Below are 72,089 nucleotides of genomic sequence, written 5' to 3'. Positions count from 1 at the left end.
ACTAATGAACATAAATTGTCTACATCCTAGAGCAATAAAGGAACGTATTGTGCGGGTGTGTATACGTGTACGAAATCCAAGATACTAGATGATCTTTGAATTATAACAGAGAACCAAAGAGAAATGCCACATGCTTCACTGGAGATGGCAAATATTCTGGGTTTTTCTCAAATTGAGGAAGAAATGGTTTCTTCAAATGGGAATATTCTAAAACTTATGTTTATAAGGATGATGTAGAAATCAATGAAAGTAGAAGTGAAAATCACTAAAATCCAATATTTATCAAAAAAAGGTCATTCGAGACTAACTTAATTTCCTTTTATGACAGGAATACTAAATGGCTAAAACAGGGAAATAAAATAGAGAGCGTGCCTGAATTTAGAAAGACATTTTCAAGATAACTTACTAAGTATTGAAATTTTTATATTACATTTATGTCCAACTTTGTTACACTCCTTCCCATCCCTCATAAGCTATCCTTTATAACAGAAATTAACAAAGAAAGAGAGGCAGTATGGTATAGTAGAGAGAGTGCTAGAATTGGAATCAGCAAGATCTGAATTCAAATGTTGACTCAGACCCCTGATGTGTGACCCTGGATGAGTCACCTTCCCTTTGAAAGCCTAAATTTTTCCATCTGTCAAGTGAACAGATTGGAAAAGATTATCCCTATGGTCCCTTATAGTTGTAAATCCATAATCCTTTGGGGAAGGGGAACTCAGCAAAAGTACACAACAGGTCAACTGTGACAGACAGTAGAGTAATACTCTAATAGCTCTCATCTACCATCTCCACAACAAAGGCAAGGAGATATATTTTCTCAATCTTTACTTTTCCTTTGGCATACTTTGATCATTATAATTATTAGAGGATCTCAGATTTAGAACTGGAATGGAACTAAAGACTATCTAGTTGAGTACCCTGATTTTACTATTAAAGAAACTGAGACCCAGGACACTAAGGTGAGAAAGTTATTCTTGAATCAATGAACACTTAGTTTGTTTCTACCTGTTTGCTAGTATTGTTATTAGCATTTAGATGTATATGGTATTTTTCTGCCTTGACTTCTTCACAGTATATCTTGTGATAGAATTTTTGGGTGAGTTGGTAGGGACATTTTAATCAGAATAATTTCAAATTGTTTTCTAGAATGGTTGAACCAGTTCACAACTTAAACAGCAATATAAATGTGTTTATCTTTCCACAGCTTCTCCAATATAAATTATTTCCATTTTTTGTCATCTTTATGAATTTACTGGTTGTGAGATAAAACCTCAGAGTTCTGATTGACATTTCTTTTATTATTAAAGATTTGGATCAGTCTTTTATGTGGTGGTGAATAGTTTGAAAATCTTTTGAGAAATGTTGTTTCCCACCCCCATATCTCCTAGGGTATGATTCTTAGTCTCTTATATTTGTGTTAATTTTCTACATATTATATATTTGAAACCCTTGCTAGAGGCCAAAATAGATATTTCATATGAAATCATTTCCTCCAGTTTGATTCTTTCTCTTTTTATCTCACCTGCATTGATTTCACTGGTACAAAATCTTCTTAATTTTATGTAAATGAAATAATTTATTTTACTTTTGTGGTCTCCTTTATATCTCTCAATTGAGTAAGACTTCTCCATATCTCTGAATGGTTCCTGGTGTTATTCTCTTCTTTTTTAAAAATATGAACTTTTATATTCAGGTGGTACATACATTTTTAGCTTATTGTATAATGTGGTCCAGTAAGATACTCTTCAGTAATCTCATGGACAGGATTGTAGAGACATGTTGGTGAATTGTAATCTGGTTGAATGACTGGACTTAAAGAAGAGTCACTAATGGGACAGTGTAAAATTGGGAGGGAAGTCTTTTGTGGAGTGAGACAAAGACCAATCGTTTTTTTTTTTCCATCCAATCTAACTTTAATATAGATAAAATAAAATGTAAAAACACATTTCATGGTGATAGAAGCCTTGAAGTTTGAGATGGCATAGTACTTTTTAGTAAATTTTTAAAAATTGCAATAATCTGTCAATAGATATCTATTAAGTCCCTACTATGTGCAAGGCACTTTTCTTTTTTTTTTCTTTTTTTTCTTTTTTCCACTTAGAATTTAATTTAATTTAAATTTATTTATTTAACATATTTAGTTTTCAGCATTGATTTTCACAAGGGTTTGAATTACAAATTTTCTCCCCATTTCTACCCTCCTCCCAACTCCAAGATAGCATATATTCTGGTTGCCCTGTTCCACAGTCAGCCCTCCTTTCTATCAACCCCCTCCCCTCTCATCCCCTTTTCCCTTCCTTTCTTGAAGGGCAAAATAAATTTCTACGCCCCATTGCCTGCATATCTTATTTCCTAGTTGCATGCAAAAATTTTTTTTGTTTGCTTTTGAACATCTGTTTTTAAAACTTTGAGTTCCAAATTCTCTCCCCTCTTCCCTTCTCACCCACCCTCCCTAAGAAGTCAAGCAATTCAACATAGGCCACATGTGTATCATTATGTATAACCCTTCCACAATACTCATGTTGTGAAAGACTAACTATATTTTGCTCCTTCCCAACCCATCCCGCTTTATTGAATTTTCTCCCTTGACCCTGTCCCCTTTCCAAAGTGTTTGTTTTTGATTACCTCCACCCCATCTGCCCTCCCCTCCATCATCCCCCCCTTTTATTTTTTATCTTCCTCCTTCTTCTTTCCTGTGGGTTAAGATACCCAATTGAGTATGTATGGTATTCCCTCCTCAGGCCAAATCTGATGAGAGCAAGGTTCACTCATTCCCCCCTCACCTGCCCTCTCCCCTCCTCCCACAGAACTGCTTGCTCTTGCCACCTTTATGTGAGATAATCCACCCCATTCTATCTCTCCCTATCTCCCTCTCTCAGTATGTTCCTCTCTCATCCCTCAATTTGATTTTATTTCTTTTAGATATCTTCCCTTCATCTTCAACTCACCCTGTATCTGCTCTCTCTCATATATATATATATATATATATATATATATATATATATATATATATATATATATATATATATATATATATATATATATACATACACATATATATATATACACATATATATACAAACACATATATATACATATATATACACATATACATATATAAACACACACAGATATATACATACATACACATTCACTTATATATATGTATATATTCATAAACATATATATACATATATACATATATATTATATATATGTATACATATATATGCATATTCCCTTCAGCTGCCCTAATACTGAGGTCTCATGAATCATACATGTCATCTTTCCATGTAGGAATGTAAACAAAACAGTTCAACTTTAGTAAGTCCCTTGAAATTTCTGTTTCTTGATTACCTTTTCATGCTTCTCTTGATTCTTGTGTTTGAAAGTCAAATTTTCTATTCAGTTCTGGTCTTTTCACTCAGAAAGCTTGAAAGTCCTCTATTTTATTGAAAATCCATATTTTGCTTTGGAGCATGATACTCAGTTTTGCTGGGTAGGTGATTCTAGGTTTTAATCCTAGCTCCATTGACCTCCAGAATGTTGCATTCCAAGCCCTTCGATGTCTTAATGTAGAAGCTGCCGGATCTTGGGTTATTCTGATTGGTTTTCCACAATACTCAAATTGTTTCTTTCTGGCTGCTTGCAGTATTTTCTCCTTGATCTGGGAGCTCTGGAATTTGGCAACAATATTCCTAGGAGATTTCTTTTTGGGATCTATTTGAAGAGGTGATCAATGGATTCTTTCAATTTCTATTTTGCCCTGTGGCTCTTGAATATTAGGGCAGTTCTCCTTGATTATTTCTTGAAAGATGATATCTAGGCTCTTTTTTTGATCACGGCTTTCATGTAGTCCAATAATTTTTAAATTATCTCTTCTGGATCTATTTTCCAGGTCAGTGGTTTTTCCAATGAGATATTTCACATTGTCTTCCATTTTTTCATTCCTTTGGTTCTGTTTTATAATATCTTGATTCCTCATAAAGTCACTAGCTTCTACTTGCTCCAATCTAATTTTTAAAGTAGTATTTTCTTCAGCGGTCTTTCGGACCTCCTTTTCCATTTGGCTAATTCTGCCTTTCAAGGCATTCTTCTCCTCATTGGCTTCTTGGGGCTCTTTTGCCATTTGAGTTAATCTATTTTTTAAGGTGTTGTTTTCTTCAGTGTATTTTTCAGTATTTTTTGGGTCTCCTTTAGCAAGTCATTGACTTGTTTTTCATGGTTTTCTCGCATCCTTCTTATTTCTCTTCCCAATTTTTCCTCTACTTCTCTAACTTGCTTTTCCAAATCCTTTTTGAGCTGTTCCATGGCCTGGGACCAGTTCATGTTTTTCTTGGAGGCTTTTGGTGTAGGCTCTATGACTTTGTTGTCTTCTTTAGGCTGTGTGGTTTGTTCTTCTTTGTCACCAAAGAAAGAATCCAAAGTCTGAGACTGAATTTGGGTGTGTTTTCATTGCCTGGCCATATTCCCAAGCAACTAACTTGACCCTTGAGTTTTTCAGTGGGGTATGACTGCTTGTAGACTAATGAGTTCTATGTTCCACCTTTGGGGGGATATGCTAGCTCTGTCACACCAGCACTACTCCTTCCCCAAGAACCCCCAACCTGGACTGGGCTTAGATCTTCAGCAGGCTGTGCACTCCTGCTCTGATCCGCCACTTAATTCCTCCCACCATGTGGGCCTGGGCCAGAAGCGGCAGCAGCTTTAGCTGCCCCACCTCCGCTGCCCCCGGGGCTGGAAGCCTAACCATGAACTCCTTCCACTCCCCCAGCTTTTCCCACTAACCTTCTCCGTAGTCTTTGGTGTTTGTGGGTTGAGGAGTCTGGTAACTGCCACAGCTCACTGATTCAGGGCGCTAGGGCCCCCTCCGCCCGGCTTCTGGTCTGGTTGGTCCAAGCCGCTCAGGCTGGGTTCTGCTCCACTCCGTTTCCAGCTCCTAGCTCCCAGCTCCCAGCTCCGTGTGGGATAGACCTCACCCAGAGACCATCCAGGCTGTCCTGGGCTGGAGCCCTGCTTCCCTCTGCTGTTTTGTGGGTTCTGCAGTTCTAGCATTGGTTCAGAGCCATTTTTTATAGGTTTTTGGAGGGACTCGGTACGGAGCTCACGCTAGTCCCTGCTTTCTGGCCGCCATCTTGGCTCCGCCCCCCCCCCCCCCCCAGACCCATCTTTGGCACTTTTTGTTCAAAATTTTTATCCATGACTTTCAGAAAGGCATTCATGATATGATGATCCCGGAGAAATGGATCAACGGATTCAAACTTCAGAAAGTTTTCAGTATGTAAGAATGATGGGTCAAATGAATATGAAATTTAACAAATGATATAAAATTAGCCCTACCTTGAACTTAAAAAAAATTGCATGACTATAAGATAGAGCAATGTGTGAATAGATAGCATTTCACCCCAAAATATGTGGGAGTTTTGTTGGCATCAATATGTCATTGGTCAGACATGGTGGTGCATGGAATCTAATGCTGTCTTAGATTGCCTTAATAAAAGCACAGTGTTTAAAGTGAGCTAGGTAATGGTTTTACTGTCACACCAAAGGAATAATATTTTCAGTTCTGAATGCACCAAATTAGCAAGTGAATTAGCAAATAAAAGCATACTCAGTGATAAGGGGACTTCAAATCATGCAAGGATCCTTTGAAAGAACAGGAAATGTATAGCCTAGAAAAGAGAGAAGTTGGGAGTGACATAATAGTTGCTTTCAGATATACGAAAAATATCTATAGGGAAAGTTTATGCTGCTCATACCTAGAGCGATAAATCAGGAATTGGCCAAAATCACAAACAGACAAATCTTGATTTGATTTTTATTATTATATCCTAAAGTCCTGAGCAGTCTAAATGTACATATTCTTTATATATTTTCTGCCTCTGGAGGATTTCAGAAAGTAACTAAATAACCCCTTTAGGATCAAAGATTTAGATCTGGTTGGAATATTAGAGGCTATCAACTCTACCCAACTCTTTTCATTAGTAGGCCCAAAGAGATCAAATGATCTGCCCAGGGTTGCACGGGCAGTGTGTGTCTGGGACAGAATTTGAACTCATCTTTTCCTCCAAGTACAGCTCTCTACTTAATTCAACAAGCATTTATTAATCACCTCATATATACCAGATACTGTACTAAATACCATAGATACAAAGAAAAGCAAAGATGGTCTCTGCCCTAAAGGGAGCTCACAATCTACTGGGGTAGGCAACATGTAATCAAACTATGTACAAAGAAGATAAAGATGTTCATGTTTATATCTCCATTTAGATATAGATTTTATATATATTCATACATACACAGGATAAAGTAGAAATAATCACAGAGGGAAGGCACTGGCTTTGCCTGTGATAGGTACGGTAGGTATTACTAATCCTGCTTTACAGGTGAAGAGATGGAGGTTCAAAGAGGGCAAAATAATGTACATATGGTCATACAATTAATAAATGACAGAAGCAAGATTGAAGCCCCAGCTTCTTCCTGCCTCTAAGTCATTTTCTCTAGGCCAAGCTTCCTCTCATCTTTAAAGGCCTCAGACACCCTGGATTTGAAAGTTTTGATCAATCATGCAAAATGCACAATAAAATTTGCTTTATGCTAGGCTTTCTAAGGACTTCTTCTCTACTGCCCTTTGGATAATTTATATATTTTAAATTTCATTTATTTTTATGAAATAAAATAACCATTTCCATAACATAGTAGAATAGATAAAAAAAGATGATTGCATATGAAACTGCAAATCTCTTAGATACAAAGTGCTATTCCTTTTAAATATATAACAAAGGTATCATGTAACTTTCTTGTTTTTTTTTTTTTTGCTTTTTAAAATTTCCTCCCCCCATCCCTCGTACTCTAGAGATGGCTACCATTAGATACAAATATGTGTGTGCATACACACACACATATGTAAAAACATACTTACATTTATCAGTTTTTTTTCTGGATATAGATAGTGTCTTCCCGCCTTTCTTCCCCGGTCGATTTGAATATTTGTAGTAATCAAAATGACTTAGTGGCTCAACGTTGTTCTTAAAACAATATTGATATTATTGTATGCAGCATTTTCTTGGTTTTGCTCATTTCACTCTTCATGACTTTATGCAAGTCAATCCTTGTTTTACTAAAATTAATGAGCTCATCATTTCTCATAGCGCAGTAATATTTCATCATCATCATATACTACAACTTGTTCAGCCATTCCCCAATTGACAAGTATAACTGCAATTTCCAGTTCTTTGCCATCACAAAGAAAGCTGCTATGAATATTTTAGAACAACATAGGTTGTCTCACTTTTTTCCTAATCATCTTTGGAAATAAATTTTAATTCTGTGATCATGGTGTTTCATGGCTTGAAGAAATATAGCAATGAAAATATTGGTATCATAACAATAGACTATTGCATCAAAAAAGGACTTATAAGCAATGAAAGCACCCTGAAGCTTCCCCAACATAGTCCAGCACAAGGATTTCTGCCTATTCTCTTTTGGTACCAGCTTAAAAAAGTATAAGTATCAAATAAAGATGAATGCTGTAACTAGTGGATAAAGTGTTAGGGCAAAGAGCAGATCCTTCTTAACCTCAGTGTCTTCCCTCTATATCCCTCCCATCTATATGTATATTGGGTCTATGTTTGTATGCATATATGTGTGTACATGCATACACACATATATAGTTTTTATGTACAAGTATGGTGTATGTACACACACACACACACGTACACACAACGTACATACACACACACTTTTTACACTTTATTTGCTTGGTGTCTCCCCACCAGACTATTACCCTTGAGAGCAATGACTATTTTTTTTTCCTTTTCTTTCTATCCTTTGACCTTAATACAGTGCCTGCTAAATAATAAGCATTTAACAAATGCTATTTGACTGAATGACCAGACAGGTATACCTAAGCAAGATAAGTTACCCCTTCATGTTTCAGGTAACACCTTAGGATTTAGCTATTAAGTCACAGAGAGGTTACAAATTATATTTGAAGGGGGTTCTCACATTGTGTGTGTGTGTGTGTGTATGTGTGTGTGTGTGTGCGTGGCAGGGTGGGGGTGTCTCAGTTCAATGAAAAGCACAGATCTTTCAAGTATCTCTCCATCAATAATGTTTGCAAATGATAATCATTCTAGGATTCTGACTATCTCACCTTCTTTAAGGAAAAAATAGAAAGCTAAAAATGCCATGAACATGATAAGAAACCGCGCCCCCCCACCTTTTTCTTATATATTTGTTGGCAGGTAACACATATCCTCAAAGAGGAATATCTCTTTGAAGCTTCTATAAGATTTCAATCCTGAATTTCAATCAAATATATTTTTTCCTCTTCCAGTTAACTTCTAAGTCCCCAGTATTCAGAGTCTATGGTTATGCTTAGGAGCATATCCAGAATTTAGCATCACTCCACATACAAGAGTTAAGTTGGTTGAATAAATTAAGTAAATGTACATTCAAAAGCTGGGCATTATCAAGATCTATGATAGTTCATTCATACTTACTATTTTTATGCCAAAAGTTAAAGAACATTTCAGAATTAAGAATCAAGAAAAGAAAAATAACTGTAGTTATCATCAGGGAAATGCAAAACAAAACATTATAGATGGTGTATTAAAAAAAATTACAGTTCATAGTGCATTTCACTTTAGACATAAAATTCACAATTGCAAAAGGAAATTAATTCAAGAGAAAATATGTTGAACTCCCAACCAAATTGCCAGAAAGAAGGCAGGGAAATAGTACTATGCCATTTGATTTCTCTGCTGCATCAACAGGCTATGCACTCCAGGTGTGCAGTAAATATTTATTACAGCAATTCTGAGACATAAAAATGAATGTCCTTTTTCCCCATGTATAACAATGCAGAGTGTTATGACAGTATTGATGGTAAATAGCAGAGGAATATCAGCTGTCAACATATATTTAGGAAAGGGAAAATAAAAATGCATCAGTCAATCAGCAAATATTTATTGAGCTCCTACAGTGACAAAGTTCCATTGCCAAAAAAAAGATACCATGCCTTTCTCAATATTTTACATAAATGCATTCTTTCAAGGTTAAAATGAAAGAAAAAAAAGCAACTTGTACATTTAAAGGGGGGGAGGGGAATAAGACATTCATAAATTTCTACTGCTTTATTTACATTTATTGTTTTGTTATCAGCTTTAATTACTTAAATGAATTAGCTTCAGCACTGAATTCTTCCACTAGTGAATAGAAGTGGGTTTTTATTTCCCACATGTCCACAACTTTTACAGTGATAGTTTGAAATCCAGGCCCAACCAAAACTTATGTGGATAATAGTTCTTATCAAATGTTAGAAGATGGGGTTATGTTGAGAATCATCAAAGGATCATATTATTGAAAATTTGAAGATGGGGGAGTGGAGACAAGATCGCTGCTGGAAAGCAGGGACTTGCATAAGCTCCCACCCAGGTCCCTCCAAACACCTGTAAAAAATGGCTCTGAACAAATTCTAGAACTGCAGAACCCACAAAATAGTGGAGGGAAGCAGGGCTCCAACCCAGGGCAGCCTGGATGGTGTCTGGGTAACTTCTATCACAAGGAGCTGGGAGGGAAGTGGAGTAGAGCCCAGCTGGGGCTGTGCCTGGACCAACCAGACTGGGAGCCAGGCATAACAGGCCCTAGCAGCCTGAATCAGTGAGCTGTGGCAGTTAACCAGACTTCTCAACCCACAAACACCAAAGAAAACAAAGAAGGTTAGTGTGAAAAGCTGCGGGGACAGAGTGAAAGGAGTTCATGGTTCTGCCACCACCCTGGGGTGCAGCAGAGGTGGTGCAGGTCTGAGGACAGAACTACAGCCGCAGTTGCTTCCATCCCCAGGCCCACCTGGTGGGAGGAATTAAGTGTCAGATCTGAGTAGGGGTACAGAGCCAGCTTAGATCTGAGTCTGGTCCCAGTTGGTGGTTCTTAGGGGAGGAGGAGCACTGGTATGGCAGAGCTTGCTGTGTAGCTCTAAAAATAATAGTGTAGCCCCTCAAGCTTGGGACAAAGTACTCTATACTCTACAAGCAGTCATACCCCAATGAAAAACTCAAGGGTCAACTAGTTGGCTGGGAACATGGCCAGGCAGCAAAAATAGACTCAGATTCAGACTCAAACTTTGGAATCTTTCTTTGGTGACAAGATCAAAACATACAGCCAGAAGAAGTCAACAAAGTTAAAGAGCCTACATCAAAAGTCTCCAAGAAAAACATGAACTGGTCTCAGGTCATGAAAGAACTCAAAAAGGATTTGGAAAAGCAAGTTAGAGAAGTAGAGGAAAAATTGAGAAGAGAAATGAGAGTGACGCAAGAAAACCATGGAAAACGAGTCAATCATTGGCTGAAGGAGACCCAAAAAAAATACTGAAGAAAACAACACCTTAAAAAATAGACTAACTCAAATGTCAAAAGAGCTCCAAAAAGCCAATGAGGAGAAGAATGCCTTGAAAAGCAGAATTAGCCGAATTGAAAAGGAGGTCCAAAAGACCACTAAAGAAGATACTACCTGAAAAATTAGATGGGAGCTAGTGGAAGCTAGTGACTTGATGAGAAACCAAGATATTATAAAACAGAACAAAAGGAAAGAAAAAATGGAAGACAATGTGAAATCTCTCATTGGAAAAACCACTGACCTGGAAAATAGATCCAGGAGAGATAATTTAAAAATTATTGGACTATCTGAAAGCCATGATCAAAACAAAGAGCCTAGATATCATCTTTCAAGAAATTATCAAAGAGAACTACCCTGATATTTTAGAGCCAGAGGGTAAAATAGAAATTGAAAGAAACCACCGATCTCCTCCTGACAAAGATACCAAAAAGAAAACTCCTAAGAATATTGTTGCCAAATTCCAGAGATCCCTGATTAAGGAGAAAATAGTGCAAGCATCCAGGAAGAAACATTTTATTATTGTGGAAACACAATCAGAATAATACAAGATCTAGCAGCTTCTACATTAACGGATCGAAGGGCTTGGAATATGATATTCTGGAGGTCAATGGAGCTAGGATTAAAACCTAGAATCACCTCCCCAGCAAAACTGAGTATCATGCTCCAAGGCAAAATATGGATTTTTAATAAAATAGAGGAGTTTCAAGCTTTCTCAGTGAAAAGACCAGAGCTGAACAGAAAATTTGACTTTCAAACACAAGAATCAAGAGAAACATGAAAAGGTAATCAAGAAAGAGAAATCATAAGGGACTTACAAAAGTTGAGCTGTTTTGTTTACATTCCTACATGGAAAGATGATGTGTATAATTCATGTAACCTCAGTATTGGGGTAGCTGAAGGGAATATACATATATAGAAAGACAGAGGGCACAGGGTGAGTTGAATGTGAATGGAGGATATCTAAAAAAATCAAATTAAGGGATGAGAGAGGAATATATTGATAGAGGGAGAAAGGGAGAGATAGAATGGGGTAAATTATCTCACATAAAAATGGCAAGAAAAAGCAGTTCTGTTGGGAGGAAAGAGGGGGCAGGTGAGGGAGAATGAGTGAATCTTGCTCTCATTGGATTTGACCTGAGGAGGGAATAACATACACACTCAACTGGGTATCTTACCCCACAGGAAAGAAGGAGGAAGGAGATTTAAAAAGGGGGATCATAGAAGGGAGGGCAGATATGGGGAGGAGGTAACCAAAAACAAATACTTTCAAAAAGGCACAGGGTCAAGGGAGAAAATTGAATAAAGGGGGATAGGATAGGAAGGAACAAAATATAGTTAGTCTTTCACAACATGAGTATTGTGGAAGGGTTTTACATAATGATACGCATGTGGCCTATGTTGTATTGCTTGCTTTTTTAGGGAGGGTGGGTGGGGAAGGAAGGGGAGAGAGAATTTGGAACTCAAAGTTTTAGAAGAAGATGTTGAAAAAATAGTTTTTGGCGTGCAACTAGGAAATAAGATATACAGGCAATGGGGTGTAGAAATCTTCCATGCCCTACAAGAAAGTAAGGGTAAAGGGGATGGGTGAGTGGAGTGACAGAATGGAGGGTTGACTGGGGAACGGGGCAACCAGAATATATGCCATCTTGGAGTGGGGGGGGAGTGTAGAAACGGGGAGAAAATTTGTATTTCAAACTCTTGTGAAAATAAATGCTGAAAACTAAAAAATATTAAATAAATAAAAAGAAATAAAAAAGAAAGTTTGAAGGTAGTTAAAAATAATCTAGTCCAACACCTTCATTACTAAAGGAATGCAACTAAGGCCTTAAATAGGCAAGTTATTTTCCTGAGTTCATATAGTTTATTAATACCAAATAGTGTCCTAAAAGATACTACATCATTGGACTGAAAATACTACCTATCATAACCTGTACTAATCAAATTAAAACAATTCACACATACTTCTTTGTATGTATATGCCACATGTCACAGTCTTTCTGTATAACTCCTGAGTATATATATTTACTGAGATTCACTTCCATTTCCCATATTTCTTTCAATCCAGAAGGATTATCAGGGTTTGAGAATTATTTAAGTCATGCCTTATTATCTTGACATGGAAAGAGCAAAATTACTTAGAGGAGGTAGATGGAAAACAGTTTTCTTTTCCTGGATATTCTGAGAATAGAAGATTGACAGATGTTTATTTCAAAGTTTCACATAGTCATCAGGAATGCTTTCACACAACTCTCTGTCTCTGTTTCTCTCCACATATACACATACACATATACATATATATATATATGTATATGTATATGTGTGTGTATATATATATATATATATATATATATATATATCACTTGTGAACACAAATGGCTGGGTATTCACACATGCACATACATACAAAAATATTTAAATTATTTTCATGAAGTCTAGAGGCTAGGAGAATTGCTCATTTAGTCACTTCCGAAAATCCTCTAGCATCAGAATTCTGACAGTTTTGGCCGAGCTAGACAATCGTAATAAGGAAATGAACCATTCCCCATTTTCAGCCTAGTAAAGTGAAGAGAGGCGCGCCACGAGGTTGTTTTTTACATAATGAATTTTTCATCCAGAGCAATTTTCCAAAACTATTTAGTAAATTATAGAAAGATTGTAACTTGGGCGGACAGAGGAAGAACCCACAAAATTCAGTCATGGATCCTTGAAATATAGTAGTGTCAATGAAGGAAACTAAATGCCCTCTTCCCTGCCCCCCAGAAAAAAACAAACAAACACTCATTAGAAACTGTAATTAATGAATTCCCGATCTTTTTCTGTGGCAAACATTATTTTAATTTGGTTATTATACAAATCATCAAATAGTTCTTAATTTGGGTACCTTTAGAATTGTTTGAATAAATGTCATAATTTATTATGAGTGATGTCATAATAAATAACAAGTACAATAAATCAGACATTAGTATATATTATGTGCAAAAGGAGCTTTCATATGTTTATCCTAAACCTTGCTTACATTCTATCAGTAGTCTCCCAAAGTCTCATGAGCATGGAGATGAACCCTGGTGATGGTAAGGGCACTTTCAAATTCCATTCTCCATGTTATAGGCAAAGTGTCTTCAGTTCTTTATAAACGAATAAACATCTATATTCAGTTAGGTCTGGAGGAGATATTTTTGACTGTTGAGTTCTTCCTAAATTTAGGTTGTCATTTCTATATTTGCTGGTACAAATTTTTATAGCATTCTAATTTATTTAAAATGTTAATATGTGCCTCATGTGGGAAGGGACTTTGGGATTCATGGATTTGTCCTCGAGGTGCCTTCTTTATTTTACTCTCTTTGAATGATCATCCAGTTTATATGTTGCTAACCTTTATATTTTAACAACTCATCTTCTAGGTGTGATATTGATTAGCCCATTCCAAATATTAATATATTAGAACCATTGAGTACTAGCTAAGTAGATATGTTTTAAAAGCCATGTTTTATGTTGTGATGGATAAAAATATAGACATAATTTAATTCCTGACTTCAATGAGTTCAAAATCATGATAAAATAATCTATAATCTTTCTTACACCAAGCAGTAAATGTTCTTCTCAATGGGAATATTTATTTTAGTTCCACTCATCAGAGGCATCATCACCCTTCTCAGGGATAGCCATTTTTGCTTTGTTTTAGATTCTGAAATAGGGGTTCTTTATTGTGATCCATTAATATTATTTTTGACAACTTCATTTTAATTGGTTTTATTTATAATCTTATATTACTATGGGGGCTTTTGCATTTAAAAACACTACTCTGTGAAATGATACATAGGCTTCAACAGATTTCCAAAAAGGTCCATGCCACATGCAAAAAAATGTTTTAGAACCCCTATCTTTTAAGAGTGAACTTTATGTAATTTTATGTTGTAGCTGTCCCAAATGTTAATACATTTAGTATGTAAATATCTCAGCCCTCCACACCATCACCACTGATAACTGCTGACCAACAGACAGAGAAGCCCAAGAATACCAGGAGTGATAGTCGGCAACCACCCTCCACACCCCATGCACACACATACTCAGACAGTCACACGTCCTTCTATCCCTGTCCTCATCCTTTTTCTGTATCTAAGGAAATCTCAAGACCCAAGGTGTATTTCACTTCTATTCTATGGTTGCCTTGGGAAAATTTGAATAGGGATAAGATAAAAAAATAAAATAATCTGAGGCAGCTGCCCCTAAATCTAGTGCATGTAAGACAAATGCATGGGACACTGGCCATGGGCTACTTTATGGGGAACTATCCACAGTCCCTACAAATTGAAGGTTGTTGGAAGGGTATTTCTTGACATCCTCACCTGCTATGTCTGGGATTAATTACTATATGAAGGTCATATTGGGAATCAATGAAAATAAGATATATTTTTACAAGTATTCAATTTAAATGCTTAAAGTATTCATTTTGAAAGTCTTTATTAGACACTTAACATATCCGTGGCTCCATCACAACTACTGTAGGGCATACAAAGAAGTTCAGGACACAATCCCTGATCTCCATGAGTTTACAGTCTAGTTGAGGAAGTAAGACAACTATTTGAATAACAACAATGAAAGGTTAATATTTGGCAAGGGAGAAATGAATGACACAAATGTTAAGTGCTGGAAGAATTAAATAAAGGGAGAAAAAAAACTTCTGGCTAGAGTTAAAGGGAATACTTATCTGTAAATGGTTAAAAGCTTAATCAAGGAGAATCTAGTATACTAACTAGAAATGCCCAGATGATTTTTTTTTTCCTAGAAAAGGACAATTTAAAAAGATAAGAAACATTTGAGACATTTTTAGTCCTATGTTATCCTTTTACCATTGTTACATGGTGATGTTATTACATACTTCTTTTATTTCTAAAATCATAGTTTTCTGCTTCGCATTTATATTTTTCTCAAGTTTTGCTTTCTTTTGGCATCCTGAGCATTAGTTGTGTATCAATTGTGAAGAAAATGCAAAGATTGAGTGCTGAGCACTGCTTCTAATTTCATCAGTTTAAAAACAAAACAAACCTTTTTTTTAACATTCCTGAAAAGGTTGGAATCTGGAAAATAAGGGAGCTAGAGTATGTTCTTCTTAAGTTCCTTCCTGTACTTACACTTAATTTCTTTCATTCCCATGTTCCCCATATCCCATAGTCCTTTTGATTAACAGCAAACAAGAACTGAGAGCAGCTCTATAAACAAAAGCATTTTAGTGAACAGCCACAAGAGGGCAGAAAGAATCAATTTATAACTTCCACATTCTAATCACAAGCTATGGTTAGTCAGGATAGAAGGAAGTTTCTCTACTAATTATCCATTTTAGATAATTAACTTGATTATATATCACCCTGATCCCTATTGTTGTTCTACATATGGGAATAACTGTGTTCTACAGTTATAAAATGTTTCCTAACTTTTAAGATTGAATCAAACATCTATTTAAGGAGACCACTTTTCTCTATTAAGATTAAATTTTCCCGGCTTCTTGAACTTCATGAAAGCAATTTAAATACGCGCATATGTATGTACAAATGTGAATATACAGCCATTTGTATTCACAAGGTGTATGTATATAATACGATACAAGTATGTGTCTATAGAGAGAGAAACTGAAATTGAGAGTTGTGTAAGAGCTTTCCTGATGACCACACAAAATTTTGAAATATACATCTGTCAATTGTTTATTATTAGTCCACTTAGGAAAACAAAAGTGTGTTTTCTGTTTCCTTGTTTTAAATAATTCTGCTCCCTGCACATCCAGATAACAAAGTACAACTTAAATAGTTCTAAAACCCTGATAATTCTTCAGGATTGAAGGAAACACCAGGGGAGGTGGATCTCAGTAAGTGATTATACACAGCTGGAAAATACCTTCAAAATGTTGGGGGTGGGGTTATGTTTCGAATAATCAAAGAATCATGTTATTGACATTTGAATCTAGTCCAGCCCCTTCATTTTTAATGTGAGGGAACTAAGGCACATAATAAGCAAGTGAGTTTCTTGAGTTTGTTCAGTTTATCAATACCATATAATGAAAATAACAAGTATTGTAGAGGACACTATACCATGGGACAAAAAATAATACTCTCTACCATATCTAAGGTGCATGTTCTCTCTCTCTCTCTCTCTCTCTCTCTCTCTCTCTCTCTCTCTCTCTCTCTCTCTCTCTCTCTCTTTCTCTCTCTCTGTCTCTTTCTCTCTCTCTCTCTCTCTCCCCCTCCCTCCCTCCCTCTCTCTTTCTGTCTCCATGCATATGCACATGTATACATACACATAATATATATATACACATAATATATATATATATATATATATATACACCAATGTTTGTTTGTGTGTTTTGGCATTTCAGGTTAGATTATCATTCATTAGCATTTTAAGTATCTCTAAATGAAGGTCTTCCTTAAATCTAGCCAGAAATTCTCTCTTCCTTTGTTAAATATATAATAATAATTATATACATGTATATGTGTATATTTATGCATACATACACTTGTTGAATTTAGTCAAGTAATGAGTTTTTTCTCATAAATTTTTAAAATTGCTTAGGTTTCAGAAGAGCAATAAAGCATAACATAAAACCTCAGTTCAAAATTCAATCAGGCCCCTAGAGACAGCTAGGTGGTGCAACAGATGAAGAACTTGGCCTGGAGTAAGTAAAATCTAAGTACAGCTCTGGTCTCAGACAGTTATTACCTGTTTGATTCTGGGCAGCTTGATCTCTGCCTGCATCAGTTTTCTCAACTGCACAAAAAGGATAATAACAGCACCCACTTAATAGTGTTGTTGTGATGATCAAAGGAGATACTTAGTAGAGTGACTGGCACTTAGTAGGCACATAAAAATACCTATTTTCTTCCTTTTCTTTTTAAATGATATTCAGAGAAAAGCTAATGCTCAATTTATTCGCCATGGAAGTTTCAACTTTTCTTGGATATATTTAATATGAAGCCAGGGACACATCGTGATCTCTGATTTATCTAAATCCATCCAATCACAAATTAATAAGAGAGATCCTATTGAATTTCATTTCTATTTCTAGATTGATTTTTTATGAGCTAAACCAGTTTTATGAGTTTGGGAGGGGAAAAAATCACATTTATAAACAAATCATACTTGGCATACCTACAAATGGATTCATTTTAGAATCTCAGTTCTTTTTTAGCAATCAGAAACTGACTCCCTGGTAATCTTTTCACATTCTCCAATAATGTCTTTACAGGAGTAGTTGTTAAGAAATAGGCTTGGTTTACCAAAGCAAAACTGGGGGAAAGAGGAATTGAAAGAAAAGTTCATGACAAACCAGAAGAGAAAGCTGAAGCTTTACATCACTACATCTCAGACAAAAAGCCAAATAGTAATTGTTAACATTCAAGCAATATTAGTTTACCAAATATACATATGTATATGTATATATATATATATATATATACACTCACACATATATTATACCTATACATATATATATATATATATATATATATATATATATATATATATATATATATATATATATATATATATATGTGTGTGTGTGTGTGTGTGTGTGTATGTATCTGGGAATAAAAGAAAAGCAAAAAAAATCATGTTGGTTTCAAGGAGCTCACATAATCAAAGGGAATATCTATGCCAGTAGTACACACAGTAGTACACACAGTGACTACAGTTACTCTACTGTATATACATACATGTGTATATGTGTCTGTATGTATATATACATACATGCACATACACACACATATATATGGACTGTTACATGAGAATCCAAGTTTGAAAAGAATAAGTGAAATTCATGAATTCAATTACTTTCCACTTATGACTGTGTGAAAGACTGGGTAAGGGCCTGGGAATATGGCCAAAAATGAGAGCCCTACTCTCAAGTGGCTTATATTCTTCACAGAAAGGAAGGAGTACAAGCTATACACAGAGAAGCACAAATAATTTCCTAAAAGTGAGAGCAGAAACAACCATCAGGAAATGTTTCTCACTTGATGAGGTGCCGGAGGTAAGCTTCAGAGGAAGCTGGGAATTCTAAAGAATGGTCGTGAAGTGGATTCCAGTCATAGGCCACAGATAGAAAAAAAGTCATTGAGCCATGAGGTGTAGTGTTAATTTGGTGAACCAACTGGGATGACAGGTTGGTTGAAATATAGTTATGAAAAATTCCTTGAAAATCATCAGGGAGAAGGGCAGCTTGGTGGTACAGTGAGTAGAGCACCACCTCTTGAGTCAGGAGGACCTGAGGTCAAATCAGGCCTTTGACACTTGATACATTTACTAGCTGTGTGACCTTGGGCAAGTCACTTAACCCCAATTGCCCTGCCCTCCCCACTCCAAAAGAAAAAAGAAAGAAAATCATCAGGAAGGAGATAAATTGTGTAATTGTGTGTGTGTGTGTGTGTGTGTGTGTGTGTGTGTGTGTGTTGAGAGCTTCAAATAGAGTTTACTGATGGCAAACTTCTTAAACTCAAGAGATATTCTTAATTTTCTTTCCAAACTTACTATTTCTTGACTCATTCCTTGCCCATTTTGTGTTTAAATTGTGTTTACATGAGATTTGAAGAAAGGGGTTTTCCTATATATAGATTATCATTTTAAAACACGGTCTAATGTGTATGTGCACCTATAAATACTCTGGAAAATGTTGTAGAGCAGGGGTTCTTCCCCTGGGATTTGGGTCCATGGATAGATTTCAGAAGGGAAGAGGAAGGAATGATAATTTACTGAGCACCTACTCTGTGCTAAGCACTTTATAATTATTATCTCATTTGATCCTCACAAACAACCCTATGATAAATATGCTATGATTCCCATTTTGCAGTTGAAGAAATTGAGGCAGGCAGAGGTTCAGCGATTTCCCTGGGGTCGCACAGCTGGCAGGTATCTGGATTTGAACTCAGGTCTTCTTGTCTATATGACCAGGGCTCTATCTACTGGTTTTTTTTTTTAACTTGAATGGGAAATAATACATTTTTTTTATTTTTACAAGCATCAAACTGAAAGTTAATATTTCCTTCAGTTATGTGAGCTCCTTGAAACCAGCATGATTTTTTTTTGCTTTTCTTTTTTTCCCCAGAGATTATCATAGTATCTGGCACCTGTTTGTTGTTATTCAGTTGTTTCAGTCATGTCTGCCTCTTTGTGACCCTGTTTGGGGTTTTCTTGGCAAGGATACTGGAGTGGTTTGTCATTTCCTTCTCCAATTCATTTTATAGATGAGGAAACTGAGGCAAGCAGGATTAAGTGACTTGCCCAGGGTCACACAGCTAGGAAGCTTCTGAGGCCAGTTTTGAAATCTGTAAGATGAGTCTTTCTGATTCCATGTCTAGAACTCTACCCACTGCACCACATAGCTGCCCTGCCATGTATTAGGAGATTGATAAATGCTTGTTGATTTGACTTACGTATGTAGGTAACACATTACTGTAAGAAGGAGCCCAAAGACTTCACCAGACTGCTAAACAAATCTGTCACACACACACATACACACACACACACACACACACAAATTAAAAAGCCCTTTTCTAAAGATTTCATAAGAAAGTGTTTCTTTTCATAGTATATCATACGGCATGTCCCATGGCATTGCTTATGTGCCATTTAAAGCAGAATAGAAGCACAGATACTTCACTCATTCCCTTTTCAGCTCTCATCAACTTATGATAACATGTAAAATTCCATTTTCATTTTGTAAACTAAGGCTGTTGTGTGAATGGCCACATGCTCTTTGGCCTTTTGCCCATGATCTAGTGCCTGTCATGCAATGTCTCTGCACACTGGGGTGGCACTCGAAACCCTGTCATTTCGATCCCTTCTTTGTTGGAGCAGTATCCATAAGGCCCTGGTGAGTGACCATATATGGGAATGGGAACCAAGGGAATGGAATGTACAGATCGAGAACATCTGTCATCATGACACTGTGCAGTCTCCCAGGCTTTCTCATCTCCTCCACCTCATCTTCTCAGTGTACAGGGTGGCATGAAGAGGCTCAGCCAGATAATATTCTTAAGCAACTGATAAATCTACCTCTCTCCAGCATGAGTCTCTCTCTTCCAAGTCTGTTTTAAATCCCAAATTTTGAAGCTTTGTGTGACCTATTAGCAACTGAAACTGCCAACCCAGGGAAAGGACAGGGTTGGTGGGAAGGCATTGGGGGGAGGCGGGGAACACTTCATTATTCACACCAACAAATCTCTGATTGAGGAAAAAAAGATGAAGTTGATTTTGGCCTAGATAACATAGCTTGGCTAGTACACTGAAACAATTAATAGAGATACAACATGTTGGCAAAAACCTATAAGGCTCACCAAAATGATTTCCTTTCATGGTCTTTTTCATTTTTTATAAAATTTCACGTAGATTTTTGTGAATTTTCCCACGCTCTGGATCCTAGTAGAACTAATTACTACCTTAAGGACCTGAAAAGATGAGACGAGGTATTTTTTTCCATTGGAATGTCTAGGCCCCAGTGGACCTCCACAGCTGGGCTGGAAGTTGTTGTTCCTAACAGCTCAGACTTTCTCACACTTTGGACCTCGTTGATATTTCTGCTATCTAGATTACCCCTCTCTCTCTCCTTCTCCTTCTACCTATCCCTTTCCCCTCCTTGAAAATTAGTTTCTTTATCTTGTAAAATGAAGGCACTCAGTCTTTAATGTCCTTTGCAATTCTAAATCCCATGATACATATATATATGTATATATATATATACATAAACATATACATATATACATACATATATATACATAAATATATACATATATATACATATATATATATATATATATATATATATATATATATATAATCTACTCTAGATTCTTATTAGGAAATTTCTTTGTGAAATGTGAAGTTCTGTGGAGAAGATTGCTTTTAAAGTCCCTTGCAGCTCTCAGTCTATAATCTTAAGATCTTAGGAAAAAATATAATGATGATGCCATTTCTGTTATTCTTATTAAGTTGTAAATGATGGGAAATATATCTTTGGTTATCATTATTTTAGTTTCATGTGACAGGCTGCATCTCCTCTAGACCTACCATGTTCTTCTGACCAAAACCTTACCCTACAGCCCATTTCTAGACAGGGATATGTCCTTTGCATGCCTAGTTGGAGTATCACTTCCATTCCTTACCCTCTACCTAGTTACGAACCCTGGAACAATAACCTCATCCTTCTTTATAAAATCCCAGAGCTTTTCTTCAAGAAACTAACATGATTTAGAGCAGGTGGGACCTCTCTTTGAAAATCTTTAGGAATAATGTTGGTAAGCTGCATATTCTAAGTTAATAATACAATAATATGTACCTTAAGACCACTATCATCCCTTTTAATCTTTCTGGCATTGTCTGAAAATGACTGCCATTGAAGTTCAGCAATCTCTTTGCATATATCCATACCTGATTGCCTCAACTCCTTTGCTTCCATTCCTGGCTGTCTTATGTTAGGTCTTAAGCTTTCCTATAGCTAAGTTAAAATGCACCATAATGGCAGCCTGTTACTTTAAACATTAATGGCTGGTCCGACTCCTTTACAAAAGCCTCCATTAAGTCCCAATGCCATGGAAGTTAACAGATATCCAGCATAGATCCTTGGTGAATGAAACCATCATTATTATTTTTTATAAATCACAGTAATAATAATTTTGGGAAAATATGTTTAACCAAAATGAGTCCTAAGATAAAGCTACAGGGGTTAAAGAAGTAGGAGAACTGGAGATTACAGTAGCTCTGGAGCCCAGAGTACAAAGAATATCAAAATGGATAGAATGTAGGCAGCACTGATAAATGCTACAGACTGGTCAAGGAGGATGAAGATTAAACAAAAAGGCCTTTGAACATGGTTATTGGGAGGATATTGGCAGAAAATGCAAGAGGTTCTACAAAAATGGAAATCATAAGGGACTTACTTAAGTTGAGCTGTTTTGTTTACATTCTTACATGGAAAGATGATGTGTATAATTCATGTGACCTCAGTATTAGGGTACCCGAAGGAAATATACATATATAGAGAGACAGAGGTCACCGGGTGAATTGAATATGAATGGAGGATATCTAAAAAAAATCAAATTAAGGGATGAAAGAGGAACATATTGAGAGAGGGAGAAAGGGAGAGATAGAATGGGGTAAATTATCTCACATAAAAATGGCAAGAAAAAGCAGTTCTGTTGGGAGGAAAGAGGGGGCAGGTGAGGGGGAATGAGTGAATCTTGCTCTCATTGGATTTGACCTGAGGAGGGAATAACATGCACACTCAATTGGGTATCTTACCCTACAGGAAAGAAGGAGGAAGGAGATAAAAAGGGGGGATGCCAGAAGGGAGGGCAGATAGGGGGAGGAGGTAATCAAAAGCAAACACTTTTGAAAAGTGAAAGGGTCAAGGGGGAAAAATGGATAAAGGGGGATAGGATAGGAAGGAGCAAAATATAGTTAGTGTTTCACAACATGAGTATTGTGGAAGGGTTTTGCATAATGATAAACATGCGGCCTATGTTGAATTGCTTGCTTTTTTAGGGAGGGTGGGTGGGGAGAGAAGATGGGAGAGAATTTGTAACTCCAAGTTTTAAAAGCAGATGTTCAAAAAAAAGTTTTTGCATGCAACTTGGAAGTAAGATATACAGGCAACGGGGCATAAAAAATCTTTCTTGCCCTATAAGAAAGTAAGGGAAAAGGGGATGGGGGGGAGTGGGGTGACAGAAGGGAGGGTTGACTGGGAAACAGGGCAATCAGAATATATGCCATCTTCGAGTGGGGGGAGGGTAGAAATGGGAAGAAAATTTGTAATTCAAACACTTGTGAAAATTGATGCTGAAAACTAAAAATATTAAATAAATAAATAATGATTAAAGAAAAGAGCAGGAAAAAAAGTAGATACCTAAGGATATGACATGGATGATGTAATGGATTAAAAGTAGAAGATATTTGCTCCTCATTCTGACAGTGGTAGTATAGAGGTCTGTCATTTTCTGTACCATAATGTATGATCTAATGAATTTGGACAACTGTTAGTTAAAGTAAGAATTCAGATGCAATAAACCATGAACTATAGAGAAATGTTAAAATTAAAACCTGATTTGATATTTCAATGATCTTAAATGGAACTTAAAAGAATCTACAAGTGGCAACAAAATAAATTGATGGGAAATCATCTCACAGATTTACTGAATTATATTAACCTAGTGATACTATAATAAAACACTGGCTTGAGCACTCTTGTATTTATTCCCATAACAGAATATATAATTGCAACTGTTTAGTCTGTATCAGTCTATTCTAAAAATGAAAGGCTATGGACTATGTTAATTTCAAGTAACTGTTAAAATGGTGTTCATTCATTTTCTTATCTATTAGTTTACCCATTCTTTCAAAAAGTAAGCACTTATCTAATTCCCTTCGTATTGAAGGAAATTAAAAAATGGATTTTACACAAGACACAAAACAGATAATTTTAATAAAATTCAATATGCATTTAAAATGTGAGCATGAACAAAAGAAATGAGAAATAAGAAAAGTTTCTTCTTGTAGGAGAGTCAGGGAAGGCTTCATGAAGGTGACAAATTTAAGTTATATTTTATAGTAGAAGTTCTTAACAATTTCGCGTGTCATGAACTCCCCCAACTCTTGTTGGGGTGAAATCTATGGATCCCCTCTCAGAATAATATTTTTGAATGTAAAATATAAGACTGAGGACTATAAAGAAATAGAATATTGAAGTGCATTTATCAAAACTTAGAAAAAGTTTACTGACCTCAGGCTAATAATCCCTGTCTTATGAAGTAATTTGGATTAAAAGGGAGATTTAGGGAGTTAGTGGTCAATCAGTCAACTAATAGCCTACTTGCATTTATTAAAAACCTACTGTGCCAGTTACTGTGCTAAGCTCTAGGTTATACAAAGAAAGACCAAAAAGCTAAACAAATGAACAGATATAATCTGTATTCTCTCAACTAATTCATAGTTTATTGGAGAGACAATATGCAAAGAACTATGTACAAACAAGATATATAGAGGAGAAATTGAAGGTAATCTTATAGGGAAAACATTGAGATTAAGGAGAACTGACAAAGGTTTCCTGTTGAAGATGAGACAGACATGAGGAAAGCAAGGGAAGTGAAGAGGTAGAAATAAGGAGGGAGAACATTCTAGGTAGGAGTGGAAGTGACTAAAACACCTGTAGTCAAGAGGTGGAGTATCTTATAAGAATAGAATGGAGTTCAGTTTCACTGCAGTATGGAGTACATTAAGAAGAGCATGATTTAAAAGGACTTGAAACATTGGGAGGGGTGAAATTATGAAGGACATTCTAGGGATTAGCAATACTATCAGCAAAGATATAGATATGGGAAAGTATAGCATGAATTGTAGAGACAACTAGGGATACCGTTTTACTGTAAAAATACAGAATTTAAGCAGAAATAATAAGAAATATAAGTTAGAAACAGTTACAGAGGTTGTTGGATGTTATATTGAACTTTGTAGACTGAAGGGAACTAAGGAAGATTTGTTGAACAGTTGAATGATGTGTTTAGATTTCTGCATTGACAATGTTAATCTGAGAGTCATATATATCATGAATTAGAATGGGGAAAGTTAAAGGCAGGGAGAATTGATAGGAGGTTATAGCAGTAGTCTAGGGAAAGAAAATAAGGACTTTAATATAGTGCCAGCAGAAATGGAAGAGAGTAAACAAACAGAGAAGAGCTTTTTCTAATAATATAATCAATGTATTTTGGTGAGTGGTTGGATGAGTGCCACAAGGGACAAGGAAGAGTCAGAGAGTTTTCAACTAGCAGCTTTGCAGGGACTTTGGTGTTTTATACATGGTCTACTCACTTTTGTGAGTAAGTATCAATATATCTATCCAAGTTCTAGATCATTGATTTTGCTTTCTGACTAGACAAAGATTATTTCTTCCCTAGTACCCAATATCCATAGCTTCAGTGCACTGAGTATATCAGTGTCATTTTTAACAAAGATCAGAAAATATAAATGCATAAAAGTGATATGCAGACAGACTTTAAAATGTTGGCATGAGATCTCATGTGAACCTAAGTCAAAGGGAAAAAAGACATAAAAAAGTCCAGAACAATGAGTCCTAAAAGTAGACAGCACCACAAATTAAAATCAGCCATGTGGAAAATTAATTTAAAATATTGGACAATGTCCACAGCTGGATACACTTCTGCACCACAGGTCCACATTCTTTGACAGTCGTGAATTTCTTCTTGCATTTCTTCCCTCTTCCCTCTCAAAGGCTTTGTGTGAATGCAGTAGAGCCCTGGGAAGACAGCTGTGGATTGGCCCTAAGATGAAGTTTCCACATGGCTAATTTACACTGTCACTGTCGTCAGTGTTCCATGGTTCTCTGCTTGGCAGCTTGGGCTTCTGAGACCCCTCTCATCATTGTTCTCTCTGCCCTTGGAGTAATTCTGAGGGATAGAGTTAAGAACAGGGGGAAGCCTTCCATGGCTCAGACCTTCTGTAAAATTAGTATACATCCTATAAGGCCATTGGAAAGTAATTGTTCTAAGAAAATGGATCTGATAAATAATTTTGATTTCAAGCTAAATTATACTAGAGACATTAGAGATATTTTCAAAATGTATCTCAAAACTCCATTATGACTTTTTAAAATGTGCAGTCTGTATTTGAAAGTGATGCTATGCTAGGAATGTATTTAGCATTATTTTTCTACTAGTGATGAAGGGTGTGAACTTGTGAGATGAGATTACTTAAGTAACTGCTGTTCTAATTTTAAAATCTCATCGTTAGTAGGTTCTTCAACAACATTGAATTCACATGATATACATATCCCCTGGGATTCCTGCACTGAGCAGAAATTGCAATAGATGTCTTCTAAGATCATGTTAGGTTTAAGACTCCAAAATGTGTTGGATGATAATGATAGTAGAAGGCATTTATAGAGTATTTTAAAATTTGAAAAGGAAGGGCTTTTCAAATATTCTCGTTTTAGAAGTCCAGTTGTTTAGTTTTTTTCTTTTAATGAGAACAAGAAAATTGATTTTATCCGGTTTTATCATTGGCTTATAATACTGTCCAGCCATTTTGAGCACTCAAAACTGCTGGTCCCATAAGGAGCCAGGTGAAAAAGTTGACAAATGAGTATATACTCATCACAAATTCCAAAAAAAAGTCTAAAAATTTTCTAAAAAAAATAAAAAAACTCAACAAGTGCTCAGTAACATGGAATAAATTGTCATCAGCAGTGGGAGAAGAATGTATCAATTCAACAGTATTCTTTTAATAAATATTTAGATAATACCAATTCTGCATGAAACAGAATATTAGATATTATGAAAAGTGCAATCATATGCAATTCCTGCCCTACTTTCTAGAATAGAAAAGAAAACATGTTCCTCACTAGGAATAATACAAAAGAAACAGTGCTAAATGACATAGGAAATATGGAATAGTATGAGTGCTCAGAACAGAGGAAGATAGGGGTAGAGACAAGATGGTGGAAAAAAGACAACAATTCACCTGAGGTCTCCTCAAAACTCCTCCAAACACCTTTAAATAATTCCATAAAACAATTTCTGGAGAAGCAAAAGCCACAAAAGGTCAGAGGGAAATATTTTTCCAGCCAAAGATGACTTAGAATGTCAGTAAGATCATGACCCAACAAGAGATAGAGAGCATTTCAAAATGCAAAATGGATAATTTTGATTATGTCAAATTGAAATGTTTTTGTACAAAAAAAGCCAATGCAACAAGAATTAGGAGGGAAGCAGAAAATTGGGAGAAAATCTTTGCAACTAGTATCTCTGATAAAGGCCTCATTTCTAAAATATACAGGGAGCTAAGCCAAATATATAGGAATACAAGCCATTCCCCAATTGAGAAATGGTCAAAGGATATGAACAGGCAGTTTTCAGAGGAAGAAATTAAAGCTATCTACAGGCATATGGAAAAATGCTCTGGATCGCTGCTGATTAGAGAAATGCAAATCAAAACAACTCTTAGATACCACATCTCTCCTGTCAGATTGGCTAAAATAACAAATCAGGAGAATGATAAATGCTGGAAAGGATGTGGGGAAATTGGAACATTGTTGCATTGCTGGTGGAGTTGCGAGCTGATCCAGCCATTTTGGAGGGCGGTGTGGAACTATGCCCAAAGGGCTATAGAAATGTTCATACCCTTTGACCCAGTAATACCACTTCTAGGGTTGTATCCCAAAGAAATCACGCAAGCGGGAAAAGGACCCATATGTACAAGAATATTTATAGCAGCTCTCTTTGTGGTAGCCAAGAATTGGAAAGCAAAGGGATGCCCATCAATTGGGGAATGGCTGAACAAGCTGTGGTATATGAAGGTGATGGAATACTATTGTGCCATAAGAAATGGGGATGATGCAGACTTCATAACAACCTGGAAAAACCTACACGACATAATGCTGAGTGAGCGGAGCAGAGCCAGGAGAACGTTGTGCACAGCCACAGATATGTGGATTCCGTGAGGACCAACCCTGACATACTGCGCTTCTCTCAGCAACCTAAAGGGGCAAGGACAACTCCAGGGGACTCACGATGGAGAATGCTATCTTCATTCAGAGAAAGAACTGCGAAGTTTGAATACAGACTGAGGCACACTACATGCTCGCCTTTTCTGCTTCTCTTTTGTTTTTGGTTTTGGGGTTTTTTTTTTGTTTGTTTTTTTTTTTTGGTTCTGTTTCTTCTTTCTCATGATTCATTCCATTGGTCAAAATTCTTCTCCACGACTTGACTAGAGCATAAATTAATTCAATGCGAAGTTATACATGACAGTTATATGAGACTTCATGCCGTCTTGGGGAGGGAGGGGAGAGGGAGGGGAGAAAAACTGGAACTCAAAACTATGTAGAACTGTGTGTGGTAAACTAAAAATAAATAAAGGAAAAAAAAAAGAATGTCAGTAAGAAAGGTTTGCTGCATTTGGGTGAGAGTGAAGTACAGTCCAACTCAGGTTACACGAGCACAGCCCTGGCCACAGCAAACCAGGAGCAGGCCTTGGGAACCACTGAATCAGCAGCAATAGCTGCTGCTTCTGGAGCTCTCAGCCCACAAATGGTAAGGGGGTTGAACAACTCATCAGAAGGAGATTATGGGGTCTCTATTTGGATCCAGGTCATAGTCCTGGGTCTTAGCCCCAGGGCAAATGGGAGGAATAGCACATTAGAGCTTGCATTTGCCACAAAGCAATGACCGTCTTCATAATTTCAGAGCATAAAGGAGTGCTTGTAGTCACAGATCAGAACACAGACCAAGGGAGTAGTAAACACACCTCTCCTTAGATCATACAAACTTGGAAGAACTGAAAACTTACAGATCCCTAGAAGTAACTCTGAAAACAGCTACACAAAACCCCTGAAGCTTGGGACAGTATGCCCTCCACCCTGGAAGGAAAGCCCTGCTTTAAAAAAGAGTTAAAAGTCAAGAAATAGTCTGGAAAAATGAGCAAGCAACAGAAAAAAATCTTGACCAGAGAAAGTTACTATGGTGACAAAAAAGATCAAAACATACACTCAGAAGACAAGAAAATCAAAATCCCAACATCAAAAGCCTCAAAAAAATATGAACTTGTCTCAAGCCATGGAAGAACTCAAAAAGGATTATGAAAATCAAGTAAGAGAGGTAGAGAAATAAGAGTAATGCAAGAAAATCATGAAAAATGAGTCAACAGCTTGGTAAAGGAGGAGCGCACACACACACACACACACACACACACACACACACACACACACACAAACACTGAAGAAAATAACAGTGTAAGAAACAGATTAGGCCAAATGACAAAAGGGGTCCAAAAAGCCAAATGAATCTAAGAATGCCTAAAAAGCAGAATTGGGCAAATGGAAAAAGAGGCACAAAAATTCACTGAAAGGGAAAAAAAAACTTCTTAAAATGTAGAATTGGCCAAATGGAAAAGGAGATATAAAAGCTCATTGAAGAAAACAATTCCTTAAAAATTAGAATTGAGCAAATGGAAATTAATGACTTTGTGGGAAATCAAGAAACAATAAAAACAAAACCAAAAGAATGAAAAATATTGAAGACAATATGATACATATCATTGGAAAGACAACTGACCTGGAAAATATATCCAGGAGAAATAATTTAAAAATTATTAGACTACCTGAAAGACATGATCAAAAAAGAGCCTAGACATCAGCTTTACAGAAGTTATCAAGGGAAACTGCTTTGATACTCTAGATCCAGTAAAACAGAAATCGAAAGAAACTATCAATCACCTCCTGAAAGAGATCCCAAAATGTAAACTCCCAGGAATATTATAGCCAAACTCCAGAGTTTCCAGAACAAGGATTAAATATTGCAAGTAGCCAGAAAGAAACAAAATATTGTGGAGCCACAGTCAGGATAACAAAAAATTTAGCAGCTTCTACATTAAAGGATCAGAAGGCTTGGAATATGATATTCTGGAGGTCAAAGGAGCTAGCATTACAACCAAGAATCATATACCCAGAAAAAATGAATATAATCCTTCACGGGGAAAATGGATATTCATTGATATAGAGGACTTTCAAGCATTCTTGATGAAAAGGCCAGAGTCGAATACATTACCTTCATCAGAATTGGTTCAAAGAGAGAATAAAATACACACTCAGTTGGGTATAGAAATCTATCTTACGCTACATAAAAGTAGGAGTGGAAGGAGATAAGGGAAGGTGGGGTAATAGAAGGGAGAGAAGATTGGTGGAGGGAGTTAGAAAAAAATGCTTTTCAAGAGGGACAGGGTAAAAGGAGAGAGAAAATAGAATAAACTATGGGGGCTGGGAAATAGGATGAAAGGAAATAGCAATAATAACTGTAAAAAATTGATGCAAGTTTCTCTGATAAAGGCCTTATTTCTCAAACATAGAGAACTGAGTCAAATTTATAAAAAAAAGTCATTTTCCAATTGACAAATGATCAAAGGATATAAAGAATTTTCAAATGAAATAATCAAAGCTATCTATAGCCATATGAAAAAAATGCTGTTTTGATTGGAGAATGCTAATTAAAACAATTCTGAGGTATTACCTCACAACTATTAGAATGGTTAATAGAGCAGAAAAGGAAAATGACAAATGTTGGATAAATGGGAAAATGAGATATTAATGCATTGTTGGTGGAATTGTTAACTGATTCAACCATTCTGTAGAACAATATGCAACTATGCCTAAAGGGCTATAGAAACCATACATACTCTTTGATGTAGCAATATCACTACTAGGTCTGTATCACAAAAGAGATAAAAAACAAAACAAAAAGGAAAAGAACCTCTATGTACAAAAAATATTTATAGCAGTTCTTTTCTGGTGGCAAAGAGTTGGAAATTGAGAAGATGCCCATCAATTTGGCAATGGCTGAACAAATTGTGGTTTATGATTATGATGGAATACTATTGTGCTATAAGAAATGACAAGCAGGACACTCTCAGAAAAACCTGGAGAGACTTTCATGAGCTGATGCAGAGTGAAATGTAGTGTGTACAAAAGTAACAGCAATATTGTAAAATGATCAGCTGTGAATGACTTAGCTATTATCAGCAATACAATGATCCAAGACAACTTTGAAGGACTTAGGATGAAAAATACTATACATCCCCAGGAAAAAAAAAACTGATGATGTCTGAATAGAGATTGAAAGACACTTTTTTTTTTACTTTATTTTTCCTTAGGTTTTTTTGTCTATGTTTTCTTTCACAACATGACTAATATAGAAATGTTTTGCATGACTATGGTTGTATAATCTACATCAAATAGCTTGCCTTCTCAATGGGAAGGGAGCAGAGGAGGATGGGAGAGAATCCGGAATTCAAACTTTTAAAAATAAATGTTAAAAATTATTTTTACATGTAACTGGGGGAAAATACACTAAATAAATTTAAAAAAGAAAAGAGAAAGATAATTTACATCTGGGAGGATCAGGTCAAGCTTCACTAAGATTTTAATATTTCTGTTGAGGCATACAGGATAGATACTATTTGAGAACCAGCAATGGAAAGCAAACATTTTTCAGGAAGAAGAAACATTGTGAACATAGGTGTGCAGGTGAACCCACAAAGTTTGTTTAAGGGACAATGAGTTTTCTTTTGGGTAATGACTAAAGAATGTAGAGCACAATATTGGAACAAACAATGAAACTAATTTGGAGCAAATCTATTACTCTTCTCTTCTCTTGCTAACTTCTGTATTACCATCCAAGGGACCACCATCTTCCCGGTCAACCAGGCTCACAACCTAGGTGTGACAATCAGTTTCTTTCTTTCTCCACCCCTATAACCATTCTATTACTTATTACCTCCCTCCTCCAATGCTATCTAATTTGCACTTTGAGAAAACCAATTAGAGAAGCTGAGTGAAGGATGAAACTAGAGTTTTTGAACTGGAATGATTTTCTGTAATTTAAACAATTAAAAATTTGGTTAAGATACTATTCTTTTTTTTTTGTAAGATACTATTCTTGATGTTGCTTTTTTATTACACTATCACATGTGTTATTTAGCATATCTATTTAGAGAAGACCCAAATAACAATCCTCCATGATATTAATTCCTAACTTATTTGAAACAATTTTTTCCGTTGTCTGCTTGAATATTTTCTTTGGATTGTGTCTGAAGAACTATGCTTATTTGGTGAGACTTTCTCATTAGGTGTCCAGATCACATTAGCTGATCCAGCAAAGTTGATGGTAAATAAATACTGACCCAATATCTTTGGTATTTAATTGAGCAAGAATGGCAGTGTTTGGCTATTTGCCTTCCCATTTACTATTACTATTGTTACTTTCCATCAGATACCTATTTCAATGTTTTTTTTTTTTGTGGTATGGAAGAGATCTTGGTCTTTTAACAGCTTTGCCAATTAATACCTGAAATCTAATAGTTCCTGAAAAACTAGACTATCTTTCAGCATGGTACTGATACAATCGCTGTAGATTTCGAAAGATTCATTACCAGTGTGGCCAAAGCATGACAAATACTTTAGCCACAGTAATCCTTTTAAACATGTGTAGTGAGACTTACAATATGTCCTGTGTCCATGATTATACAGCTCATAATTGACAGGGCTAAAACTTGAATCCAGACCTTTTGGTTTCAAGTCTAGGATTGTCTGTTCTTTCCAGTAATTGTCCATAAGTATTTTCTCAGCATTTTAAATGGCCTTATACGTGCCATTCATGCCTCTATTCTATGTAATGGAAATTAGGCCTACTTGATAAATCATGAATTTAATTTGGAGGCCAACATCAGAGTTCTCAAAAGTGTGCTTTTTCTGGATTTGAATGACTATAATTAAAATAACTTTTAATTTCCTTCTCTGTCAACTTTCTGTAAGAGAGCTTCACAGAGCTTCACAGATATTTCATGTTCTCTAGGTAACATCATCGATCCGAATTAGATGATTTATGATCTTCTCCTTACATGAAGGATGACACATCATTTGGCTCAAGTATTTCTGGGACATTTTGAAATTTCTTATCCTTTAAGAACAAATGCGCAACTTTTTAATGAAATATTTGACAGAGACATTATAGTATACTGAAAACAAAAACACTTAAAGTTGGAGGACCCAAGTCTGAATCCATGCTCCGACACCTCATACCTCTATTACCTTGGACAATCTATCTATCCATCCATTGGCAAGAATTTTTTAAGCACCTACTAGGTAGTTTAAGCCCCTACTCAACATTTTACTAGTGCTTGGCAAGTCACTTAACCTATCTGGGCTTTAGTTCCTCATTAATAAACCCAGGACCTTTCAAGGTCCTTTGTAGCTCTGCATTTATGACCTTTTGACCAGATTGTAAATATACCAATCAGCCCTAAATCTATGACCCTAAGGTCTTTGGCAAATGTATGTGTCCTTACATTATGAAAGAGAATGGTGTTCCTCTTCTCTCACTTCTCATACATCTCCATTATTGCTTCTGACTACATCAGTCAGCTGAATTAGCTCTCTCCAAATTTAGCAATGATCTTTTAATTACCACTCTGAAGGTCTTTTCGAATTTCTCATCCTTCTAGTCCCCCACCTTTGTTGACCTCTTCTTCTGGATATGTGCCATCTTCTTTGGGTTTTAATGACACTAATATTTTTGTGTTTCTTGTCCTATCTATTTAACCATACTTGGCTATTTCATCATCCATATCACACCTCCAGAGCTTTGTTCTCTGTTGTCTTCTTATTTTAAACTCTCTCCCTTGGTGACCTATGTAACCCAGGACAAGTCTGAATCTATTTGGACTTGAGTTTCCTCATCTAAAAAAATGAATAGTAGGACTATGTGAGCTGTAAATTATTTTTCAACTCTAATTTTATGGTCCTATAGTTCTAAATACCAACCTGTGCTATTTCTCTGCTATACATTATAGAAGCTAAGAAAGACCTCAAAAAATTGGAGAGACAAAACATGTTCTCTCCTGGTTTTCTACCTACATATCTGAATGCTCTCCAGTCTATTTAGTTGAATCTTCATTTAGATCATGCCTGCTAATCATTGGTGTCCCTCACGACTCTGACCTGGAGTTTCTTCTCCTTTTATACTGTATCTCTAGAAGATGATCTTATCAGCTATCATGGATTCAATTATCAACTTTTTAATTTTTTTTTTTTTGCATTTGAGGTTAAGTGATTTGCCCAAGGTCACACAGCTAGTAAAGTGTGTCAAGTGTCTGAGGTCACATTTGAACTCAGGTCCTCCTGACTCCAGGGCCAGTGTTCTACTCACTGCGCCACCTAGCTGCCCCACAACTTTTTTTTGTTTGTTTTTTACAAAGGATTATCAGATCTATATATCTAGCCTTAACTTATCTCAGCCTCTAGACTCATATATCCAAATGCTTATTGGACATTTTTATTTGGATGTACTTTAGATGTATTAAACTCAACATTTCCAAAGCTGAACTGCTTTACTTTCCCCCAAAGTCTTTCTAAATTCTGTATTACCATCTAGGGCACCATCATCCCAGTTCTGGTTTGTACAAGTTGTTTGCCTGTTGCCTCCTCCATTAACAAGGGAGGGCAGGGACTATTTTATTCCTTTCTTCCTATCTCCATTGCTTTGCACAGTGCCTGGAACATACTAGTCACTTAATAAATGTTTGCTAATGATTAAATCATGTAGGAATTCATAAATTATCAGTTTAACATTTCAAGATTCTGGGTCCCTTGGTTCACGTAGAGTTTTCAGACAAGAAGTCTGCCCTGCCCAGTAACATCTGATGATCACTGTTGGGGCAATGGGGTCAGGGCACATGGATTGTTAATAAAAGGGTTGGAAAGTTACTAAAAACTAACCATGAAAACCTACTCAGGATGAGAAAGGTGGAGTTAATTCTATACCATATCAGCAAGCTTGCTGTAATTTTTTTTATAACCACTTCTCACTAGAACTGGTTGTAATTAATGTCACAGGATAGAAGCCTAAGAGAGTGGGACCATTGACTTCTGGCTATACATATACACATGGATACACGCACATATATTTATATATGCATGTTTACATAATATTTACTTATATCAAAACTTCTTTCTTTTTTTCAGTTGAATGTAAGCTCCCTGAAGGAAATTATTCATAGCTTTATAAACCCAGCACATTGTGCATGGACCTAGCAAATAGTATACTTAACACCTTAATAAGAAAATTGATTGTGGAGGAGGTATCCAGTAATAATAGAGCAAGAACTAGCTCTGTAATGAGTCAACCTATACTAAAATTCTGTCTCATATACTTCGTTTTGACCTTTGGCAAATTATTTGACCTCCCTGACCTTCAGTTTCTTCATCTTTAAAATGAGGAGTGGAGTGGCCTCTCAGATCACTTGCTTGCTGGATTGATTTAGTTTTCTGGGACTAAAAAGTTTAATTATCTGAAAGAAGCTCATCCTTCTGTTGATGAGCCTCTGAGCTTAGCAAGCATGTTCAGCACCTGACTGACAGACTTACAATTGATTTCTAGGCCTCTATTGGACTGCTTGTTAGGGCCTTCGAAGATGTTGTGCTCTCCAGGCATAAAAAAATAGAATTACAGAAGCACCTTAAAGGAGGATTATGCAATTAATTACTATTAGTTTGGGACTTAAGAATAAGGAGGATTCCAATATGCCTAGGGGAAGGAGAGAGAGTATACTAGATGGGGCAAAGAGCATGAGTAAACCTCAAAGGTGAAGATGAACTGAAACACAAAGACACTATAGAACAGATAGTTATCATCATTTCCATTTTACATACAATAAAACTGAGGCTAAGGGTTTCTAAGTGCCCATGCCTGACGGAGGTCACTTTGGATTGGGATTCAGACCAATACCCAATCAATTTGATTTCTTCTTAGGTTACTAACCACAGATCTTCATTTCGATTCAGGGTTTTGACGAGAGCTTATTGAGAAATCTTCAGCATGGGGATTTATATTTCTAAAGTCAACGAACACTATACGCTTGTGCTTGATTGACTGTATTTTTGATCATCTAGGCTTAAGAAAGTAATGGGGAAAATGTTAATAGTACAGGCTAAACACGTGTCCCTTAAGGAAATTCAGTCATTAAGTATTTACCAGCACCAGTTAGAATTTGAACTATAGATACAGTATGGGGATAGAGCTAGGGGGAATAGTGGAGAGAGTACTAGACGTACAGTCAGGAAGACCTGACTATGTGTCTTTCCTCAGTCACTAATATATGAGCCTGGGAAAGTTACTAAGCGAGCGTTTCTCAATCTGTAAAATAGGGATAATAACAGTACCTATAATATAGGGGGGTCAAATGAAGTAATATGCACAAAGTACTTTGTAAACCTTAGAGCACTTTCTAAATACTCTCATCATTACTATTTCCTCTAGAGTTCCCCAAAAAAGAAAACTACCTATCTAGGATCTTGTAAGATCTGGCTTTACTTTGATTCAAAAACTGCAAATGTACCATTTTCATTTCAGTAGGAAAAGAGAGATGGTGATTATGGCAGATGATGTGGAGTGAAACATTTTTATATCCACCCAATCATGAATTGGTACTAACTTACTTAGGTACTAACATACGCAGTTAATGGAGGTGAGCAAAGTAGGCTGGTATAAAGGGAAATAAAGACTAGTAAGCATTAATTTGAGTTCAAAAAGCCTGATTGGTTCAATGTCTCCACTTTGTTTTTTTATTATTCAGGAAAATTTTCAACCACATTCATGATTAGTGTTGACCACTAGGTGGCAGGCAAGGCCTGGTGATTGTGCACAACCAAGCCAACGCTTCTTGATTTTAAAATATTCATTCAAAAAAACTCCTTGTGTCACCACCTTACTCTTAAAATGAACACATGACCAAATGGATTCATGAAATAAAAGGAAACATATTAGAGGCCAGCGTATTATGTTTATACATTAATAGGATAAACATATTTTTGATTAAACACAGCCCATGCTTTGCCTTGAGGCCCCTCCTGTATTTCTGAATCAATTTGAAGTAGAACTACATTTCTCAAATTGACCCCCATTTCTAGACACTACTTAGCACAGCTTTCTGCCCCTACCTCTGTCAACGCTTTTTTTTTGTAATGACCTCCTATGATCCCTATTATCACCTTATTTACTGGTCAACCTCTCTGTTTCTATCCAACCCTCTCTCAGATAAACCACATCTCAAGAGAGAAGTTGACCCTTTGAAAAAATGGGTGATCAGGAAAGATATATACATAGCTCCTCCCATGTCAACAGCATATACAACCTGCTTCTCTTTGTGTCTCTCTGTGTCTCTGTGTCTGTCTCTGTCTCTCGCATTCTCTCTCTCTCTCTCTCTCTCTCCCCCCCTGCTTCTCTCACTCTTAAATAGCTACACACATTATTAAATTATTGAGCATCCTATATCCAAGTTAAACATTTTATATTTTGTGGGTATTAACTTGTATCCTTTTCTGTACATTTAGGAGGAAAAAAAAGTCAAATAATTATTACAGCTGTTCAATCCTGTCTCTAACACATACTGGGTATCTGAAATCAGGCAGGCCAGTAAACCATTAGGCTAAAAGGTGCCCATAGTCCTCAAGTTGGGGTATGAATCTAGGTTGTGTAGGTATTACACTGATACAGTTTATGGGACAGTCTGTTTAGAGTGTAAATCACTGTACCATACAGGTATAAAGTTAAATATTTGGTGCAAAACCTATTAGAAGTAGTAGCAGCAGGAGTAGCAGGAGCAGCAGTACTAGTAAAAGTAGAAGCACCAGCAGCAGTTGCAGTATTAGTAGTGGAGGTAGTAGCATCAAAAGAAGTAGTAGCAGCAGCAGAAGTAGGAGTAGCAGCAGTAGTAAAAGTAGGAGCAGTAATAGTAGTAGAAGTAGAAGCAGCAGCAACAGCAGTAGCAGTAGTAAGAGTAGAAATAGTAGAAGCAGCAGCAGTAGTAGAAGCAGAAGCAACAGCAATAGCAGTAGCAGTAGTAATAGTAGAAGGAGTAGAAGCAGCAGCAGTAGTAGAAGTAGAAGCAACAGCAATAGCAGTAGCAGTAGTAATAGTAGAAGGAGTAGAAGCAGCAGCAGTAGTAGAAGTAGAAGCAACAGCAATAGCAGTAGCAGTAGTAGCAATAGAAGCAGCAACAGTAGCAGCAGCAGTAGAAGTAGCAGAAGAAGAAGTAGCAGCAGTAGCAGCAGCAGAAGTAGTAGAAATAGTGGCAGTAAAAGTAGCAGTAGCAACAGTAGAAGTAGCAGCAGCAGCAGAAGTAGTAGTACTACACATAGTAGTAGTGGTGGTGGTGGTGGTTGTTACAAATACAACTTTAGGAAATGGAAGCCAAAGTTCAAGTCATCATCTCACAAATTTCTTTTCATTACTGCAAAGTTAGTGTTATGGGGGTAGAGATGTTTTTCTTCCCTGGGCTATGTTTGTGTTGTTTGTAAATGTCAAATGTTAATGCACAACCCCCTGAAATTGGTAGTATTTTTTTTCCCATGAAAAACGCTGCTCATGTTTTGTTTTGTTTTTAACAATTGCTTTTTAAAAGGACAAACTGCTAGAAAAATTTAGCATAGGACTCTACTTAACATCAGTTTAACATAGGGCACTATTGGTCAAATGGAGCTTTGGACATTGCCAAAATTTATTTTTGTGGTTAACATCATTATTAAAAGTCATAGTGCTATGGATAATAAATGTGCTTAAAATGCTAGTTGACCGATATTGGTAAAGTTAGCTTCAGGTGAGGATACTTCCTCTACCAATGCAGGTTGGCACCTTAAGTTATGGGGAGTAACCTAAAGGTTTAGTGGCTCACCTGATTTCAGATAGCCAGTATTTGTTAGAGACAGGATTTGAACTCAGGTGTTCTTGGCTTCAAAGACAATCTTGACCCATTAGACAAGCTGTCTCTCAAATTATCACAGTGCTTTAAGAAAAATATTTTCTTTAAAGCATGTCTCTGTCAAAGTCGATATATGATGTGACTGGTAATAACTTAGGAAATGCTGATAACTATATCTCTAGAACTTGGCAAAACATTTTTTAAATCCCCTAAATTAGACTCATGATATTGCTGGTTTGAGGTGAGTTAACAGGCACTTTGAGGTATTCCTTTTTATTTCCTTCCAGCAGTCATTATGGGTGGTAGAGAGCAATTCACAATCTTTCACCTACTTCCTTTTGTGACCAGAAAAAGGAGTGGAATGTCTAGTTGGCTGGAAGCACAGATTTGCCATGATAGCAGAAAGTTTTCCCTGTGAGAAACTAACTGGCTTCTCTTGTACTGAACAAATGATCCCACTTTGGCCATCTGAGTTAAGTTAGATGTCTGAAGGTTTATCTTCAAAGAATAATTCCTGCTAATGCAAGTTGTTGCTGAATAAGGATGATAAAGCCTAGAGTTCGAGTACCTTCTTAACAAATATTTCTCACAAAATCCTCATTTCCTAAGAGTATAATTAGTTTTACAGATGGGGATACCAGTGCGAAGGACTGACTTTCTGCGGTCACTTTATCACAACTGGTATCTCAGGGAATAAAACCATGGCCAATCAGCAAGGTTTAGGATTTCTCAGCTTGGGATTTAAAGACACTGAGGAACTTTAGGGTGTGTAGAGAAGCTCCCAGGGAGAGAATGTGCTATAAATGGGTACAGGTCAGGAATCTGAGTAGAAATAAACTTTAAGGAGTAAAAGTTTATGGACTTTTTTCTAAAAGAAAGACAATAGAGACATGTACAATGATGAGCATGGAACAAAGAATGATAAAGAATGTGTTGTAGGCAATGAGCTAAAAAAGAAATGAAATGTATAAATTTTAGTCATATTCTAGTCAGAGGGAAAGTGTATTCTTGGCCAAAACATTAGGGGTCACTGCCTGAAGCTATTCTCTCCACCAGAATGGAAAAAAAATCCCCATGCCGTTACAAACCTTCCTAGAAAGACAGTTACAGTAAAAATGAAGACATGTTATGCTTGAGCAATAAGATGACAATTTAATGGCAATTCCAGCTTCATAATTCCGGGGGGTTTTAGTAACAAAAAGAACAGGCTCATTGGTACAAAAAAATGAGCTAATTTTATAAACATGTATCTATCCCAGATAAAGTCAATTATTCTTGATTTTCTTTCACAAAGTTCACTGTCTGTGTTATTTTAGGGGAAACATAAAATTCTGGAGTACAACTTGTGGTATTTTTTATAGCAGCTTCATTTTGGAACCGCTAAATTGTCCACACCCTCTAACTCAAACCATAGGCTTCTCTGAGCCGCCCCCCCAAACCAGCCATAGTCAGCAAGGCCCAACCTCTTTTGGCCACATCTTGTACCTTAACAGCCACTGCTCAAGACCTAGTAATTTGGTGCAAAACAGAGGTGCTGCACCCAGAGAGGCTTTGAAAGAAACCTCTTCATATCACTGCTGGCTGAACAGAGAAATTCGAGATGCTTTCACCTCTTTCCTTTGAAATTTTCCACTCAGCACATCTATTGTTCCACTTAATACCTTTTTTAATAGGTTAGTACAAATTACAAAAAAGACACCATTTATTTCTGCTAGGGGAGTGTGATTCACCCCACTCTTACCAGCATTTAAAAGCTTGGCATAAGGGGAATTAAGGTAGACAGATAGAAGGAACTGACATCACAATTTCTCCTGAATATTTGCCATTTAAATCTTGCCTCTGCTCTTCCTGTATGTCCTTCATGACATGTTCTCACTGAAGTTTGTTTGCATGTATGCATATATATCACATATGTATATGTTTATATATACATACACACAAATGTACACATATATATGCATACATATGCACATACGTACACATACAAACACACATATCTGTGTGTGTTTGTGTATATGTGCGTACACACGCACACACAACACACATTGGCGGGACTTGCCCAGGGTCGCACAGTAAGTTTCGAGTGTCTGGGGCCAGATTTGAACTCAGGGCCTCCTGACTCCTGGGCCAGTGCTCTATCCTCCTGTTGATATCTGACAAGGAAATTCAGTTCAATGTACATTTGCCACTAATGCTTTCCTGATCATTCTTCTAATGAAACAATTATTTATTACCACAGTGATGCCATAATCCCTTAAATTGCTTACCTTCTAATGCAGCATGTTCAATTGGCAACCTCTCCTTTCCTCACTTTTTCTCCTTTACCTTTAACTCAAATTGTTTCATGCTGAATGTTGACTCTTATGAGGAAAGGAAGATGTGACATGAACTTCAAGTAGTAGTTTGAGTAGTGAGTGCATCTTGGGTATAATCTTGGAGCATCTCTGTTGTCTTCGCTCCTTCAATACCTGATGAGTCCCTTAGTTGGCAATGTTGCGACTTTATATTTTTAAAGGGTAGAGATAGGGATTGGACCTTTGATTTTATTGGTATAGGGAACTCTTAGAGAAGGAATCTCTTTCTACTGGCCCCCTTTGGCACAGTCTTTACATCTTAGAGTCTTACCCTTGCCTAGAGCACTGAGAAGTGAAGTGATTTTCCCAGGGTCACTTATCCAGCATTGATTTATAAAAAGTAAAACCTGAAATGAGATCTTTCTGGCTGTAAAGAGAGATCTCTAACCTCCAAGCCATCTCATCATCATCATTGCTTTTGTTGTTGAATCATTTCAGCTATGTCCAGTTCTTTGTGACCCCATTTGGGGGATTTCTTGGTAAAGATACTTAAATGGTTTGCCTTTTCCTTCTCCAACTCATTTCATAGATGAGGAAACTGAGGCAAGCCAGGTTAAGTGTCTTGCCCAGGGTTACTCAGCTAGTAAGAGTCTGAGGCCAGATTTGAACTCAGGAAGATGAGTCTTTCTGATTCCAAATCCAGTGATGTATCCACTGCACCAACTTGATGTCATGGCATTTGTCTATAGTAAATATATATGATGTAAATAATTAACAAAGATTATTAACCTGGAGTTTATGAATTCTTTCCTATTTTAATATTTTATAACTGGATTTCACTGTAATTATTGGTACATATATGTATGTGTGTGTATATATGTATATATTTGTTTTTCCCTTTGTAATCTTATGTAATCCTATGTATTTTACATTCATTGTTTTTTTCTGAGAAGCACTCCATAAAGTTAATCCTTCCAAAACAGGTCCATGACACACAACAGATTAAGAAACTCTGGATTAAAGGACCAGATATCAAATTAACTAAAAAAAATGCACCTTATACCTATTAAATTATCAAAACTATTTAAAATGAATACAATTCGACAATGCAACCATATAAATCGAGGTACATAATTGTACTTCAGGTGTAGTAATGAAATAACAGAATCTTGTGGTAAAATGAAATTATATAATAACATAGGTGGGGATGTTTGGGGAAAGGATCTAACTCTACAAAATACGATTAGAAACAAAATGTACAATAACAAAAAAAAAAAGAAATTAAGTGAAAGTCCAAAGATCAGGCAATAGTTTAAAAATATAACACATGAACCTAATGGAGTACCAATACATTCTAAGAAGTGAAAAATTAAAAGAATATAAAACAAATGATCCATAATGAAGAAAGTGAAATCAAAAGAAATGTATGGAGAGATAAAAATTATATTTATAACAAAAATAAGCAATATTGGTAAAATATTCAGAGAAAGTATTAAAATTTGAAACATGAAAACAAAAGTATATTCCATAAACATTTATCCTATACAATTACTCTGTTAAAGCTAGTTTGCAGAATTTTGTTCAAAATTATCATTAATAGTATGGTCTTGTGTACATTTTTCCTTTTGTTTATGAATTGAAGGCTTATATTTATCGAGGTTCTAAGACTTAAAAAATGTGGAAAGTTTTTTTTTCCCCTTTCCCCTCCTTCCTGCTTTTACAACTAATTGCCAAATCCTGTCAATTTGACATCCACAATATTTTTTATCTGTCTTCTCCATTCATACCACTATCAACACAGATCAGGGCTTCTCACTCACCTGATTTACTGGTTTCTTTTCCCCAAGTCTCTCACTTCTTCAATCAGTCCTTCACTCAACTAAAAAAAATGATCTCAATGAATAGGTCTGACCATGTCATTTCTGCTATGATGACAGATTGTCTGAATTTTGTCATTCCCAAATGTGTGCTAGATGGATTGCAGACACCTTGGCCTGGCATTTTTGGTTCTCTGATGCCTGGTTCCTGCCTACCTAGGCACTCTTTTTTCCCCCTTACCTTTCTTCTGTGTCCTATACAGTTCAACCAAACAAGAAGCTAAGCTTTTCCTTGACATCATTTGGATTTTTTTCCATCTCTGTCCATCAAAATGTTGGAAATCATCTTCACCTTATGTAACCTGTTTAGATCCTTCTCTTCCTTCAACATGAAACTTTTGTCATCAGAAATGCAGACTATAGACTTTTAGAAAGACATCATTTATGATTGTCCACCAAGAATTTGATAACAAAATCTACTCAATACCTCTATTTGTTTTTCGTTTGTTTGTTCACTCATTTTATATATCTATGCATTCACCCATTCATTATCTTATAACTATGATCGATTTATTTATTTATCTATCTATCAATTCTTCATGTAGTACCTAAAGCTCCTTGGATTACATGCCTCCAGAAAAGTGTTAGATTTAAGGTACTTTGGGAGTCACCATCTTCTTGAAGTCACAGCACATGTTGCCCCAGTGAGCAATTTACTTTGAAAAGGAGAGGAGGCACTTTCATTTACAACAAAAGACAATCAAAAACAAATAAAGCAGCAAAATAAGTGTTAAGATCCCGTATGCACAATTGAGCTTTATTCTCCCATAGGTTAATTTGCCACAATATAGAGGCCATATTAATTGAGCATTCCCATGATTAAGACAGATCATAGGCATTCCTCCTGTATTCATAATCAAGGAAACACAGAGAAAGCGTTCATGATCAGGGAAAATATGTTCTGGAGTACATTCAATATAAATATATATGGCTAAAGCAAAAATATAGAGGGTATACACACGGCCAGGAGACATAAGTGGAGCAGTGAATAGAGTGCTGCTCCTAGAAGCAGGAAGACCTGATTTTAAATCCAGTCTAAGACACTTACTAAATTTGTGACTGTGGGGAAGTCACTTAAGCTTTATTTGCCTCAGTTTCCTCAACTGCAAATTAGGGATAAAAATGGGACTTACCTTTCAAGGATGTTATGAGGATCAAATGAGAAAATAATTATAAAGCACTCAGCATAGTGCCAGATACACAGCATGTACTTTTTAAATGGTGGTAGTGGTAATAGTAGTAGTAGTGATATCATGGTAGCCATGGTAGTAGTAGTAGTGGTAGTAGTAGTTGTTGTTGTTGCTGCTACATGTACTTTGGGCATCTCATACCTCCTATAATGTAAAGCTGCCTTTGTCCTCTGATCAATTGATAAATGAATAGTTATTTTTGTTGTTGTTCATTTGTGTCCAACTCTTTGTGACTTCATTTGAGGTTTGCTTGGTAAAGTTACTAGAGTGGTTTGTCATTTCCTTCCAAAACTCATTTTTACAGATGAGGAACTGAGGCAAACAGAGGTTTAATGACTTGGCCAGGGTCACACAGCTAGTCAGCGTCTGAGGTCAAATTTGAACTCAGGTCTTCTGGACTCCAGACCTGTTGTTCGTGGATAGAACCACCATACGACACCTCATTGCCCTAAGAGTTATTTAGGAAGCACATAATAAATGCCAGGGGCTCACTGGAGATAAAAGTACAAAAACTGAAACCCTCTCTAATCACAAGCAACTTACATGCTAGCAAATACCATTTGACTGCTCACTGCTATCCTCTTTTATATGTAAAGACTGTGTCCTCCATGGAATTATCTCATCACCTCTACTAAGCAAGTCACATTATTCCTGCTCTTTGTCATCCATATCATCCCCCCTTTATATATCAGATAGTATCATAGTTGCTGAGCTGCTCTCTGCTGTTGTCTTTTTACTTCTTAAACTCTACCAGCTTTTCAAGGCCCTCTGCTCTTCTCTGATATTATCTGCTGAGTTCGAACATTTAGGAAAATTCTCTCTGCCAATGAAGGCAACACGGAATAATAAATCTAGAAGCAAACAGATGTAGAGTCATGTCTCTACTCCAACCATCTCATTTTACTCTTTCTCTAGGATTATGAAGCAATTAGGCAGCTAGCTAAATTATGCTAAAGTTCTGAGATTAAATTTATTCTTTTCACCTCCCTCATGTTGTTGCTAATTCACATTTTCTAAAACCTGTTGTTTGGTACGAGTTGGGATTGGAAGGATGTACTAACTAATGGGAGATTTGGAAGCAAAGAGATGTTGCTTCCAACTCAATATGTATATAGGTTCCCTGTACTAAATTCCATCCTACTAGGAGAGCTTATTCTGCTGGCCAAGGGTGGGAGTGTTGGTCTCAAACTACAGGGGCATGGGTGTGTCCTACAGTGGCTAGGGCGTGCTTTGTAAGAGGAAGGTTGGTCTATAGAAAAAGTGAATCAATCTGTAAGGGAAGAGCATTCTCAGGCCTTACATGTGTATGGTGAATTTTTACTGTGCCATAGGAAGTAGCCAAATGAGTTTGGCTCTACTTTAGGCAAACATGTAATGAATGCTCAACAGGCTGGGGTAGAAAATGCCAGGTCTAACTCCTGACCCACAGCTACTCATTAGTTAACCACCTGACTAGGGGGTCCTTTTAACTTTTATCAAATCCTTGATTATCAATATATATCACAACATATTTGGAAGTTCCAATCTTTTTTTAAAAATAATCACAAAAAAGCTTGTAGCATTGGTGTGAAAAGGATACTTTTAGCTCTCATAATGCTCCCTGATTGGCAGAGAAATGAATATAAAAGCAAGAACAAAAGGCCTAGCTGAAATTGGGAACTAGTGATGCTGACTTAACTTTCTGTGCATATCTGTCAGCTGAAGTCACTGCCTTTTAGTATCTGTTGTGACTACCAGAACAGAACTGGTCTTAGTTTATTTAGAAACTTTCTAGGTATTTGCAGGCTTGCTTTTGGTTACTCTCAATTGTTCAGTGTGCTTCTTGTTTCCATTCTGATCCACTATCATTGTAGCAGGCCTCATTGTTCTGTATTTTTTTTCAATATGAAAGGCCACCTTCTATCTCATGCAAACTACTAGAATCAAGAAAATTAAAATACCTCTGTCACCAAGGAATAATGGATTGTGTCTGAATAATTGAAGCTTTACGCGGTATGGACAGGCACTATCACCACATGGAATTTGAGGAGCATGATCCATTGGGGAAAGTATGGAATGCAGATAGGAACAATGAGCCATTAATATGGTCTTCCTCTGTTGTTGCTATTGACGTTGTTTTTCCAAAGGAATTATTGTATAAGGGGATTGTTTACTAACATATTTTTATTGTTATATGAATTACTTTATTTGATACATTTCTTGCTGTAGTGAGACAGTTAGGAAGAAAGGTGCTTACATTTATTCTCTCACTCAGTCACTAAAACTCATCTGTTGACTCAGACCAATCTTGACATTCCCATCATAAATTAAAAACCAGGATACAAAAGAAAATCAAAGCTAAATAGAAAGATGGCTCTAAGGATTCCTTGGAGAAGCAAAAAGAAGTTGTTTTTAACATGCAACTCAAAGGAATAAGAAATATCATCTCATGGGATATTTCATCTGTCCATGTCAGATGTCATAATAAATGTGGGGGGACTGGGTTGAGAGATATTTTTCGAACTTAGGGCAGTTTATGTCCCAACATCTATTGCAGAGAATGAGAGGGTAGAGAAATTCTTTGAAGAACTCAATAAGACCCTCCCAATTGAATCAAATAATGTTTAATACTAAATTACTATCTGCATATCATAAATATTTCTGAGAAAAGAATCAACTGAAAGAGTCCAAAAACATTACAAAAATAAAAACGCTTGTATTTCACCAGGAGGAAAAAAAAATCTATTAATGAATGCAGAAGTTCCTTCTGAATCAGCTATCTATGTATGTTTAGATCAACTACTAGTTAAATGAAAAATTTAAGAAAAAAGCAAATTAGAAGGATAAAAATAAGAAAATGTAGAATGCAATTGAGGCAACTCCAACCTGACATGCTTAAATGAACTGCTGACATTTTTTAAATGGATAAAAGGGAAAACATCAACACAAAATATACATACTTTCTTTGAAAAAGTTTAATATAAAGATTAGTTGCCAATGATCATAGATCAGAGTTTAAAACTACCTGAGCCACCAAGCACTGACTTTGGAGTGATATGATGGAAAATGGCTTAGATTTTAGTAGAAACTGTTTTGTAAAATCTTACTGATGAAGATGGTCAAAGATTTGTAAGCAGGATCACCTTATATAACAATGATAAGCAATGGTGGGGCAAAATTTTGTGAAAAGCTTAGTGAGAGATCTAAACACATTTATTCTGAATATTCTGAAGAAATTTAAGGATCCAACTAAAAGGATAACAAAGAGAAAAAATAGAAAATCTCTATAAACATATTAAACAAATCACTCTGTAAGAGTGGAACCAACACATTTGGTCTCTAACTTTAGAGTTCTTAATGTTCTACGTAAAATAATAGATATGTCACAAAAGAAAATTGTCTTGGAAAGAATGGTTGGTGTAGGCCAAGTATTCCCAGAGGAGGTCCATGCTAGAGGCAGCAACAATTTAAGGTTAGTGAGGGTTTGCATCTCAAAATATTAAAATAGGGAAGAATGCCAAAGCCTTCAAGGGAAAAATCCCAGACCTTATTATTGTTACCTTTTAATATTAGTCAAGGAAATTTTGGAAACTTTCTACCCATATGCCCTTTCTTCTACCTCTACAAGAATTTTATGCACATAATCTGCATTTGCATTGAGGGCATCCTTGATGAATGTTTGGCAAGGAAACGGCATTTTCACAAAGAAATGTAGAGGGTATAATAAAGAAAGGTGTTATCAATTTAACAACATTAAAGAATGAAATTATTGTTTGGACTGGCCATCCCAATAGACATCGTTTGTTAGCATCTCCTTGATAGAGTATTAAGAATAAGTTTTTCTTGGATAGTTATTGTGTGATTGAAAACACATTGAAAATGACTGAATATGATTGAAGGATTCTTAGCTGTCCTATATATAAGACATGTTCTTATTTGGCCTTTAAAAAAGGAGCACACATAGATCAGAGGGGGTGGACAGAAACCAGAGCTGAGAGATGTGGATGGGAGATGAAACAAACATGGAATAGGCTAGGATCTCTAGAGGATGATTCTGTTGGAAAATGCCTGCTCTTCTGAGGATCCTCACCCAATGAACCAATATACCAAGGCACAACAACCATGGAAAGGTAATGGGTAGAACAGATTTGCTGCAGGAAAAATCATGTGGTCCCAGGAAAAGAGCCATGTGGCCTTTTAGATTACAGTGTTGGAATAGTATGACCAAGATCCTTGAGAGTAGAGGGGACATCCTAAATATCACCAAGTTCCTTGTCCAGTCAATCTCTTTCTGGGGCCAAGCTAATAACGTGAGGTAGGAAACAGATAAATATTGTGACTTCTATGAAAGGAGTAGGTTTAGGAGGAAAGGGGTGGCTTTTGCAACCCCAATTGCTTTAGGGAGATTCTCAACCAAAGGGAAGTACTAAAAGTCTGGTAGAATGTATAGATCCCTGGCATAAGTAGGGTTCACCAAATAATAAAAGGTTAATCTTCTAGTGACTTTAGGTGCTTTCATCTCTTAAAGAACTGTGTATTACTTACAGGCACTTCAAATCTTTTGGACTATGTGGGTTACTGAGAGAAAGGAGAATTGTCCTGACTGTTTGTTGACAATTTTATGAACTCATTGTGTTATTTTTTTCTGTCAAAAATAACGTTTATTCTATATTTGCTTATATATAATATTCAGATAAAGATGTGTCTAATCTCTATATGTAGGTGTTTCTATCTATATCTGTCTATCTATCTATCCATCTATCATCTGTCTATCTATCATCTGTTAACCTGAGTGTTTGCATGAGAGCTGAGAGCTATTTTGCCTTTTCTTTGGGAACCTACATCTGAAATGTATTCTGACGTTTTTAGAGAAACTCTGGAAGGAGGATGATTAAAAGAGGAATTTTGAAGATTTGACTCTAGAATAGGTCCAGGTTCATGAATCTGAAGAGTAGGCATAATATTCCCCAGAAGAATAAATTTTTGTAGTCATATGATAGACTGAAAGTTACAGACAATGCAAGAGCTCACTGTGTTGATTGTTGACTGGTAAAAAAAAAAGTTTTAGTAGGGCAAAATGCCTTCTCAAAGACTGTACTTCAACAAAATGTATCCCATAAATGTCAAAAACATACAAATATTCTTTGAAAAATCATAATAAAAGTTAACTTTGTAATCACTACAGATTAAAAATAAAATTTGACATATAGGTATTGTCACACAAATGTATATATAAATATAATATATATGCATAAACATGCCAAATTAAATCAAAATCATATCAAATCATACCCACTTCATTATGTTGTACAGTGAAGTTTGGTTCAGCAGACAATGAAGAAAAAGGAGAGGTTAAAAAGAAGAAAATGTTATGTGGGAAAATTTTATTTTTCCTGAAAACTCAATTTGAAAATATTATAAGAACATTAATATTTACTTACTTCTAAGTTTAGTTCAATAATTCTTTGACTCTTCAAAAAGTTATGTTTTTATATTGCTATATTTCTATTTATTTCAATACAATTCAATTTAAAAACCTTTATTGGCTTGCTACTGTGTGCTTAGCATTCTGTTAGCCTTAGAGAAATTAGAAAGAAAAATGACAATTTCTGATGTGGGATTCTCCATGCTTTATAAGCATGGGAGTGATAGCTGCCAGTTAGCAAAAACTCAAAAGGAAAAAAAATGTTTATGTGTGTATGTATGTATATATACATGTATATATGTGCATGTGAAAATATGTGTGTATGCATATACACAAACATATGTATACATATATGTGTATATATGTCCATATCTGTATACATACATATCTATTTATCTGTCTATCAATGGAGGAGATCCAAAGATTCATAGGTAAATTGCTATTCCAAGAGCATATAGGAATGCAAAAATGGACTTCAGACTGCCAAATGAAGGACACAAGTCACATTCTGGAAGAAAGCATACCAAAAATCCACAAAAGACAAGTTTGTTGAACAAAATGCCCCTATCTGAGAGGTAGAGAGAATTTTATTAAATAGAATTGCATCGAATTAAAACATAGCAATGCATAAACCTGCAACTGTTTGAAAGGTCTAAGAACTAAATTTAAGATATAGGTCAATATTGTTCATATGAAGTTTTTGAATTGTGTTTTCAGGAAGAAATAACATTTTCTCTTACAGTACTTTATTCTTTCAATCCTTTTTTGTTCATTCGTTTGTTTACTGTATCCTGAACCAAACTTGACTCTCCAAGATAATCAAGGGAATGCTATTTGATATCACTTAGCTCTGACTTGGTATTTTAGGAGTAATGATGTTCTCTCATTTCCCTTAAAGACGGATTGGAGAGGGGCAGCTAGGTGGCGCAGTGAGTAGAGCACTGGCCCTAGAGTCAGGAGGACCTGAGTTCAAATTCTGCCTCAGACACTTGACACATGTACTAACTGTGTGACCTTGGGCAAGTCACTTAACCCCAATTGCCCTGCCAAAAAAACAAAAAAATAAAAAAAATAAAAAAAGATGGATTCAAGAAGGTCATTCTTGGAGGCTAGATAGATGAGTTCTAATTCTAGTTCCTAAATACAAGAGCCATGTGGTAAATGGTAAATTATACAACTTCTGAGCTTAATTTTCCTCATTTGTAAGTTAAAGGTAATACTGACACTACCTGATTCAAATTCTTGTTACTAGTAAAATACTTTGTTAACATAAGAGCGTTCTATGAAAACGATTTTTTTAGGATAGAGAACTATAATAGTGGCTTTGGTCACTCTTGTAGTTATATAAAAGATTCAATAGTTACAAAATTTCCTACATCTTTGGTTACTTGTTGGAATTCACATTTTCGTTGTTTTTTTTCTGAAATAGATATTTGAGAAGGACTTTTTTTTTAAATCTAGACATTTTTAGGTTGTTTTTTTCCTCTTAAGATATGTACTTATGAAATACTCTGAAGGCTCTCCCCACATTGTTTTGGACATGGAGTACAAGGCACTATGCCTTATTCACGTCATTGGTGGGTTATCTAGTATTCCCAATGGGACCTGCCCACATTACCAAAAGGAAGCAGAAACTGGAGAAAACCATAGTTAAACCCAAATTGAAAATCAGAAACTCTTGAGAAAATTATTCTTTCAAAAAAAAATTCTTAAGAAAGCAAGACTTTCAAGAAGCCACATTAGTGTTTCATAAAATCGTGGCATTGTAGGGATATGAAGGAACGTCAAGAACAGCTAGTGCCATGCAGGCCAATTTTCCCTGGTCTGTGGGCTGAATGTTGCTGCCATCATGCTGCTCCCTTTACTCATGAGTCATTGTACATTCAGCATCCTCCTTTCCCCTCCCTTCAAGCCAGAATAAAAGTATTTGGGAACTTGGCATGGCACTTTCGAAATGATGCCAACCTTATTCAAAGATGCAATTCGATATATACCTGCTGATAAGTAGTTCTTTCCTCTGTAGGGGTTTCATTCTGCATGCAGATAAGTAGAAAAGCAACAAATGAAATTGTATAGATTTATCCAATTCTGTATACTGCAGGAAATCATATTGCATGAAAGAGGTGTGGGCCATTTAGCTTGGAGGATATGTGGCTGAAGGACAGATTTAGCCAATTTTAAAATATACAAAGGAATACTGCATAAATGAGGTTAAGCAACTTTTCCTCAATTTTGAGAAAACTAATCAAGACAATTATTAGAATTTGCAAAAGAGCTATCTCTCATTAAAAATAATTATGAAGGTTTCTAGGCAATATGACAGAATGAAAATTTAGAAACAATCCAGACACATCCAAAAACAAAACAAAACAAAACGCAAAATTAAGTAGAAATAGAAATAAAACATGCAAAATAGCTAAAATAAATAATTAAGTAAAAATCAACTGAAAGAACAAATATGTTAAGAAAGGGCTTCACCCTACCCACAATTAATCAGAAAAGGCCAGAAATCAACCCAAAGGGTAAACTAGATGTAAATGAGACACTAATAAGTTTGAAAATATTGAAATGCTTAGACTTGGATACACATAAATGATGCTACACAGGAAATATGTTGTGACTGGCTATACAAATCAGGCACATCCAGTTGAGTTGTGGACTCCAAATTGAGAAGTTGAGGATTCCAGGTCCTGAAAAGGAATCACCCTGAGACATTCTCCTCACTCCTTCTTCATCCATTGGAGCTATATGTATGTGTGAGTATATATGTATGTATGTGTGTATGCGTGTATGTATGTATCTATCTAGAAAGTATCTAACTCATAGATCCAAAAACAAAAGGTAAACCACACAGATGTGGATATAAAAGTATAGCTAACTGAGAAAAGCAGCAGCTTTAAGGGGTCTGAACCCTTGTAGCGGATAAATCTTCAGATTTCATCAGAGAACTACCCTTGTCCATGTAGACACCACAAAGGGAGAAAAGGACTCTCTGGACCAAGAGTTGTGAAGGAGCCTTTTGCTGTATATTCCCTAAGCATTTTTCAGTAGATTTACTGTTGTGTTTGTCCTTCGTTTTTGAAGAGGACCATAGCATCAGGGAAAAGATGATATGACTTGCATTCGACTTTGATTTGAGTGAGGGCGGGTTGTGCAAGGTCACCAGCCTCACTTTCTTCTCCAGAGTCACCTGGATCCAGTGACCAGATATTCATCATGAGATCATCCAGGATGCAATGGGGGACCCTGACCCTTTTAGCTAAGGCGTTTTCATGTACTCACTTAGATTGAGGTGACCCCAATTCAGTGAATAGGCCTCTTTAAGAAGTGAATCAGGGGATGTCCCCTTTAATAAGAAAAAAATAAAAAAAATCAAGCTGGGAGGGGAAGACCCTGAAGATTGCTGTTCCAAAGATACCATTTACCATTTACCAAAAATAATAGTTACCATTGACATTCACTCAAAGCCAGGAGCGCCCAAAATACAGTCATTAAGCGGAACTTGGGCAAGGACCTATAGTGGTCCATTTCGCTCTGAAAAACTCTTAAACCCAGTACATTTATATTCTGAGTTTGAACCCACACTCCTCAATAACATTGTGTATGTAGGAGAATAGCACTTCCATTTTGGAAGAAGAACAATGTTTGGTGACAATTATTCTTGCAATACCATCTTAGTAAATACCTTTTCCTAGAAGATTATAATTGGAAAGGATGCTGGTGAGTGCTTCAGAGCAATAGTACTAGAAATACTACTCCTTGGGTTCAGCATAGAACCCAATCTATGAGTGTCGGGACAAGTTGAGTGAAAGAAGACTCAAAAGGGATACTAAGCAAAGCTAAGAAGAGCACAAATACATGCACACAAACACAGATACATACATATGCATCTGTAGAGTATATATGTATTATGTGTAAATAATATGTTACAAATAATGTGCCTGAATATACATATATATTTGGATAAATACACATATGTATGCAAAGGTAGATGCAAATATATATGTATATATATATATATATATATATATATATATATATATACACCTATGTCTATGTGTGTACATGTGTATATTACAGTATATGCGCATATATATGTTTACATATACACATATATCACAGAATGACAGGGTCAACTAAACTGCTAGAACCAATACAGAGTGGGAAAAAGTCTAAGCTTTTTTGAGGATTACAGATCAATCTGGGCACTATGCTAGCTGAGCATGAAGGGTAGAATGGATACCCTTACACTGGTATGCCCTACTACAATCACTGATCCTGCAGCTGATCCCAGGGCTCCTGTGGGGCATATGTCCTTATGGCTGACAGTGCACTGGCAATCAATCCCAGCCTGATTTAACCATACCAGTGTGATGGTCGTGGATAATGGGCATTAGCAGAGGGATGATGGTATTCATAGTAGGTAGGGAGGTGCTACCCTGAGGTCTGGTTCATGATCACAGGATTCATTCAGGCATGCTGTGTAGATGTTAGTGGAATAGAGCTTTTGGTAAAGTAAGATCTAGTAAAATGGTAGAAGGATGTCTCACAGGACAGATGAGAAATGGTAAGGTCCATATTATCTCAGATCTGACTTCTGTGTAAATAAAAGCTTTTTAGGGATTGCTCATTTTTGGAAAGAGCAAACTCCCACGGTAAGCCATTACATATCCTTAACCACCATGGGAGCCTAAAATGTACAAATAATTTTGTCAAATAGCCTCTTCTAGAATTTTTTGTTTCTTTGCTTTTAAGACAACCAGGTATACAAGGATTCATTCCTCAGGGGGCTGGATCTTAGTTCCCAAACTCTGAATTATGTGCTGGACTATTGAAGCATAGGCTTACTCTCATTGGATAGCAAATTTGAATGAAACACAATGCTAAGAGATTTGCTTTAGAGTTTGTACATTCTATCCTCCCAGCTTAAACTTCAGGTTCCAGAAAAAAAAATCTTCAACTAGGATTAGACAGATGTGAAAGGAAATATATGAGGCCCCAGAAGCAGGCCCCTTTCATGCACTATTCCCACTTCAACTAGTACTAGACCTAAGAGTTTGGGATCTTTTATGAAAGAAATACAGGAAAAATATGGAGAATCATTAGTTTAGATGCATTTTCTGTCAAGGAGATTGGAGGATTGACTAGGTATCCTCCCCAGCTGGCTTTCATTGTTACTTCTGTGATGACTTCCTTCTTAAATGCAATTGAACATGTGTATTGAATAGTAATTAGTTATACATAAAAATTCTATCACATTTGTTGTTATATCTGAATGAACCACCTTCTTTCTACATAATTCTTAAGATATTTTTAAACATATGCCAGCACATTAGGAATGATAATCCTAAAATGAATTATCATTCAGAAGCAAGTTCTACTAATTGTAACTAATTATTATGTTTATTCATGCCAGGAAATGACTTTAAACAAAGGAAAGGAATACTACAGACATTACCTTGTTTGATTTAAATTAAATGCCTGCTGGAGACATTCACTTTGCAGGATGGCCCTATCCAATTTCACTGCAATTCTCTACCTTCTACTAACTACCCAATTGGGCCAGATTAACTGTGGCAATTACATGGCTCATTAACACTGAACAGTCTCTGCTAGCTGCTGTGGTTGGTATCCCACAGGTGCATTTAACCACTACAGTTGGAGAGAATTGAGGATAGAGGAAAGAGAGAGGAGAAAGGGAAGAATGGGGATATAGAGAGAAGATTGTGGTGGACAGTGTAGAAAGAGAGAAGAAAAGGCAGGAAATATGGAAAAGAACAATGGGAAGATGTGAGATCAGTTGGGGAAGAAGAGGAAAGAGAAGGATGGAGGAGAGAGAGGGGTTGAAGAGAGTAAAGGAGACCTTTAAAAGGTAAAAAAAGTGGGGGGAGTGAGGGAGAAGGAAAGGAGGAAGAAAAAGAGAAAATATAGAGCTCTGAGTGAAAGGGGGATAGAAAAAAGAATGGAAAGTGGTATAAAAGAGAGGGGAAAGAGGAGAAAGACAAACACTAGGTGAAAAAATGATCAGAAAAGAAGAAAGGAGAGAAGGACAAGAGGAAAAGAAGAGAGGAAAGAGGGAGAGAGAGAGTTGGAAGGAAGTAAGAAGAGATCAGCAGGAGTGGTTTGGGGCATCTCTTTCCATCAGACTAAGTCACTAATGTTTGCTATTACATAGCATTTCGTCAAATGACTCATGAGTAAACAGAACAAAATAAGGCTGAGATGAAGGGCACCAGTACATCCCTGTCAAACGGTACTTGTGTTTAGGTGAGATAAAGAATGATAGAGCAGGATAATAAGGTGAATAGGGGCTCTACTTGGATACTGTAATATAACATATATCCAGTTGAGTAAGTTTACACTGTAGCAAGAACGGAAAAAGTGAAGAGAGAGTGTCTGATTTTCAGTGTTTAAGAAGGATGCCATTGAATACATTGATTTTTTCCCCCAAAATGAATTGAGAGGTAGGATGGTGAAGTTGGAAAAGCATTACACTTGGAAGTCAAGCTGATCTATACCATCATTCCAACACTGACTTTGAATGACTTCGTGATTTTGGACAAGTCACTTCCTATAATGGGTTCCTAATTTTTTTTAGAGGGAGGAGGGGCATAACTAGCTGTCCTATTATTCTCTCTATTATCTTGTCCTACTAGCTGTCTCTAGCTTTTGATTCTAAATTCTTGAAAGTCTTCAATGTTACATGCTTCTTCATCACCTAGCAGAGGCAGGCAGGGAGACAACAGATATTTATTAAGTACCTATTGTGTGCTACACTGTAGGCACATAAAGAAAGGGAAGACAGATCCTGCATTCAAGGAGCACACTTATTGATAGGGGAGACAATAGGCAAACAACTATGTACAAACCAGATGTGTACATATTTAATACATACATACACACATACATACATACACAGACAGGGTAAACAAAATAATTTCAGAGGGAAGGTAGTAGTATTAAAGAGGACTGGGAAAAGGTTCTTCAGGTAGGAGGAGAACCAGGAGACACCAGTGACATTAAAACCTAAGAGTTAATCAGTGCCTGACAGTGGCCGAAGCTTTAGAGGCTTTGAGAAGGATAAGGATTAAGACAAGGGCATTAGATTGGGCAATTAAGAGATGACCAGAAATTTTGGAGAGAGAAGTTTCAGTCAAATGAAGATTTATTAAGTCAGACTGAAGATTTAAGAGAGAGGAAAGGATATGGAGGCACTGATTATAGATTTTTTTCCCTCAAGCAGTTTAGCTGAGAAAGTAAGGAGAGAGATAGGATGGAAGCTGGTGCATTTGCTTGGACTAAATGTGGGATTTTAGGGATAAAGGAAACATAGTCATATTCATAGGCAGTAGGGAAGGAGACAGGGAGAGACTGAAGATTAGTGAGAGGGTCAGAAGGATAGTGATGGCAATCTTCTCTTGAAGAAGGGATAGAATGGTATCACATGTCCATGTAGAGAAGTTTGGTTGGCAAGGATTAATGGTACTTCTTCATGTGAGGTAGGAATAAAACGATATGAGATGAGGAGGTGGACTGAAAAGGGAGCTTGGTTAAAAGCTTCCTTTTTTTTCAGTGAAATATGAACCATATTCTCAGCTGAAAGGGTCAGGATAAGGGGAACTGTGGCTCCCCTTCTGTGGGAGGTTTGAAGAGGGATCAAAAGTTTAAGAAAATGTGCTGTGCCCAGCAGACTAGTGAATGAAATAGGGAAATATAAAATCAAATAGGGAAATATAAAAAAGATTCCCTGGCCTCATTGAGATTATATCATACAGTAGATATCTAGAGTTTGTGCATACGCCATCAGTTTGCTGAGATCACTACATCCATATAGGGGACACTGGGGAGCTGTTTATGTGAAGGCTGGAGCTTACAAAAACATGAGGCAACTGTTTCTTGTTGGCTTGCTACAAGCTTGGGAGGAGGCTCTTTCCACTGTGTGAATAACTGGAATTGTCAGAATCTTCAAAACACCCTGAATCAGAACTGATGTAGTTTTGCTGAATTTGTATTTGAGGGAATGCAATGGTTCCCTCACCCTTAGCCAGTGAGACCATCTGTTGAAGGGGAGAGACATCCTTTGGGGCACTTCTCGGCCCCTTCTGAGAGGTCAAATGGCTTCCAAAAAACAGGCCTGGGTCCTTGTCCTCTTTGCTTTTTTTCCCAGTTCAGTGCAAAGAATGGAATCTCTATTCTGGGGTGGGAACAATTTTGGGGGATCCAGGAATCCAGAATGTAGACTGAGGGTTGCAGCCAACCCAGAATTGTTACCCTGAGAAGTAAGGGTCTGGAATTCTAGTCTAGCAGAATTCAGCAAAAATGCTGCATTTAAACACGATTTTGATGGGATCAGTGTTATTTAGGAACTGAGTTTAGTTGTCAATCTAATTCCAGTCCCTTATCTCTTTCCCCCATAGAGACCAAGGTGGCATAGAGGGAAATGTTCTCTTGGGATATTGGGAGAATTTTGGTGTGTGGGTTCTTGCTATACCTTTGAAGTGAATGTTCCCTTGTAAAAGCTGCCTGATTCTCAATGGAACTGGGGAAGCTAGTTACTAGCCCCCTAAGAAATTGTGGAAACATGGACTTGAGGAGATTGTGACAACAGCAGAGAAGATCCACATGCACCAACTCTTCAGGATAACATACAATTCTGAGGTACACAGCAGGTAGGGATGACCCTGATAGAGTGGGTATGATTCAGTCTTGTTGGAGTAACATACATTTGCACTGCACCCAATTACCAGGGCTTCATGATTTTCTCCGGCTTTCTTCTCCATCACATAAACTGGAATGAAGGCAATACATGGAAAGTAATATAAGTTTGGGGATTGGAAGAGTATGATCAGCAACAGGATATGAATAGTAGAGTAAAACTGTTTCACAAGAGAGTCAAGAAAGGGAAGGGAGGGGAACATATGCGATAGCCTCGGGAAGTACGGAGTGTGGTACTGGAACATACAAATGAAGTCCTGTTTGTAATGACAGCATCAAGAGTATGACCTTCCCTACGTGTAACTGAGGAGTAGTGGAGGAGTAAATAATGGGAAAGGAGTGAGTGGCAAAAATTGGCAAGTTCAGATGTTTGAGAAAGTATCAATATGTGGGTCAAAGTACCCTTGTATAAGGGCAGGAATTGGTAAGGAGAAAGAGATCATGAACCAGGCACACAATACATTGAGGAAAGAAGCAGGCTGTCCTGAAGTCGCCGGAATCTTGATTTTCCTTTAAGAATCACTGGTATTTATTCAAATTGTTGAATTTAATTGATGGGCAGAATCAGTGATGCAGTAGAAGGAGTATAGTCCTGGTGGTCAAAACCTGTGTTTTTTCAAATCCCTTCCTCTGCTATTTTCTAGATAACTGACCTTGGGCAAATCTTTTCCACTGTCTGAATTTCAGTGTTCTCATCTTTAAAATAATATTAATGTTAATTACAAGGGATGGTTATGAGTAAAGCTCTTTGTAGACTTTAAAGCATCATATGAATAAATAAGATTATTCATTTGTAGTAATGACTGAATTATGACTTTGCAACTAGTGCCACCCATGGGAAAATGGCAATTTCTGTCAAGCAACAGTAGCTAGATGAGAAAGGGAAAAGGTAGAAGAAACAGCAATGACTTTCCACCAATTGTTGGTGGCTTATGGCTCTCAGGTGACACTGTTCTCTCCCTGAATGATTCCTCAAAGAGATTTAACAGTTCAGTGCCCATAAAACATGTTTTACACTCATGCAAGCTAGTTCAGTGAGTGGGATCCTTATGCAACTACTATAAAGTCACTGTGTTATCCTTGACTGATGAGGTCGACTTCGAAAGTCCTGAATTCATAGCAATTCTCCTCCTAAAAATGGAGTTATGCAACCTATGAATGGATCAAGATTACAACCACTCCCACTCCACCCTGGCCCAGTTAGAGAGTTCAGAACTCTCTAACAATGGGCTGAGGAATTGGGATTCTAGTCCTGTGCTAGGAAAGATCATTGTCCCTTGTGTTTGTCCCAGAGCTGTCCTGTGTACCCATGCCTAGAAAACAAACAAAAAAAGGACATAAGGAAATGCACAATGGATTATCAGTAATAGATCTTTGTAAGAAATAACATTCAGTCAACTAAAAAAAGCTAAATCCAGAGGTGTTTATAAGAAATAAAATGAGATCAGTCAGATGTAGTCTTTAACAGAATAAAAGAATATGCTTAGAAGTGTGGACTAATCTCACCCACCTAAAACTAGGTATATATAGGTGTAAGGACATCCAGTTTGGCCACTTGAGCAAGCATTCTCATCCAATATTTAGCTTTCAGCTGTTCTTGAGTATCAGTATTGTTGAATCCACTGCCACTACTACAGCAGTTGCCCTGCTGTTTCATGTCTGGAGGAAGCCCTGTTACCTTCTATCTCTATGGGTTCTCTCTACCCTCTCCAAAGATCCTTAAAACTCCCACTGTAGAGTAAAATACCCTCTGGCCATGACAAACTGGGAAGAAATACAACTCCCAGTTATCAGTGGCTTGGTCCCATTTGAGAGGCAATCAGTCAAAGATTTGTTTTTTGGAATCATCTGTTCTCGCATCTGATGCTTCAGTTAGAGGGCAGAGCCTGACCCTATGGAAATCTTCAGAATAAAGCCCTATGAATCCTTCAACTAAAAGGGCACCTTTCTTCCATCAATAGAGCAATTCTGCTTGCTCAATCTACGGATTAGACATGCCAGTGAGAATAACTTTTCTGCTACCCACACAAGGTATATCTTTGAGTATTTTCATAGGGAATAGTGTGACTCCCCCTAAGGTTAGAGCTAGCTCAAATAAAATTCATGAAGTAGAATATTTCTTAGCCAGACTCTACATTTTCCTTTTAGCTTCCCTAGGCACTTTTTTCCTGTTTTTTTTTTTTTTGTTTTGTTTTGTTTTAGTTTCTAGCTCCTTAAAAAGTGCTGATGTGTGGGAAACACATTACTTGAGAACTGGGACAAAGAAAACATTTTTCTGTACATTTCACCTTGACCATGTCAGATATAGATGATGGAGGCCCATTCAAAGAAGGGGGTGGAAGTGTGTTTGTAACCGGGAACTTTGGTGACAGAATATGTCAATAGGAACCATAGAACAAGGGAGACACTGCAGTATGGAGTGCTCCTGGTCTGGTCTGGGATTTGAACTGTAATGTTTTCTCTATAGGGAACTCTGAAGCATTCCCTTTGCATACTGAGAAAAGCCTTGCTAGAAAAAAGAAGCTTAACCTTTGGAAAGGATCAAGAGATGCCTTCTTCTAAGAGAGGTAGATACTTTCATGAAGAGTGCCAATAAACAATGATGGTTGGAAGGTAACTACTTGTGGAGAATCACTGGTGGAGTCCAACTTTTGGGACTCATGAAAGTAGTGGGATGAGCCAGACTTTGAGAAACTAAAAGAGGGACACCTTTGTAAAGTTCTAAGATAGGAGTTCTTCACATGAGGTGTGTGGACTTTAAAATTTGGTGGATGGATAGATGGATGGATTGATTGGATAGACAAAGAGATAAAAAGAAAGGCAGGCAGGAAGGAAGATTTCAGTCTAATTGATCTTTTTTGTAATCCTATATATATATATATGTTGTTTACATTATTATTCTGAGGAGTGGTTTGCAGGCTTCACCAGACTCCAAAAGGGGTCTGGCACAAAAAAGTTTAAGAACCCTTGCTCTAAGTCCCTGAAAAAGTGTTTATTAATAGATGATGTTTTTCATCAGAGCCATATTTATTGTTTTTTTTCCTTGTAAATAATGTGTTTTCCCCTTTCTTTGAGCTTTGCAAACTGTATAATTGCAAAGAAGGTAGGTGACAATACAACATGACTCAGTAAAGTTTCTGCAATTTATAGATGGGAGCAAAGGGTCAGAGATATGAGACATTACACAGTGTATCTTCATCACTAAGGCCATTTAAGCATGTGAAAATGTTTATAAATGGTTGTTGTTGATAATGATGTCCTATTTTTTTATTATTGTGTATCTCATCATAACCCTACAAGATAGGAAGGATAGATATTGTTATCTGTTAGACCGTGGGTTCCTTGAGGTCAGGGACTGTTTTGCCTCCTTCTGTAGGCCCAGGCCTTAGGACAGTGCCTGGAACATAGCAGATACCTAATACTATTGACTGATCCCAATTTTATAGAGGGTGAAAGGCAACAGCATGACTAAGTGGATGGGAATCTGGTCTTGGAGCCAGGAAAATCTGGGTTTAAACCTTGGCCCTGACACATACTATCTAGGTCAATTAATCAATACATCAGTCAAGAAATGTTTATTAAGCAGCTATGTTCCAGGCACTGTGCTAAGGTATATTAGGAAGGCAGAATTTATGATTTCAAAGAGAATCTCATCTGTGCCTAAAAGGTCCGGAACCGCAGGATATAAGGAATTCTCTAGGCAGAAGGCAGGAGAACTAAAGCATGTATTTACACTCCACAATAACAAGCCCACAAACCAGTGTCCCCATTTTGATATTTTCATCAAAAGCTTCCAGGCCCAATAAGTCTGCCTTACAAGGGTAATCAGAAGGCCACAGAGAAGCGAGATGGTATAAGGCAAAATCGTATACATGCTTCCCCTCTACGGTAAGAAGATTACCCACTAGCCTCTAGTCAGCTCTGCTACCGGCAGCTCAGCTTCGGCTGTAGGTGTCTCTGGCTCCAACTGGAAAAGGAAAGGAGGATCTTCAAGCTGTCCTCTCCCCTCTTATAGAGTTTTTGACATCATCAAGTGCCGCCTGAACGATCAAGGCCGATTGGTTCTTGACTTGGCCCCTCCCCCAGCGTAGACGACGTTAACACACCTCCCCTCAGCCAGCGCCATGACTCATCACACAGGAAGCTCTGGTCCTGCCCCGGAAGAGCAAGCCCCAGCATCCAGGGAAGCTCAACGAGGGGAGCTGAGTCATTCAAAGAAAAAAAAGTCCATTCTGGCTACATAAGGCCTGAGCATACAAAAAGAGGCAAAAGGCTGCCTCTGCTCTCAAGAACCTCTCAGTCCAGTGGGGAAGACAATATGCAAACAACTATGTACAAATAAGCTATGGAGTGGATAAATTGGAAATAATGAGCAGAGCGGAGACACTAGGATTAAGGTGGATCAAGAAAGACTTCTCATAAAAAGTAGGCTTTTAGCAAGGACTTGTACGATGCCAAGGAAGCCAGGAGGCAGAGAAAGGAGGGAGAGCTCTCTAGCCATGGGTGCTGGTGCAAGTGTCAAGAGTTACGAAGCAGAGTGCCTTGTTTGAGAACAAGCAAGAAGGCAAGTGTCACTGAATTAGAGAGTACGAGGTGGTGGCCAGTGGGGGTAGGGGAGGGGTCTGCAAAGTGTAAGAAGACTGGAAAGGCATGTGTATGTGTATGTGTGGGGGGAGGTGGTTAGTTATGAAGGGCTTTGTACGGCAAACAGAGGGTTGTATTATATTTAACTCTAGAGGGGATAGGGAGACACTACTGTCTCTTCCATTGCTTGTGTGACTCTGGTGAAATTACTTGACTTCTCAATGCTCAAGATAGGTTTGTTCCTAAGATGACAAATTGTAGAGAAAGGACAGCCCTAAGTCGGTAGAAGCATTTGCCCACCCAGGAATTGCCTAAACCAATGAAATTATAGGTTCAGTCCCTATTCCCTATGTTACTTTGCTTATATCCTTAGTAAGCTAATCCTCATTTTTCTTATCTGTAAAATGGCAGATATATAGATAGCTAGATATAAATACACACACATATACACACACAGAGTGAAAGAGAGAGAGAGAGAGAGTCTACAATTTTTCTTCTAGCTTTGAAAGGGAAGAAGATTTAGGGTGGAAAGATTAAAATTTAATTTGCAAAAATGTTCACACATGAAACATGATTTTTGCAGACTATCTAAAGAGTCTATGAATAAGCATTGTCATGTGGACTTGGGAGATTACATGAGTAATGCTGAGAACATTGACAGAGTAACTAGTTACTTCCCTTAAATCTAGATTATCACGATAGCTACAATTAGACTGAACTGGAGTCCAGCAACCTTAAACTTAAAAATGATAACAATAGAAACAACAAAACATGTGAATAAATCCAGGCACATTTTAATTAAAGGAATTCTGTTTCTCTTTCTTACACACACACACACACACACACACACACACACACACACACACAGAGAGAGAGAGAGAGACAGAGAGAGAGAGAGACAGAGAGAGAGAGAGAGAGAGAGAGAGAGAGAGATTTTAAGAATTAACTGAATTCACTAAGAAATTTTTTTTTTAAATTTTCAGGGAGTGGGTTGTGACTATTTGCTATGCTCATTTCCTACTTTCTGACACAGCTTTATATTTCTGGTTATATATGGGCTTTCTATTCTTTACATTCCTCGTAACCCTTACATTCAGCCTAGGGCAAAGATAAGGATTTACTTTTCACAGGAGCAAATTTGCAAAATCTTTTTGGGCTGGAGTTCTTACCTTTTTTTCCCCTCCTTGTTAAGGATACCTCTTTGGAAGTCTGAAAAAGCTCACAATGTCTTAAAATGCATGAACTAAAATATATAGAATTACAAAGGAAACACGTTGTATTAAAATTTTGTTTGTTTCTTCATCTATCTTAATCTTTCTTCCAAGTTAGTGGACCGTGGGTTAGAAATTCCTGTTTGGTGTAAACCTAAGTTGACTGATGCTTCATTTTTCAGAACTATATTAGATTAAGTACTAGTGCTCTGGGAAAGTTTAAAAGAACCTCCTAGTTGTTCTTATTTGGGCGGAAGCTCTGCATACAAAGTTTTTCTAATCTATAAACCTTGTCTCCCATGTTAAAATAGATAACTATAAATATATAACAATGTAGTAACCACTAGTGTAACATTAATATAAACCAAATCTAGTCCCTCAAATCTGAAGTTATTAGAATTTCTGGGTACCAGCAATGCCCTCAGATTATGATTACTCAACTTATAGAATCATAGATTCAAAGCAATAAGGAAACTGAGATATAGAGAAGTTATATGAGTTACCCAGGTTTTCACACAATGTTCTCTCTCTCTCTCTCTCTCTCTCTCTCTCTCTCTCTCTCTCTCTCTCTCTCTCACACTCTTTCCCTCCCTCTCTCTCTCTCACTCTCTCTCTCTCTCTCAATATAGATACATATACTCATACACATGTATATACACATATATATCTTTGTGTAAATTTGTTGTTGTTCGGTCATTTCAGTTGTGTTCCCTTCTTTGTGAATGCATTTGGGGTTTTGTTGGCAAAGACACTGGAGTGGTTTGACATTTGCTTGTACAGCTCATTTTACAGATAAAGAAACTGATGCGAACAGGGATAAGTGACTTGTCCAGAGTATCACATAGCTAGTAAATGTCTGAGGCCAGATCTGAACCCACGAACTCTTCGGGATTCCAAGCCCATTGCTCTATCCAAATTGCCACCTAGCTGGTGAGATAGAAATTGAAATACATATCAGATTTGTACCAGAATCATAGGAAATGCCATAAGCTGGCAACCATTTGGATTTGACCGGGTGATTTACAGAGAACACAATAGCTTTAAGGAATAGTTGAACTGAATTGAATTGTATTCACTAAGCATAGATAACTTAGAGAGAAGAGAGAGACAGGTTTATGTTATGATTGATGGTAATGTAATATAAGAAAGCAAGAGTATTTTTTTAAAAGCATAAACGTCAATACTTAAATGAGAAGCAATGTCATGCTGTTTTATATTCACTCCTGTAGAGTGAACTATGCCATTGTATAACCATTTGAAATTTTAAAACTGTGTCCCTCTTATGAATTGATTCTATTCTAAACATGGTAAAAAAAATAGCAAACACTTGGGTAGTTTAGATAGATAGAGGTAGAGAGAGAGAGAGAGAGAGAGAGATGCATATAAATATATGTATATGATATGTATATAAAGACTGTATATGCAACAATGTGTGTATATGTGTATATATACATATATACACATATACACACATATATGTGTAGATACACACATATGTGTGTATATATGTGTGTATGTATATATATATTATATATGTGTGTGTATATGTGTGTGTGTATATATATGTGTATATATATATAAAACATAAAGAGGTGAAATTAACTGATAGCTATAACTAGCCTCACTCAGGATGCCATTGCATGAAGAGATATGTCCCTTTAAAAGTAACATTTTAAATTTGTAAAAATGAAAAGGTCTTGACGCAGTCAAGAAGTATTGACACCTTCAATTTTGGACAGAGTAGCTTGCATTGTTCAGTGTGTCCCTTTTAAATAAATGCCACATTTTGTAGTTTGACATTTGATTTGGCCCATGTTGATGCTGTGGATGGAAAGTCTGGCTCTGCGCAGATTCCTAGTATTATGTTACTCTATTTCTAAGAAGAACTGCTGGCTCAGAAAAGGATCTATAGAGGAAGGACCCACAGTTTTACTAAGCAGGTGGGCAAAGACTCAGGGTGGTGAAGAGAGTGCAATGGAAACCTTCATATTTTCCTAACTCTGTTTCAAGTTTATTTGCCAAAATCAAATGGGAAAAAAAACCTAAGTTCTTTCTTTCCACTGTTTTTTAAAATTTGGTCAGTCCTCCTTCCCCTTCCCTGCTAATGTCTTAAACTGGGCTAAGAAACCAAAGCAAACGAGGAACACATGTAAGGACTCACTAGACTCCAAATCAATAATGGCCACTGTGGCAGAGGTCAAAGAAAGCCAGCTACAAAACAAGCCTAGGCGAATGCCAAGTTGGCTTCCCTCCTGGTTGCAATAGACCCAGCAATCCAGCTCCCATCCCTGTGATCCTACTGGGTGTTTTTGTGTTGTTGTTAAAGAGAACTCTATGCTTTAAGAGAATGGTTGTCTGAAAAGGAAAATTCTTGAAAAGATTCCCCTTGGAACAAGAATACTCTTTGGAAAAGTATATCTTTGAATGCTAAAAGGTAAATTTTCAAAGAGAGGAAGATTTGACCATGAAGCCTCCCATTTCATTGATGGAAGTTACACTCAAAAATCCTTTAACCCTGTGCCTGGAAAAATTATGCCCTAAATCTTTGATCTCTTTTTTAAAATTTTTATTACAGTTTTTACATTAACAAAGTATGATCATACATCTATGTCCAGAAGGGACTCAAGAGGACTCATTTTATACATGAGGAAATGGTCTTGGAATCCATTTTATGAAAACTACCTTTGCCCAATAAAATTACTTTAAAATGAATACAATTGTATTTTTATGAAAAAATTCATAATTCATAATTTTTAGAACCGTATGTCTTTCACATGTAGGAAAAATATATTATTTTATGATAAACTGAACTCAGTGCTTGCAAAATACATGATATTTTATTTATAACATTTTGTTTTACTTTTTTCCAGAAATGCTTCATTAAGTGTCCCATTTGCCTACCATATTCCAGCCTCTTTAAAGTAGACATTTCCTATATATGATAATAATGACTGTGCATTTCCTTTTTTAAAAAGATGCCTAGATCCCCAATCTCCCTAAACAAATCAACAGAGGATGTAAGACATTAACAAGTGCTTAAAGACTTGAGAATAATCCCCCCCCTTTGGCTGAAGTTCAGATCCACTCAGGAAAACTCCCTGATCCTGCTTTGTAAAAGCACCTAGCTTTCTGTTTGTTATTTATTAAGCGCTCAAAAAATTTGTTGATTTTACTTTATTTGTCCTTTGAGAAAACCTTATCAGTTACCAAGACAGGTTTTCCAATACTACTTTGCTCCATGCATGAGTATTTTGTTTTTTGTTTGTTGGTCTAATCGTATTTTTGTCCTTTGGATATTAGACAATGACAAGCTAGTTCTTTTCACCCAGACTCACTGACTATCTACTTTGCTTAGAACTGTATTTGGGGGCAGTGAGTAGTGTTGGTCTTTTTCTCACAGAGTCTGCTAGCTAATGGGGGAGGGGGAGAAGAAAAAAAAAGAGGGTGGGAGGAGAAGGAGAAAGCAAGGGAGGGAGGGAGAGAGGATAGATGGATACATACAGTATCTGAGTAGTCAGAAAAGGGTACCTTTGGTTTGGAAAGCTACAGAGAAGGTGGGAGGAGTCGTAGGGAAGCAAAGAGACAACCTTTTTCCAAATTATGATATGAACATTGATTTGATTATGCTTCTATAATTGGAAAGAAAGAATGGTGATAGCAGTAAGATGTCTTGTGTGAACATAGCCAAGGAATAAAGTAAAATATGAGTGAGGCCTTCCTACATATTGTCAGTTTCATTAGCCATTCATCTGGCAGGACAGGAGGGCCCTGGATCAGTGGTCTGGAACCAAAAAGAATCAGGTCCCCAGCAGTTGGTCTCTCATGTAGTCAGGTAAAGCAGTTGGTGAGATTCCAGGCATAGAGCAAAGTTAGAGTTTGACTTGGAATGACAAGGTCTAGGTTCAAATGTTGACTCTGCTACTTGTTACCTATATGACTTGGGCAAGCCACTTCTGCACCTTAGTTTCCATTCTATAAAATGATGAGGGAGGCAAATAGATGATATTTAAGATTACATCTCTAAATCTAGGATCTTATGTTAAAATGCAGTTAAGTCCCCAAATCTATCACACACACACACACACACACACACACACACACACACATACATGCACACTTACATGTTATGGGAAATTAAAAAGTAGCCAGATTTTAGGATTTTGAAGGTGGAAGGAATCTTAGAGATCATAAAAGTTTAGCCCCTTCATTTTTCATAGGAGAAAAAAATAGACCCAGAATGGTGAAATGATTATGCAACACACGCAAAGAAAGTATCTGGAAGAGCTAGTTTTCGAAAAAAAACTTCTTTTGGTCTCTACTCCAAATTCAACATTCTTTCCACTGTACCACTTAAATGACTTGCCCATGGTCATAAAGGTAGGAAACACAGGTGCTCAGACTCAAAAATTCATCCTGTTCCCACTACACCAACTCCTGAATAGCATTTACATTAGCTACCCTACAATTTACATTCTGTCTTGTGTTGCATACATAGTGGTGTCAGGCTGGATTATCCTGCCTGTTATAGCTAGCTCAGTCTTTCTATCACAAGTCCCTAGAAAGTTTCAAGGGAGGGGCTTATTTTCTTGGGCTCTTACTGAATACCTATTAAACTTCATCTACTTTTATTTAACAAAGACACTACATTTGAATTCCACATTTATTAAGTTCTTTTTATTTGTAAAATACTGTGTTCAGATTGAAAGGATAGCTATGTCCTCAGCTCACAGTTCTTTGTTGTCACATAGCATGCTTGGAAAAAACTTTAGAAACTGTGTAGATCAAGTGTTCCTTCAAATCCAGTCCAGGCCACCTCCTTCTCCCTTCTGTCCCCTGAAAGTTTAAATCACTGGACACTGTCCTCTGCCTATTTGGACTTTACTTCCTGCTCAGCTTACCTTATTGTACATATTCTTACCTCAGCATAACTACTTAGACTTAGTCCTTCTTTGCAACCTTTCCATGCAATGGAATTACTAGATTGGAAACTTGACGCAGCCTGCTGTGTTTATAACAATTGCACATTGTTTTATCTTTTATTGACTTCCCGACCTTTGTATAACAGACAATCACTCCTGGTTCATCCTTCTTGAGGGCTCTGTGACCTGGCACCAACTCTCCCTGTGACTGGGGACTATGTCCCACATATGTTTGTACTCCCCGAAGTGATTAGCCGAATAGTGTGTTAATATACAGGTATATAGGGTATTCCTAAAGTCTGGACACATGGGAAATGTGGAGTTATTGCATCGAGTTCACTTGCAAAGTGCATCAACCTTTGCATCACAAATGATGGAAATCATAGTGAAGATGTTATCTGTTAATATTCCAATTAAATAAATGTTGTTGAGAATTTCATTCATTTCATTTCTTGGAAATATACATTTTGGCCTATGTGTCCAGACCTTAGGAACACCCTGCATAATAGGTACTTTGTAAACATTTGTTACTTGATCTTTGTGCCTAGTTAGGATTTGCTTAAATAACATAAGTTGTATGAAAATAGGTATGAGGACAATAAAAGTAGCTAGAAGAATTGAAAAGCTGTTAGACTTGTGAGGCAAAATCTTAAGTGTATACACACAAAAGGTCCTAGTTTCTTGAAAGAATATAGTTCGATATCAATGATAGGGCAAGTCAAAGTGGTAACCTGTCAAGTTATTTCTCCCAAGTTCTTTGCTAGGGAATATGATTCTACCGACATTTATCAGACTTCGACATTTTCACTACTCAGTCAGCCTCACAGTCATAGAAATGACGAAGCTGATTACAGTTAGCATCAATACGAATTCCATACCATTTCTAATGTTATTAGAATTCTTCATTTCTTTCCCCCAAAACATCTTTTACTGTCTGTACTGATTTGTTTTGGCCAGTATGCCCTTGGGCTTATACTAATTTATACCAGTTCTCCATAGTTGGTAGCATAGAGCCCCAGAGTACAACCAGAGAATGAGGCTTCACCCTCATTAGCTATCTTTGTAAAACATTAATGAATATTTTTATATGACTTGCACATCTAGGTATAATGGAATGCTTTACTGAGTAGTATTTCAGATGGCATCTAGTTAAGGCATATCTAACAGTGAAGGTACAAATCTACTGCACCATTATTTTGATAAAGCCTCTTCTGGGGTAGCCCATTGCTAATAATGGCACTGTATTATAATGAGGTCTTTCTAATAACCAACACCTCTATTTTCAGTCCAAGAATGATCTGAATTCAATTAGATTTTTGTCATTTTATAGTAAATCTCTAATATAATTATATTTCCATTTTATGATTTCCTAACATATGTCTGTTTCTGTTTCTCAAATGTCAGATTCCAAGAAGAACAAAGTGCAACTCACAAGGACCAGTGAGTCAGGCTGCAAATGGGACAGTGACAAACAACTAGTGCCTAATATTTGGAAGAAACTTGTCATCAGTCTGGTCAGACTATGTACTACATGAACATTCAGGTGGGTTTTGCTTTTACAAAAATTAATTTCTGAATATATGAGATACCAACTTTCACTGACCCATTTATAAAATTTATCAGGGAGCAAAATAAAATTCCTGTCAAGGATTGTTGATCCTCCCCCATCCTTTTCCTTTTAGCTAATGTCAAATCAAATGGAATTCTCCATCACTGTTGGGATTCAGAGGGGGGAGGAGGAGAAGGAGCTGAATGTTAAAGGATTATTTCAACTTTCTTGATCATGTGTCCCTGAGCTAGTCTGAGGCCTATAATTCACTTTCTGTGTATCAACCATACTAAGGAGAAGATGAAGAAGAAAACTATTCATGAAACAATGAGATGAAAGCTAGAATGGAGGACTAAAATAAACTTTCAGGAAAAGAAAACTAATCAAAAGAAGACCTAGATATTCTTTGATCATCATGACTGGATAATGAGGCCCATAAGTTTTCTCTCCTGTTAGGGTATGTAGGCTCCCTTATATGGCACAGCATTCCTTCAATAGCTCTACAAATTTTAAAGACTAATACATTTTAAATGGAATACATGTATTCCATTTAAAATGTATTAGGCTTTAACATATGTGTGTATCCATGTGTATGCACATGTGTATGCATGTGTACCTACATGTGCATACATATGTGCACATATACACATATTATACATGTGTACCTGTTGTCACACCCCAACCAACACTAGTAAAATATAAAGTCCTTGAGGATAGTGACTATTTTATTTTGATCTTTGTATCTCTAGTGGCTAATAGAGGATCTGTCATATAATGGATACTGAAAAAATATTTGTCAAATTTAATTAAAAACAAAATTATGTTTCAGGCATTATTCCAACTGTAGTAAGATAGACAAAGAATGAGATTCAATACTCCTTCATTCATGGACCTTGCAACACAATATGCCTCACTGTCTCCTCTACCCATAGTAATTTCTAGATCTAGCTGCCATTCAGGGAAAAGCAGCTATATCAGACTATGTCATGTGAGCAGATTCAATCCAGAAATCAAGGTATGATGGTTATCACTTTTAACTATTAAATAACATATATACCAGCACATCTATTCATCCATGATTTTCCTTTAAAACATGTCACATGAACTATTGCATGGTCACATTGTATTATTTGCATTTTGGGATAGATGTTTGGATGTAGGAAGCACAGATAAAAATTTCATAATACATCTGTAAATGTAATGCTTTGCTTTGGTCTCCAACTTAAAGGAAATATATCATTTCAAAGGGTATTTCTGGCTTATTATAAAATCAAGGTTTCCCAAACCATTCTGCTCCAGAGAATGCTTAATTACTTTTAAACTTGCCATGATACCCCTATGGGTAAAGGGCATCTAGACTTTCATCTAGAGAAAATAATAATCATTTAGCATGTAGCATGTCCTTCTTTTGCTGTGTTCATGCTTATTTATTTTATATAATTTGGCACAGAGCTCAAAATGTTTATACACACATATGCATATATACACACACACAACACATTTATTTATATAAATAATATAATATAATATTTATTTATATACATGTGATGAGGTTAAAGAAAAATGATAATGGTAGGGAACCTTGTGTTTCTAGGGGTGCTCAAGACCCCAAAACACCAATATGCCAGGTCCTGCTGAATGAATTTGACT

The sequence above is a fragment of the Trichosurus vulpecula genome, chromosome 5, assembly GCF_011100635.1.
Source record: "Trichosurus vulpecula isolate mTriVul1 chromosome 5, mTriVul1.pri, whole genome shotgun sequence".
In the NCBI taxonomy this organism is placed as follows: Eukaryota; Metazoa; Chordata; class Mammalia; order Diprotodontia; family Phalangeridae; genus Trichosurus; species Trichosurus vulpecula.
This window is presented reverse-complemented; position numbering follows the sequence as displayed.